Here is a 72,089-nt window from a genome sequence, read left to right on the forward strand (position 1 = left end):
GCACACTGTAACATCATTGAACAAAACTTGGGGGGAAACACTGCCTTTTTGGAGTTGGCCCTTGAGAAGCCCTAAAGAGTTAGGCAGAGGACACTCTGGCTGTCGTCTCCTTTGTTCTGAGAGGAAAGAAGGAAGCTCTCTGTGGTGATTACAAATACCTGTTTCTCTTTTATCTACTTGTCCCCAGATCCACTCTCCCTGCCTTCCATGCCAATATCCTGCTCTGGAATTAAATAAATGAATACATACGTGTGTGTGGTTGCATAAGCATGGGAGGTCAGAGGTCAACCTTAGCTGACCTCCTCAGTCTCACGCTCAACTCCCTTCAGTGGTCCAGTTGACACACCTGGGAAGAGGAGACTGTAGCTGCTTTTTTTCTAATACTAATTGGGTTCCCCAAATTAGTTTGCAGGAGAAAGTCTGCACGTAGCTTCTGGGAACCTGCCCGCAGTTAATTCTGATTGGTGAATAAAGATGCTAGCCGCGGATAGCTGGGAAGGAGACAGAGAGAGAGAGAGAGAGAGAGAGAGAGAGAGAGAGAGAGAGAGAGAGAGAGAGAGAGGCACGGGATTTAGGGTTCCCAGGCTTGGGTCCTCGAGCAAGCAGGACAGAGAGGTCCCCATGCCTTAGGGGAGTGTGGAGGAGGGGAGACAGAGGCTGCCATGTAAAGAAAATAACATGCAGAAGGGCAGAGCTCCCTTATAAAAGGGCTAAGAGATCATGGCCCAGAGGGCTGCTCCTTGGAGTCAAGAAGAGCCAAGATGAAGCATAGAAATTAGTAAATAGTAACTTGGACTTATTGCTGGGAGGTGGATTCTAACAGCATGGAGGGTAGGCAGCTGCCCAGCTATGGGCTGCTTTAGATATAGAGGTTGGACGTGTTTCTTTCATTTGGGAACAGAAACCATTGAGGTGAGTAACCCCGCGTCGGGATTTATTAAACATTTTTTTTTTTTTACCTCAGGGGACCTCAGCTGAGGATTTGCCTCCATTGCATTTGCTTGTGGACAGATCTGTGAGGCATCTTTTGGAATAATGATTGGTGTGTGTGAAGAGTTAAATTTCAGAAAGTTAGTCTCAAACAAAGTCCAGACACGCCTGAGAGATTCTGAGATAGGGCTCACCAGCCCGACTATCAGCTCCCAAGAACACTGGTCATCTGGAGCCACCCCCTCCCCTTTCTTCACTCCCTGAGGATGGGTCATCCCCCTGCTGCAGTGAGATGAGTTGCCCGGCCCACATTGCTGAGATGCTAGATTACACGTATGCTTTGTTGATGTAACTCCGTGCCAAAAGTAACTGTGCACCCTTTGTATTAGCCAATTATGTGTATCCACACGAAACCCCTGGTTTTCCCTATATAAGCTCCTGCCTAGAGAGGCTCGGGGCTTGACTCAATCTCCTGGGTGGGATACGTGTCAGCCCGAGATCTCTTAAATAAAACTGCCTATTGCTGATTACATCAAGACCGGCTACTCGTGTTTCCTGAGGGTAACCCTACCTGTGACAGGAGCAAGAGTCTCCCCAAGTTTGGGGTCTTTCATGTGGAGGCCCACTGTGGATGGTGCCACCTCTGGGTGGGTGGTCCTGGTTATAGAAGAAAGCACGTTGACCAAGAAATAATCAACAAGCCAGTAAGCGGTTGTTCCTTCACGGCCTCTGCTTCAGCTGCTGCCTTCAAGTCTCTGCCTTCGGTTCCTGCCCTGACTTTCTTCCTGATGGGCACTGATCAAGCTGAAGTCAACCCTTTCCTCCCTGAGATAGTTCACACAGTATTTCATCAGAGCAAAGAGACGTAACTGAGACAGGTCCACCCTGCCTTGCTTTGTTTTCTTGCAACAAAGTCTCACACTTACACCCCAAACATACCAGTCGAGCTGGTGGACCAGAGAACTTCGGGGATGCATCTGTCCACCTCTCTGGTACCAGGATTCCAGGCCACCATGTCTGACTTTTATTTTTTAACGTGGGTTCTAGGGACCGAACTCAGAGCCTCATACTTTCGTGGCAAACACTTTACTGGCTAAGCCAGCTCCTTAGCCCGAGAACCCCACCTCAGGACCTTTGAAAGCCATTCCTCTGTCAGACCACAATCTCTCTGTAAGGTGCACGTTCCTTCCATGACAATGCCATGTGGGTTAAATTTCTAATCAGAAGACAGGAAGCCACGTGAGCTATGAAGGATTTTGCTTTGTTTCTCAATAGGGCGGCATTTTGCATTTGTAAAATGTGAAGTTTCTGGAAGAAACCTCATCTGCCTTATGCTGCACAAAAAAAGGAAATACCTTAAGTCCATGAAGTATAACTTAACACCCACAGTAATCATGAAGAAGGCAGGAGTGGATATCATCTGTGTTCTGTGGTCCTGAGAAAGGTCAGATATTTAGGAGATAGTTATCAAACATTTAACGGGGAGAGGGGTGATAAAAGAATGTAACTTTAAAATTATATTGACTTCACTCTTCTTTGGGCAGAAACATTTTAAATAATATTCCATTGTCCTTCCTGGTGTGTGTGTTTTAATTGTTGTATCACATTCACCTCCTGGGACATTGGTCCTTATTTGAGTGTATGGTTGCTAATTGCTAAGGAGGGCCTGGGGAGGGGCTGGCAAAGTGAGGTTACGATAGGACAGAAGGTGAGTTCAATTGAGGCTGGCAGTAATTCTGGCCTGAGAAGGGCAAACACAATAAATATATCTGCTGGGAATGTGTCTGGTCACAGAAATATAAAACCAATCAGTGTCCCCTAATCCCAAGGGTGTGATTGACTTGGGAAGATACACCAAAGCACACACAGCATCAGTTCACCAGCCCAGCCATCCCACAGGACTCTCGGCTCATCCATCTTTCTCGTCTTACTGACCTCAGTGATTGGCTATAATGTAGTCACAAGATGGCGGCTGCATCCCCAGAGAACACATCAGAGTCCTCCACAGCAGAACTCCAACCCTGGATGGGAGGAAGAGGAAGAGAGATGAAACTGTCTTGGATAGCTCCCTATTTGTGACGGGCAGAAAAAAGTCTTTCCTCAGAAGATTTTTGGTGTGTCTCAGTGAGTCTTCTGATGCACCTCAACACCAGTGACATGCACAGGACAAAGATAGCATGACTGATTCAAGCTAATCAGGATGCCCTCCATGGATTAAAGGATAGAAAGTCAGTTATACTAATATCCAAATGAAACTGGCTATTTGCAGTGAGAATTTTGGTGTATTTAAAAACATAGAAATATTATAAGAGTATGTTTTGTTTTAACCCAGGCTGTGGGTATGGGGTTGCTTCCGATTGTCAACAGTGGCTGACTATGATTTGCCTCGTGCTCTGGCAGGGGCGTGACTTTGCCAGCAGCAGATAGATTTTCCAAGTGTGTAACATTTGGGATGCTGGAGACTTTTCAGAGAACATATAAATGCTAGAGCCCCAGAGGTGGGCTGCTGTTGGTTGCAGTTTGTTAAATAGTCACGCCCAAAGAAGAAACTAAACATCCTGAGAATGAAGATCAAACTTGCCCCCCAAGGAACTCGATGCCCCTAATCAACAGGAGGTCGTCTAATGGTGATAGAACCCCTTTCCCTCTCTCCTCTTTTCTCTCCTATCTAGTGTTAGGGGGTTGAATGTGAAAGAAAGGAGAACCTACAAAGTAGCAAAAGGACAGCTACAGCTATTGAATGAAGGTACATCATCAGCCACAAAGTATAAGGCGTGTATATCAGGTAACAACAGAACAATTTTAGGAAACAGGCCAGTTGGATTCCACTGTGATTTAAATGGAATTTTGCAGCTCGGCAAAGAGGTACCTTCCCTTCCCACTCATTTGGGGACATGTTACAGTTCAAGGGGATATCCTTGTTTGTTCCATATGTCTCACTCTCTCTCATTCCTCACATTCTGGTGTCTGAAGTGGAAATTTCTGGTTGTCCTGTGATGCAGACTCATGTGGGGTTTCGTTAAGGCGAGTCACATGATATTGGGAGAGATTACGAGTATGACTCAGTAGACACTGAATGGGTGCTTGCATTGTTTGCTCTGCAATCCCTCCTTGGTCTTGATTCTCACTGACCTTCACTTTTTGAGGTGTGTCAAAGAATTCCAGCTGTTTCTGGTCACTCCAGCTGACTAGTGCCAGTTTGGTGGAGGCCTGACTGTTTCTGCAAGATTGTGCTACCAGTGATGATTTGTGTTTGGTGACATTATTTTTTCTACTGGACTATTAGTATACCGACACTACAGGACTGGACTGCCAGTGTCCTGACAGCTCAGATAGGATTTGCCCCAAAGAACTAGTTCTAAACAGGTCCACATCCACTTGCCCTATTTATCTTCTTTTCTCCCCTACCTTTGGACAGTGGGCTAGAAGGAGGCTCCAAACATTTGAGAACCCTTTTTAAAGTAGGTTTGAAAAAAATCAAAGTCTACGTGTATCCCCATATAATAAAGCGGTGTCAGACTCGGTTCCATTACAACTTCTTTTCCCTTGCATCTGTTTTTGCAACTATCTCCTCTTTAAAGAAAGTGCTCTGGAGGTTTTCGGAGGAAAATTCGTTCCATGCATGGATGTTTAATAACATGTTTTCCCATTTATGTGTATGCATATATGGATATGTGCTATGTGTGTTTTGTTCATGTGTGTGACATGCAGACCTTGTTTTTGACCCAGGGTCTCTCTGTGGCCTGAATATCACAAGTATAGGCCAGAAGTGCTGGCAATAAATCCCAGGAATTCTCCAATTCTTTGTACAAGAACTTATATCCATGCTTAGTTTTTTAACTTGTGTCTAGTTCCTCAGGCTCCACCCCAAGCTGTCTCCCTAATCCCAAGCCGTGTGTTTGAAAAGGAACCATTAAGTAACAATTAGGACTAATGGCCTGACGAGAGTGATTCAAGCACCATAAGGGGATTACACACGAAGAGTGGGAATTTGGAGCATTGAGATGAGATTGTTAAAAGGTAACCCAGAGCCTATTAGGGAAAGCTGAAATCTGTGTTTCAATAACTCAAGACAAGAATCAACAGAAACCCAAGCTTGTGTCAGCTTATTTCCTATGAAACTGCATAAGCTTGTTTCTTATTTAAGAGGCATAATCCCTTTTCCCTCTGACGCTGTCCCTACTATGACAAATGAAGTGGGGAACGGCTCCCTACAGCTGTGGGTTTGTCTGTGGACCAGGACCAGATTGTCTCTCATCCCTGTCCCACCCCAATGTCATATTGGCACTTCCAATTGACCAGGTGACAGCAATGGCTGGCTATCATTTCTGAAGATAAGCAGGAATGTGCAAGGTCACAGAGCAGATTGCATTGATTTTCATCCTGAAATTGGGAAGATAACGTTCCCATTTCCTATTCCGTTAGATGGGAAAGCCTTGTCCATACCAGGCCCTATTAGAGATGTGTCCCTCTTTGGACAATAGAACAAGAGTTGCACTAAGACCAGTATTATCTTGAAAAACATCTACATGAGACTGGTCTCCACGGCAAGTGGTGTGTGTGTTTTTGTGTGTGTTCGTGTGTGTCTGTGTGTTTGTGTGTGTGTGTGTGTGCGTGTGTGTACACTCATGACTTGTGTATGTGCATGCATGTAGAGGTCAGAGGACAATTTTGGGTGTCATTCCTCTTTTAGATAGTTTTCCTTAGTCAGGGGAGACACATACATGTTACAACACATATGTAGAGATCAAGGGACCTGTTGTAGGATTCAGTCCCATCTTCCACCTTGTGAGTCTTGGGGATAGAACTCAGATCCTCAGGGTTGGTGGCAAGTGCCCTTGCATGCTGAGCTATCTTGCCAGTGCCTGTCTTGGTTTTTGAGGTAGGCTTTTCTCACTGGGATCTAGGAACTAATGCCTGTGATGGTTTGTGTGCGTGCATGCCTGTGTGACTGCATGTGTGTGTGCGTGTATGTTCAGCCCAGGGAGTGATGGCAGCTTTATAGGGTATGGCCCTGTTAGAGTGGATGTGGTCAAGTTGGAGTGAGTGTCTTACTGTGGGTGTGGGCTTTAAGACCCTCATCCTAGCTACCTGAACGGCAGTATTTTCCTAGCAGCCTTCAGATGAAGATGTAGAACTCTCAGCTCCTCCTGCACTGTGCCTTCCTGGATGCTGCCATGTTCCCACCTTGATGGTAATTAACTGAACCTCTGAACCTGTAAGCCAACCCCAATTAAATGTTGTCTTTATAAGAGTTACCTTGGATATGATATCCATTAATAGGAGTATAACCCTAAGTAAAACATTGACTATGGGGTGGCCAGTGAACTTCAGAGGTCCCCAGGTCACTGTCTCCCTGATTCTGGGGTCAGAGTGCATGCTACCTCTTTAGACTTGTAAGTTGGCTATGGGGATCTAAGCTCAGGTCCCCATGCATGTACAGCAAGCAGTTTACCTGCTGACCCATATCCTTTAGCTAACAAATGGGTTTAAAAGGAGTTAGAGGTAGATCCCAGGTGCCTGACATCAGGGAAGCTGAGCTCTGGTGTACACAAGGGCAGCTGTTGCAAGGTGAGGTTCATGGTACAGGGGCATTAGGGCCAAGGAGACATAACAGGGACATGCTTGGGACTTACATTGCCTGTGCTGCCTCCACACAGAAGCCTGATGATGCCGGTGCAAGCTGGAGGAGAGCCATCTCTATCGGGAGAGGTTGCTGTGATCTAAATGTCTCCCCTACCACACCCCTATGAAGATGTCACCAAAGATTACATCCTCGGGAAGCAGCACTTTGGAGGGTGTGAATTCAGTCATAAAGACGGACTCCTCCTCTGTGTTATTGGTGCACTTATGTTTAAAAAGAACCCCCAGAGAGCTTGCTGGACCTTCTCAGCCCAGGAAAATATAGGCTAACGCACCATCTACAAGCCAGGAAGCAGGCTCCCGTACATTTGCCAGGTCTCTGATCTTGGACTTGAAGCCTCTTTATCAGCTATCCAGTCTCTGAGACTGGAGTTACATCAAGCTGGCTGGTTCCTGGGTGAGGAGGGATCAGCCAGGAGAGGGGTGAACATAAAATGTGCTTCTCGATTTCTAGTGAGAACAGAATGCAGATGAATGCTTCAAGGCTAAGCAATATGAGTGGCACGGCTTGGTCAATCTCGGGCCCAAAATATAAAACAAACAAGAAAAATAAATTGTATGAGAGAGTTGGCAGACATGATCACTAATCTTGGTTGCTGACTTGAGTGGCTCTGAATTCAATTAAAATGCGCACATCTGGGCACTCTTATGAGGGATTTTCTTGATCAGGTTATTTGAATCAGGAAGATTTGCCCTAAGTGTAGGTGGGACCTTCTGCTGGCAACCCAGATTTAAGAATGTGAAAGAAGGAGGCTTTGATTTTTGTCTACCTGCTTTCACTCTCACTGGCAAGTTAATCTCACCTGTGGCTGCTGCATTCCTTTGGTAATATTCGAACCACCTTCTCTGATATCTCATTGTAGATTGAAGATCAATGCCTCCAGGAAACTCACATGCCTTCAGTAACAGGTTAAGATGGCAGAGGCATCAAGCATCATAGACTGAGCAGCCAATGGTGTTCTCAGTACCCTTGAATGAGACAGCCATTGTTAGATTATCCAGACAGTGTCCTGTAAGCCAAATTACCTTTTATGTGTTTGGTGGTTTCCTATAGGAGTGGGCCACCATAGACTGGTGTGTTTGAATGCGTGACCCATAAGGAGTGATACTATTAAGAGGTGTGGCCTTGTTGGAATAGGTGTGACCTTTTTGTGGTAGGTGTGGCCTTTTTGGAGTAGGTGTGGCCTTTTTGAAGAGGGTGTGGCCTTGTTGGAGTAGGTGTGGCATTGTTGGTGTGGCTGTTGCATTGTTGGATTGGTGTGGCCTTGTTGGAGTAGGTGTGACATTTTTGGAGGAAGTGTGCCACTGTGGTGGCTCTGCTTTGAGATTTGTATATACTCAAACTATGCTCAGTGGTACAGACAATCCCTTTCTGCTGCCTGTGCATCAAGAACCTTGGGATCCTCCAGCACCAAGTCTGCCTGGATGCTCCCATGATTCCTGCCATGATGATAATGGACTGAACCTCTGAAACTGTAAGCCAGCTGCAGTGGAATATTGTCCTTTATAAGAGTTACCTTGGCTGCTGCGTCTGCAGCCATGAGCATGCTCAGGCTACAGAAGAGTCTTGCCTCTAGTGTCCTCCACTGTGCTAAAAAGAAGGTACAGTTGGACCCCAATGATGGGGTCCCCAATGCCAACTCCCGTCAGCTGATCAGGAAGCTGATTGAAGATGGCCTGATCATCTGGAAGCCTGTAACTGTCCATTCTCAGACTCCCTGACAGAAACACACCTTGAAGGGCAGGCATATGGTCATAGGGAAGAGAAAGGGCACTGCCAACACTTGGGTGCCTGAGAGGGTGACCTGGATGAGAAGGATGAGCATCCTGCACCGGCTTCTCAGGAGATACTGCGAATCTAAGAAGATTGACCGCCATATGTGTCATAGCCTGTACCTGAAGGTCAAAAGGAATGTATCCAAAAACCAATGGATTCTTATGGAGCAGATCCACAAACCAAAGGCAGACGAGGCCCGCAAGAAACTACTGGCTGACCAGGGTGATGTTCGAAGTTCTAAGTCCAAGGACGCACAAAAACTTGTGAGAGGAGCACCTCTAGGTCAAGAAGGGGAAGATAATCAAGACTCTGTCCAAGGCGGAAGAGACCAACAAATAAATTTTCCTTCTCGTCTGTGCATAGTGACCTCACTGTGGCCTCACATGATCAGTCATTAAAATAAAACAAGCCTTAAAATAAAAAAGAGATACCTTGGCTATGGTGTCTGTACACAGCAATGGAAATCTAACTAAGACAATGTGGATTCATTCTGCCATTTCTGTTTCTCTGGAAACCCTAATACAATAGCTCTCTAGAGAGAGGAACAAGTACCCACAGGACAACATACATTCCAGTTTACTTTTCTGGTGAATATGAACTTGTGGTTTTAAAAAATAAATACAAACTTGTTAGTTTTTTGTTTGTTTGTTTTGGGGTGTTGTTGCTTCTGCTGTTGTCGTCGTTATTGTTTTTGTTGTTGTTTTTAAAGAAGAAACATATTAAGCCTCTTCATCCCTGACTGGCTGGCAAACCCCCGAGCCCACTTCAGCTAACGTGATTATGGCATTAGGAATGTGTGTACAAAAAAAAACATAAAGTTATCCCTGTCAAGTTCAGATGAGAGACAACATCGGCCATGTGGGCAAGCCTAGAGCCTTAACCATTTAACGCAGACAAATCAGGACACACAGTCAGCAGCCTGAGGAGCCAAAAGAGACCAGTGCCTGCGTGTTGTGTTGTTATTTTCTTTTATGAATTTTTGCAACCACCCTGCTCATTAATCGTGTTCATAATGTTAACTTTCACACTTTTTTGTTGGCTCATCAAATATTTCCTTACTGAACTGTCAGCTCACCCCCCCCCCAACTCCATTGTAATGACTTTCAAATTAAGTTCTTCTGGACCACAGGGGTTTTTAGAACTCTATGATGACAGAAAACATGGGGAAAAGAACCTCTTTCATTTAATTTGAAGAAAGACGTAGTCATTCACCTGCCGCCTTCCCCCAGTGCTGACTATTCCCAAGCTCAGTGCTGAGACCTCTGCCTCATGGGCACCATCATATCCATGAGATGAACACTTCCAAACCGGGAGGCATTATACTGACATGACCATACGGTCCTCCCTCACCTACAGCCACCGGGTTCCAAACTCCTGGTGTGCCTCCTCCCCTTAAAAGAGAGCTGTTGGGATACATGCTCAGCATCACACATATTCCAAAGCTCATTCCTTTTAAAAATCAGATGTGTTTATATTATCAAATGTGTGAATGTTCTGGCTACACGGAACTGTGTGCACCACGTGCCTGCCTGATGTCTGAAGAGGCCAAGAGAGGGCATTAGATCTCCTGAAACTGGGTAAAAGTTCAACTGTGAGCCATCATATGGATGCTGGGAATAGAACCTGGGTCCTCTGCAAGAGTAACACGTGTTCTTCATGGCTGAGCGGTCTCTCTAAGCCCCAGAATCTGTGCCCTGTCCCTGGAGATGCTTTGCTACTCTACAAAATCACATGGGAGATTTGGTGCCCATCCTCGAGAATAGACTTCACCCTATCAATGAAGAGGATGCCATGGCTGGTGGTATTGTAGACACTAGGAGAGTCTGAGGGAAAGTGCCTTGTATAGGGGAGTCCTGTGAGAACCAAGAAAGGAGGAACACCATGGACTGGATAGAGATTGGGTTGGGCCACTGCAGAAGATAAAAGAGTGATGGTGCCAAGGACATTTGAGCAATCCCATGAACTATCCAGTCTGGGGTCTTAGTTAGGTTTCCACTGTTGAGAAGAGACACCATGACCAAGGACAACATGTAATCAGGGCTGGCTTACAGGTTTAGAGGGTCAGTCTATGATCATCAAGGCAGAGGGCTTGGCAGTGTGCAGACAGACATGGTGCTGGAGAAGGAGCTGAGAGATCTACATCTTCATCTAAAAGAAGCCAGGAGCAGAGTGTCTCCCACGTGGCTGGGCGAAGGATTTCAAGAACTCACCCCCACAGGGAGACCCCTCCTCCAAGAAGGCCAACCTCCTAATAGTGCCATTTCCTGGGCATTGCACATTCAAACCACCACAGGGTCTCTTCACATATATGATAACTGCACCTTTGTTTTAAAGTCTTGCTTAAAGACTCATGCTGTTTGCGTGAAGAACATTCGTTGGGTCTGGGTGGCTCCAAAACCCCAAGAAGATGAAGTCCTGTATCACCCTGAAGTATGGAATTGGCATGTGTGCACAGCCCCTCCCATCCTCTGCAATATCATAATGTTAAGTGTGTGCAGCTCCAGTGTGCAGCCTGTCAGTGCCCACATGTGTGAATTCTTGAGTCGCACACTCAACAGAATCAGGCTTGTGCCTTATGTACTTTTGTTTATGGCTCTGACCTCTGGCCTAGACTGATGGGCAAGTAGTTGCGGGAAGGAAGATAGCTGGGTGCAGCCAAAGGCATGAAGGTATGCGATTTAATTACAGAGCAGAAGGAATCTGGCTGGTTTCTTCCTGTACCACATGAGAGAAGAAGTCACTCTGCGCAGCCAATTGAAAAAAAAAAAAGCACAGAGAAAAGGCACATAGGATGCTTGTTTTACCTATACTAGATCATGAGCACCGAGAAGGTTTAAATATCCATATGTACAGAGGAATCATTGCTTTTTGGTGCAGAGATGCTGTCCTTTTTAAGCACCCAGGTCAAAATCAGGCAGATCTGGGTGTTTGGTGTGAGAACACCTCTCTTCCTGTGGAGTTCCCCTCATGACCACTAAGGTGGCCACATGATCCCAAGTTCACCACCATTCTGCTCAGCCCCATAACAGCTGAAGAAGAGCACATGGTTTGGGGAGATGTGATGGGCAGATACTAGACCATCTCCTATGCACGGCAGAGAGCAGCGTGGAAAGGACTGGAGAAGACGTTTGCTGCCCCAGGCCTTTTCTCACAGAAACAGCTGACAAACCGCCCCACAACGTTCCTGTTATGGATGTTTTCTTCAATAACAGAGAGTTTAAAATAGCACCCTTGCCTCGCCTTCCCTCCCCCAAGTGATAGGGGGTGGGCCCACGGGCCACCAGGCTTCCTACAGGAGAAGCCTCTCTGCTTCCCTCAGAGCAGTTCTACAATAAAATAAACAGCATGTGCTCATTATTCAAATGAGGCTTAATTAATGCAGAACTCGCCCCCACACTTTCCAAGAGACCCATGATAATGAGCTCCACGGGGACTGAGCCTGAAACAGCTTTGCAACTGTCAAGATGAAGGGACCCTGCCTGCTCCCTCTCCCACCACCCCAGAGCTGGTGGGAGGGACTGGAGGAAGGTTTTCCTTGTGCACCCCAGAAGAGAACTCAACTTGTACAGAAGTTTTTCTCCGTGCACAGTGGAAGTCAAGTCTTAGATATCTTGATGGTCACTCTTGCTTTGGGATGAATGGTTGGGGGTGGAGATTTGCAGCAGTGTCTCTGAGGATGTCTTAAAGCGTCAGACATACCAAGAGTGAATCTCTCTCTGCCCTGCCCTTTGCTGTGTGGACCTGAACAAAGACATCTCTGAACTTCAGTTCCTTCTTGCCCGGAGACTGGATGAGGACCTCTTAACTGTAGGCTTGGGACAAAGACTGTATAGTATCCTATACCTGCAGGTGACTCAGAGAGCACCTGTAGAGACACGAGCCTGCAGCCACCCACGCGCAGCTCCAGTGTGGATTGTTCTTCTCAGGAAAAGAAATGCTTACTTTTCATTGATCCACCTAATGCCTTTGTGTGGCTAATCAGCCTGAACTGCATCCAATTGTGTGTCTGCAGTTAGATCTAACTGTTGATCTAATTACCCAGGTCTAGAATTAGACTCTCACCCGGAGCTGGGAGAACTGCTTCCACCATCTCCTCCTTCTAATGGAAACCCTTCTGAGACTGAGAGCGTCCTCCCTGAAGCCTCAAAGTTGCCTTGAGCTAAAATGGCAGGTAGCAAAGAAAATCTTATTCCCCCCAAAGCCGTAACTAATTACGGGATGTCATCACAGCCCAGTTAGTATTTACCCAACAATGTGCTGATTCCTGATCCAGTCAAAAGCTTAACTGCCATTTAAATGGAGCACGATACTTAAATCTTAATTTCATTACATGCTGGTAAATCTTACAATTATAAATCCAAAGTATCACTCGGAATACATTTGCATACGTAAAGGAATCTGTCCTCGTTTCTGTTCCACGGCACACATGGCTGTTGGTTTGATTTTCAAACCAGAGCTGAATATCCATTTATGGAGAGAGAGATGACGGGGTTTTTCCCTGCACCGAAGACTGCTTGGAGAGGGAGAGAAACACATCCACACCATAAAAGGGCATCTGGGCAAGCACAAGTGCCCCGCCTGTCACCTGTGAGATGTGAGCCACCTACGTGTCGGTTACTGATGCTCTCACATTTCTGCTAACAAGTCAGTTGATACAACAAAAGCCACTTCAAAATTCCCAGACATTCAACACTGATTGTCACAGAAGGGGCAGTGGAGACTGTGAGCCTCTGCAGGACTCTCAGGCTGCCAGGGCCTCGATGCCTATATTCTGGCTGTTATATCTCTAGGGCAACGTTCTCCCTGAGGAATAGAGGGTCTGCGGGCTCATCAGCACACGTGTGTGCACATGCGCAGAAAAGAACCTTCTTGGCAGCTGGGAGTCCTGCACCAGTGGAAGGGGAAGTCTCTGGTCCTGCCAAGACTGAACTCCCCAGTGAATGGGATTGTTGGGAAAGGGCAGAAAGTGGGGGTGCATCAGGAGAGGAACACCCCTATGGAAGGGGAGTTTGAGGTGCTAGGGTGATGTTAGCCTGGAAACCAGGAACGGGAATAACATTTGAAATGTAAATAAGAAATACCCAATTTAATAAAGATGGAAAAAAAACACTCCTTCTGGAAGAGGAGAATGTATGATTTCTTTTCAGGATCTGTGGGAAGACTTTGGACACCTGGGCAAATGTGGAATGACCTATAGATCTTTGGAAACATTTGGATAGTTCCAGAAACTCCTGGAAAAGTGGAAGATCCAAGATCTCTATGGCAAGAGAGGAAGGTTTATGTGAACCTGGAATGTGTGGGGAAATTACCTGTCCAAGTTTGTCAGTAGAAGAGTCAGCAGAAGGAGGCCCAGGCACAGTGTGATCTTCTTTGAATCTTTCACTGTTCTCTCCAGTACTGTGTTTTGTGGATGATGCAGGCTCTCTGGCTACCAACTCGTCACAGTCCACATGTTCTTCAAACCCAGTAGACATAACCAGCCCTTTTTTTTTCACCTTCCCAAAAATGGGGAATAAAGATGAGGCCACTCTTTTTCTAGTAGCAGGATATAAGCAGATGTGCTGGTATCCCTGGTCCTCAGCATCGAGATGTATTAAAAAATTAAAACACTTGTTTTATGTGTTCCCACAGCACCTGGTATTTACAATAGGTGTCAAAGAATACAGACTCACCCCTACTTAAATCTTCTTTAGTTGTATTAATACGCAGTCCGTGGAATCTTATATTTCCAATTACTCATTCCCATCTGCTCTAGCTTGCTATCTCTCATATATTTACTTCAGATATGAAAATATATTGCTATTATTTCATGTTACAGAGCAATCATGACTGAAAATGTTAATTTTAGTCCTGTTTTAATTACCCTGTCCCTCATGCACTGAGTTCTGTGTATGGATATGAATTTCTGACTCATTATTTCGTCTCCTTAAATGATTCTTCTGTAACATTCTTTTTCAAAGTCTACTTTTTAACTTTTAATTATCTCTGTGTGTGTCCGTGTCCGTGTATGTGTGTGTGTGTGTGTGTGTGTGTGTGTGTGTGTGTGTGTGTGTGTGTACACATATGAGCACGATGTCCAAGAAAGCCAGTAGGGGGCAGTGGATCCCCTGGAGCTGAAATAACAAGTGGTTGTGTGTCACAGGACACGGGAGCATGAATCCAAACACAGATCTTCTGTAAAAGCAGTTTGCATTCTTAATTACTATTTCGTCTCTGTGGCACCCTTTTAACATTTCTTCAATTAGTCCAGTTGGTTAGCAATTCCACTAGATGTTGTCTGGGAAAAAACAAAACTTTTTAAAAGTTTTATCTGTAATAGGCACTTGTTTTCTTCTGAGCGCAGAACTGGAACGTTAGAGTTATTTATTTCGGAAGTGACCTTGTGCCGTCCTGCCTGTTTTGCAGTGGGCGTGATTTCCAGTCTAACCACACCTGTACCTTCTATTTTTATTCTCTGTTATTTACTTGTTTTATTTTTCATTCTTTCAAGCTTTTCCACTACCAAGTTCTTCATTATATTAATATATGATCATATTAATTATGTATCTCTCACAGCTCAGCTTTTAACTCTCATGAGCACTGAACCTGTGTCTGGCTGTACTCTGTGTTCAGCACCTGGGACTGCTCCCGGGTCTCAGCCACATTAAGTGTTTGTTAAACAAAGAGGCTTTTTATTCTTATTTTACAGATGAGATGCCTCAGGCAGGGAAAGGTTATGGTAACGGAACACACTGGGATTCCTAACGTGGTTTCTGAGAGACTTAATGAGTTGAAGACAGAACAGGAGAGTCTAGGTTTCTTAGCGTTGTTCATACAAGGTCTTAGCCACAGAGGATGAAAGGTAACACGTTCAGTATGGCGAGAACAGCTCAGATTTACGTCACTGCAACTCAGTGTGGATCCGCTCACATCAGCCCCTCCCTGGATGTGTGGCTTGCCTGGAAGAGTGTTAAGACAATTGTACATTGAATCCTGTTCTGACATGCAAGCATAAATGTTGAGGACAAATAATCTTTCTATGATTATGGCTATAAAATTTTATTTTTCTTGTGTTTATTATATTATATATGCTTTCTGAATTCTGCTGCATACTATAGAGTAAATATATTTAGTGTGCATGAGAACTCCACATAAGAGGCTACAAAAATACCTCAGCTGTTAAAGGCTTTTGACCCAACCAAAATGTCAATGAAACTGAAATTAGTCACTGTATATTAGGTGTTTGTATTGAAATAGTCACATATTAGCACTTTGTAATTCTCTACATCATATCAGGTCTAATTATAATGATAGTGAATCCATCCAATTACAAAATTCACCATTATAGCTAATACCTTATTTGAATTATTTAACTTGTGTTTTGGTTTCATCTTCATATTCTATACCAAAGGGAGCATAGTTAGTGCTCTCCTATAATCAAATAGCCACGTCGTCTGCGGTAATCTGGTATGTTAGTAAAATATCAAAATTGGTTTCTTTAGTTCATTTACTTTGGAGAGATCTAATCTCAGCAGAAATGCTGAAATGAAATATAAATAAAATAAACAAACTGAATAAAATATAAATCTTTATGAAAGATAAATGATACAGTAAAATAAGTTAAAATACACAGAAATAAATTACAAAATTTAAACTCAGATTACCCCCACCAAAACCAAGCTCACTGAAAATAAAGACCATGGACCCATTATATAAGTAAGTACCTGTGAGCACATGCTTGACAGCACTCTTAATTCTTTCTCTCCCTTTACATTAAGGGAGCAGAGGTAATGGTTTCCCCTATGTTCTCAGAATTATCCATGGTGCTGCTTAAGATGCAACAAAAAATCTAAAATGCCTGTTCATGGAAGATTCGTTTTTTTTTCTTATTTGCATCCTTAATGTATCATAATCGATGAAATTCTACATGCCTAGTGAAGATGTTTTATATAAATAAATGATGAAGAAGATTCAATTTAAAATTATATTATGTTTATTAGAAGAATTTTTCCACTCAATTTCATAATCCATTTTATATAATACAGACTCTGTAATTCTTCTCCACAGATTCCAGTCAGGATGTATCTTAGTACACCACGCTTATTCAAGTGTATTTTGTATCTATTTGTATCCACCTCCCCATGACAACACCCTCAATATATATTTCATATACTGGAAATGCCTATTTTGATAATTCCATTTATTAGGATGATACTATCAAAAAGATACAAGCTTCCTGTTTCTGGCTGCGCCCAGAGATGCCATAGTACAATAGAACATTGTACCCAAATTCGGTGGGGGAGAAAGCAGGACTCCCAGAATCATGGACAATTCTGAGAACTTAGGGGAAACCATGACCTCTGCTCACATTCCTGTGCTGAGGGGGAGCTGCTTAGAGCCCTATGGATACAGGAACATAGGAAGAGTAAGGGAGGGGATCCTTCCAGTATCTACCTGTGTCCAGAGATGAAAGCCTGTGGCCAGGAAAGGTAACCCAACTGAGAACACTGGCATGACTAACATTTTGGCTCCAAGCAATCAGGCTGGAGGTCTCAGGATACAGAATACAAGAGCAGTCTGGAACAGGATACTTCCTGTTTCTGTCTACACCCATTGCTGATCTGGTCCTACATATCTCTCTACCCACATCTTGGTGGGAGAAAAGAAGTCTATAGGAACAGTGACAAAGAGTTTTAAAAGATGGTCATGCCACTGTCACAGACAGCAAGACCATGAAACACCAGAGAAAACCTGATGACAAGAGTCAAGCACAGAAACCTAAGCAACAGAAACCAAACCGACTTGGCATCATCAGAGCTCCCTTATCCCAAGAAAGCAAATATTGGATATCCCAACAACCTGAAAAAGTAAGATATGGATTCAAAATCATTTTTCATGATGATGATAGAGGACATTGAGTAGGGAACAAATAAAACTCTTCAAGAAATACAGGACAACACAGGTAAAAACGTAGAAGCCCTTAAGTGGGAAACACAAAATTCCTTCAAAAATTACAGGAAAACACAGTCAAACAGATGAAGGAATTTAAAAAATCTAGGATCAATAAGTGGAAATAGAAGAAATAAAGAAAGCACAAAGAGAGACAACCCTGGAGGTGGAAAACCTAGGGAAGAAATCAGAAGTCATAGACAGAAGCATCAGAAAGAGAATACAAGAGATAAAGAAAAAACTCAGGGGCAGAAGATACTGTAGAAAACATTTACTCAACCATCAAAGAAAATGTAAAGCTCAAAAACCTCGTAATGGAAAACAACCAGGTAATCCAGGACACAAGGAGAAGATCAAACCAAAGGATAATGTGTATAAAAGAGAGCGAAGATTCCCATAAAGAAGGGCCAGTAAATGTCATCAAAAATTATAGGAGAAAACTTCCCTAACCTAAAGGGAGAAATGCCTATAATAATAAAAGAACCATACATTTCTCCAAATAGATTGGACCAAAAAGAAATTTCTCCCTTCACATAATAGTCTAAACACCAAATGCACAAAACAAAGAAAGAATACTAAAGGCAGTAAGCGAAAAAGTCAGGTAACATATATAGGCATACCTATAAGTATTACAGCAGACTCCTCACCAGAGACCATGGAAATCAGATCCAGAGTGGATTTTATAAAACACTAAGAGAAAATAAATGCCAGCCCAGTCTACTATCCCTGCAAAACTTTCAATCAGCGCAACTGGAGAAACCAAGATATTTTATGATAAACTAAATTTACGCAGTATATTTGCACAAATCCTGCCCTATTAAAGATAATAGATGAGAAACTCCAACAAAGGAGGGAAATTACACCCTATAAAAAGCAAGAAAGTAATCTTCTTGCAACAAACCCAAAAGAAGAGAGTCACACAAACATACTTCCACCTCTACCAAAAAATAATAACAGAAAACCACAATAACTATTCCTTAATATCTCTTAGCATCAAAGCAAAATTCTCCAATAAAAAAGACATAGACTAACAGACCGCATACATAAATAAGAACTAGAATTTCGTTGCATTAAGGAAACACAGCTCAGTGACAAAGACAGATAGTATCTCAGAATAAAAGGCTGGAAAACAATTTTCCAAGAATATGGTCTGTAGAAACATCCTGGAGATTCCAGTATCTAATTCAACCAAAATTTATCAAAAAAAAAAAAAAAGATAAGGACGGACACTTCATTTTCATCAGGGAAAAAAATCCACCAAGATCAATTCTCTATCCTGAATATCTGTACGCTACATCCAACGGCACCTAATTTTATAAAGTAAACCGTACTAAAGCTCAGGCTAACGAAATAGTCGTGGGAGACTTCAACAACCCACACTCAGCAATGGCCAGATCATGGAATGGGAAACTGGAGACACAGAGAAATTAACAGATTTTGAACCAAATGGATTTAAGAAATATCTATAGAAAATTTCATCCTTGAACAAAAGAATACACCTTATTCTCAGGAACTCATTGCACATTCTCCAAAACTGATCATACAGTTGGTCATAAAAGAGGCATCAACAGATACAAAAAAGTGAAATAATCCCATGCATTTTCTCACACTACCATGACCTAAGGCTGGACTTCAATAACAAAAAAATGTCAGGAAGCCCAAATACACATGGACGTTGAACAATATTTTACTCAGTGATAACTCGGTAGAGGAAGAACTAAAGAAAAAAATTAAAAATGTTTTAGAGTTTAAGGAAAAGTAAGGCACATAAACTCAAATTTATGGGACACAATGATAGTATAGCTAAGAGGAAAACTCATAGCTCTGAGAGTATCCAAAGTGAAACTGGAGAGAGCATACATTAGCAGCTTGACAACAAATATAAAAGCTCAAAAACAAAAAGAAGCAGATACACCAAAGAGGAGCAGAGGGCAGGAAATAATCAAACTCAGGTCTGAAATCAACTAAGGAGAAACACAAAGAACTCGACAAAGAATCAATAAAACCAGGAGCTGGATCCAAGGGTAAATCAACATGGTACATAAACCTGAGCTAGAATAAGAAAAGGGCACAGAGAAAGTATCCAAATAACAAAATAAGAAATGAGATGGAAACAAAACAACAGAATCTGCAGATATTCAAAACATCATCATACCATATTACTGAAATTTATATTCAAGAAAAGTAGAAATTCTGGATCAAATGATCAATTTTCTATACAGGGAGCAGTTACCAAAGTTAAGTCAGGGCCAGAAAAAAGATCTAAACTGTACCATGAATCCTAAAAATTTAGAAACAATTATTAAAAGGCTCCCAATTGGGAAAAGATCTCAGGACCAGATGATTTTAGTGGAAAATTCTATCCGCACTTCCTAGAACCAAATACCTCTATTGTCCAAAATATTCCACAAAATACAAACAGAGAAAACTACCCAATTCCATCGATGAAGCCACAGTTATGCTTATACCTAAAGCACACAAAGACCCAATAAAGAAAGTGATTTTCAGACCAATTACCCTTATAAATATTGACAAAATTAGTCAATCAAATCATTGGAAACCAAATCCATGAACACATCAAAATTGTCATCCATCACGATCAAGGACACTTCATAACAGGAATGCAAGGATAGTTCAATATGGAATTCCATCAACATATTCGACCAGATAATCAATTGAAAGAAAAAATTACATTTTCATCTCACTAGATGCTGCGAAAGCATTTTACAAAATGAAACGCCCCTTCATAGCCAAAGCCTTGCAATGATAGGATTTCAAGACCCATACTCAACCATAGTAAAGTCATGGACAGCAAACCAGTAGCCAAAAATCAAACTAAATGAAGAGAATCTTGAAGCACTCCCTCTAAAATCAGGGACTAGACAAGGCTATTCATTCTCTCCCTACTTATTCAATATAGTACTCAATGTGCTAGCCTGACCAATCAGACAACAAAAGGAGGACAAAGGGATACAAATATGAAAGGAAGAGGTCAATATATCACTATTTGCAGGTGACATGATAGTATACTTAAGAGACTCAATAATTTCCACCAGAGAACTACTGCAGTGATAAACAGCTTCAGCAAAGTCCTGGATATAGAATTAACTCAAACAGATCAGTAACCTTCCATGAATAAACAGACCGAGAAAGAAATTAGGGAAATGACACATTTCACAATAATCACAAATAACAAAAAATACCTCCGTGCAACTCAAACCAGGCAAGTGAAAGCACCTTATGACGAGAACTTAATGTCTCTAAAAGAAGAAAATTTGAGAAGATGGAAAGACCTTTCATGGTCATGGATTGGCAGTATTGATATAGTAAAAATGGCCCTTTGCCAAAATCAATCTACAGATTCAATGCAATCCCCAAGAAAATCTCAACAAAATTATTCATACAGTTAGAAGGAGAAATATGCAAGTTCATTTAGAATAAGAAAAAACTAGGAAGTGAAAACTATTCTTAAAATAAAAGAAATTCTGGGGAAATCAAAATCCCTAAGCTCAAGCTGAATACCCAGCAATAGTGATAAAAATTATATGGTATTGGTACAGAGACAGGCAAGTAAACACCTGTTTTGTTTCACGTAGATGGCAGCATGTAAATTAATGTAAATCCATCCATTCTTATCACGCTGTACGAAGCTGAAGTCCAAGCATATTAAGGGCATCGAGAAAAAAGAGATAAACACAAATCAATAGAAGAAAAAGTGGGGAAAAGCTTGAACACATCATAACAATGTAAAATTTCTTGAACAGAACACCAAACCACTGGCTTATGCTTTACAATGAAGAGTTGATAGATTGGACCTTGTCAAAATGCAAAGTGTCTGTAAGGCAAGGAACACTGTCATTATGACAAAATGGCAACTAATATCTTGAAAAAAGATCTTTGCCCTCCTATATCTGAAAGAGAACTAATATTCAATATGTACGAAGAACTTAAGAAGTTATACTCCAGAAAGTCAAATAACCCCGTTATAAATGGGGTACAGATCTAAACAAATAATTTTCAGCAGAAGAATTTTGAATGGATGAGAAATACATAAATGATCAACGTCATTATTCATCAGGGTAATACAAATCAAAGGATACGCCAGGCAGAACGGCTAAGATCAAACATTCAGTTAACAGCAGATGCTGGTCACCATGTGGAGAAAGGGTAAGACTCCTCCATTATTGGTGGGATTGAAATGAGGTACAATATTCCGGAAATTACTCTGGGCTTTCCTGAGAACACTGGACATAGTATATGCTGAGGACTTAGCTACCCCACTCCTGGGCATATTCCCAAATGATGCCCCAACATAGAACCAGGACACACGTTGTACTCTGTTTACAGCAGGTGTATTCATGATAGTCAGAAGCTAGGAAGAACCCAGATGATTTGACCATAGGAATGGGTACAGAAAATGTGGTTCATCTACGTAATGGAGAGCCCATCAATAATCAAATACCATGACATCGTGAAATTATAAGCAAATGAATGAAACTATAAAATACCATCCTGAATGAGGCGAACAAATCACACACACACTCACAAAAAAAAACAGAAATAAAACACACACACACACACACACACACACATACACACACTACCCCAAAAGCTTGAATTACCCAACATACAATTCACATACCGCAACCAAATCACACACACACACACACAATACTAAAATAAAACACACACACACACACACACACACACACACACACTAAATACCCCAAAAACTTGAATTACCCATCATACAATTCACACACCACAACCAAATAACACACACACACAAAAACAAAAATAAAACACACAAACACACACACAAAATACAAAAATAAAACACACAAACACACACACACATACACACACACACACACACACACACACACACACACAAACACTACCCCAAACTTGAATTACCCAACTTACAATTCACATACCGCTTTAAGTTCAAGAAGAAAGATGAACCAAGTGAGGATGGTCTGTCTTAAGGGGAAAAAATATTCATAGGACATGATACGGAGATTAAGTTTAGAGCAGAGACTGAAGGAATAGCCATTCTGAGCCGGCACCACCTGGGGATGCAGCCCACATGCATGCAGCCCCCAAACCTAAACCACATTGCTGAGGCCAACAAGTGCATGCTCACAGGAGCCTGATAGGGCTGTCCCCTGAGAGGCTCTCCCAGATCATGACAAACACCGAAGCTGATGTTTGCAGCCAACCATTGCACTGAGAACAGGGTTCCCTTTGGAGAAGAGAGAGAAAGTATTAAAGGAGCGGAAGTGCCTTGCAACCCAGTGAGGACAACAGTGGTCACGTACCAGATGTCCGCGGGACTAAAGCACTTCCTGAAGACTGCACAAGGACAGACTGGCGTTTTCAGCTACATATGTAGCAAAGCATGACCATGCTCTGCACCAATGGGAGGAGCCCTTGGTCGTGCCAAGGCTGGGCCTTCCGGAAATAGAATGTCATGCTGGGAAGGCAGCAAGGGGATGTTTTTGCAGAGGGGGAAACACATTTGAACAAAACAGGGCAGAGGAAGTGGATAGGGAGAGGGGGCTTATGGATGGAGGCCACACACATACAGCTTTTATATTTTTCTATGCCTTTAACAGCTCAATGGAAAGGCCACTTCCTAACCTCCGAGTGGCTAAACTATCCCCCACTTATATTCCCACGTTATTATTTGCTAAAATCTATATCCCATCTTTCTTGCCCTGGACTCCATTGGGCAGCTCTCCTGGGTCTGCTTATTCTCATGCTCTTCTATGTCAGCTGCTTCTCTATCCTGAAAGTCTGTCCTGGAGAATCCCCATGTCTTCTTCCTCTCTGGATCTTTGTCCAAGCGTCCTGAAACTCCTCCTCTGTCTGCCCTGCCTAGACACTGGCTATCAGCATCTCTATTTTCCAATCAGAACCAACTGAGGCAGGGTCCATGATTCATAAGTTCAGGACACTATGAGAAGCACGAGAATAAAATCAGCTGCAATAACTATTTGTATGTGATTTTCTGGGACAGTATTCCTCAAACCAGAAAGAGATACCTGTTAAAGTACTAGAATCATAGAAAATATCAAGTAGACACATAATAATTATAATAAAATAATAATAAATATTAACAATAATATAATATAATAATAAAAGTGATAATAAAAATAATAATTATTATAATAATTATAATAATAAATAATAAAAAATAAATCATCATCGTCATAATCATCATAATCATCATCATCATCATCAAAGCCTAACTGAACAAAGAAATAAAAATCTGTGAAGGAAAAAGACTAAGTCACACGTAAAGCTGATCACATGAGACTAACACCTGAATCTTCAATGGATATTCTAAAATATAAATGGGCTTGGATCACCTTTCAAAACATTTTCAAAGAATGCAGATACGAGCCTAGAATTGATTACAGAGCAAATGTATCATTCACATCAACACAAGAGGGGAAACTTTACACAGCATAATCACCAGGAAGCCATGTCTCTTCAGCAATCTTAGTCTAAAAATGGGAAACCGCAATCTGAAAATAAGGGATATTCTCAAGAGGACAGAAATGATAAATAACCCTGTAGTAATTTATCGGAAGAGGGAAAAAGTATGTGGCAATAACAAAATAAAAAGGACCAATAAATACTCCTCATTAATAACGCTAAGCATAGGGGTGGGGGATTTAGCTCAGTGGTAGAGCGCTTGTCTAGCAAGTGCAAGTCCCTGGGTTCGGTCCATAGCTCCAAAAAAAAAAAAAAAAGAAAGAAATAATGCTAAGCATTAACTGTCCCACACCTATAATATACAAGCTATCAGTTTGTATAAGAAACCGGTTTATTTCTCCTGCATCCAAAAAGTACATTTTTTTTAGGTACAATTGCATACTCGTGTTTAGAATGCAATTGCCCATATTTCTTTTTTTTTTTTTTTTGGTAAGTATATTTACTGTTCATTAGTTTTTTATAAAAATCTGGAAGATTTTCTGTTTAATTGTAATTATAGAATTTTCATTTAAATGTATCTTTTTTTTGGGGGAGGGTGTTCCCCTCCCTTATCCTCCCCCTATTAATGCCCTCCCCCCAACAATCACGTTCACTGAGGGTTCAGTCTTAGCAGGACCCAGGGCTTCCCCTTCCACTGGTGCTCTTACTAGGATATTCATTGCTAACTATGAGGTCAGAGTCCAGGGTCAGTCCATGTATAGTCTTTAGGTAGTGGCTTAGTTCCTGGAAGCTCTGGTTGGTTGGCTTTGTTGTTCATATGGGGTCTCGAGCCCCTTCAAACTCTTCCAGTTCTTTCTCTGATTCCTTCAACGGGGGCCCCTTTCTCAGTTCAATGGTTTGCTGCTGGCATTCGCCTCTGTATTTGCTGTATTCTGGCTGTGTCTCTCAGGAGCGATCTACATCCGGCTCCTGTCGGTCTGCACTTCTTTGCTTCATCCATCTTGTCTAATTGGGTGGCTGTATATGTATGGGCCACATGTGGGGCAGGCTCTGAATGGGTGTTCCTTCATTCTCTGTTTTAATCTTTGCCTCTCCCTTCCCTGCCAAGGGTATTCTTGTTCCCCTTTTAAAGAAGGAGTGAAGCATTCACATTTTGATCATCCGTCTTGAGTTTCATTTGTTCTATGCATCTAGGTTAATTCAATCATTTGGTCTAATAGCCACTTATCAATGAGAGCATACCATGTGTGTTTTTCTGTGGTTGTGTTACCTCACTCAGGATGATATTTTCCAGTTCCCTCCATTTGCCTATGAATTACATAAAGTCATTTTTTGATAGCTGAGTAGTATTCCTTTGTGTAGATTTACCACATATCAAAGGCAATATTTTTTATGCTAGAAAGTATAATTTTAGGAGAACATTATTTTGTAAATTTAATTCATCCGTTGTCATTAGTTTTATCTGAATGAATATTATTTGCTAATATGTTTAAATATTTAGGTAACTGTGTGTGTGTGTTTGATAATTCAACTCTAATATGACTAGGAAATTGCTTGAGTGATAATGATAATTTATGTACAATGACAATTTTTGTATATACTATATATATGTATGTATATATATATTTATAAATGTATGTGTATATAGTTTATATGTATGAAAATATTTTCTGTATATTTTTCAAAGCATTGTTTAGATATGTATACTAGATTAAGCCTTCTAATTGCATTTTTAGCTTTTTCCAAAACTAATTTTGGTGTCTAGAAAGAAATAAATGTAAGCATAAATCATCTCAACTTCAAATGTCGGTACACTCAATGTTATATCTTCCTTTCAAACATGATTGTTCATTTTTGGTCATATATATATATATATATATATATATATATATATATATATATATATATATATATATGTAATTTGCTCTATTTATATTAGAAATGTGTGCTACATTGTATATATGTATTTGATGATAACTTCCTTCTGTGAACAAATTTTAAGAATAAATGACTTATGTACTTTATTCTAAAATCTAAGATCATTGAGTTTTTCCCGAAATCAAATACAATAATGCATAACTATAAATAGCATTTCTTGAGTGTGTCTATTAACAAAAAATATTTGATGTACAAATCCTATAAACTTACTTTGATATTAACCAATAAAGTTTCTTCAAGGAATTGTCCAACTTTTAATAAAGGGAAGTCACCAATTATGTCAATAATTTTTTCATTCTATATTCCTTTAAATTGAAAAATAAAGTTCTATTAAATAAGTCATAACATAAAGGGAAATATTAAATAGACAGCAAAAGAGACCAATGAAAATTAGTAAAAAACTCTAATATTTGTGTCTATATCAGAAATGGGAAATGATAATTACTGTATTATTAATGTAATGAGACAAGATATCATTTTTATTTAATAATTTTTCCTGATTATTTTATGTATTTATATTTCAAATGTTATTTCCTTTCCTTTTTCTCCCATAACATCCCTGCCTTTCTTCTGTGAGGATGTTAAAATTCCCACCAATCAACTTCATTCTCAATGCTCTGGCATTTCCCTACATTGGGGATACAAGCCTTCACAGGATTAAGGGTTTTCCTTCCAATGATGTTAGACAGAGCAATCCTCTGCCACATATGTGGCTGGAGTCATGGGTCCCTCAATGTGTACTCACTAGTGGGTGGTTTAATCCCTCGAATATCTGGTGGGTCTGGTTGGTTGATATTGTTGTTCTTCCTGGGGTTTTGCAAACCCCTTAAGCTCATTAAGTACACGCTCTCACAACTTCATTGAACACCCCTTGTTCAATCCAATGTTTAGCTACATTCATCCTCACCAGTGTCAGTAGGGTTCTGTCAGAGTCCCTCAGGAGACATCCATATCTGACTCCTGTCAACAAGGACTTGGTGGCATCAGCAATAGTGACTGGTTTGTGTGACAGCATATGGGACAAATCCCCACATGGGGCAGTCTCTGGTTGACCCTTTCTTCAGTCCCTGCTTATCTCTTTATCCTTGAATTTCCTCCCATGAATATTTTTTATCCCTTCTAAGAAGGAATGCCACATCTGCATGTTGTTCTTCTTCCTGCGTGGGCTTCACATGACCTGTGAATTCTTTCTTATGTATTCCACACTTTTGGGCTGATACACACTTCCAATAAATGTATACCATTTGTGTTCTTTTGTGACTGGGTTACCTCACACAGAATGATAATTTTTGGTCTATCCTAAGAATTTTATGCAAACATTGTTTTTGATAGGTTAGAAGAACACACATGTGTAAGTATTTCATTTATCCATTACTATGTTGAGGGACATCTGGTTTCTTTTCAGCTTCTGGCTATTATAAAAAAAGAAAGGTTGCTCTCAACCTGTAGCATCATGTGTCGATCTTATATGTTGGAGCATCTTTTTGGGTATATATCAAAGAAATGGGATTGTGGTATCCTCAGGTAGTACTATGTACAACTTTGTGAGAAAACTCCAGACTGTTCTCCAGAATGGTTAAACGAGCTTGCAACCTGACCAACAATGGAGGAGAGTTCCTCTTTCTCCACCTCCTTGCCAGAATCTGTTGTGAATTTCTTAACTTAGCCATTCTGAGTTGTGTGCTGTGTTACCTCAGTATTTGTTGATTTGCATTTACCTGATGGCTAAGGATGTTAATATTCCTCAGTAGAGAAATCTTTGTTTAGTGCTATTCACCATTTTTGAAAGGACTATTTATATTCTGGAGTCTAATTCCTTGAGTCTTTGTATAGATTGATTTTAGCCCTCTATCAGACAGAAGATTGGTAAAGATCTTTTCTTACCCTATTGATTTTACCTTTTTCCAAATTCCAGGGTCCTATGACTTACAAAAGCTTTATGAAGTCCCATTTGTCAATTCTCGATCTTGAAGCAAAGCCATTGGTGTTCTGTTCAGTAAATTTCCCCACTTTTTCTTCTATTAGTTTAAGATTATATGTTTCTTGTGGACATACTTGATCCACTTCGACTTGAGCTTTGTACAGGGCGATAAGAATTGATTGATTTCCATTCTTCTACTTGCTAACCTTCAGTTTAATGAGAACCGTTTGTGGAAAATGTTCTTGTTCCATTGGAGGGTTTCGGTTCATTGTCAAATATCAAGTGGCCATAGGTGTGTGCCTTCATTTCTGGTCCTTCAATTATATTCCATTGATCTTTCTGACTGTCTCTTTACCATTCCCATTCAATTTGTATTATTATTGTTCTGTGATACAGCTTGAAGTCATCGATAGTGATTGCCCCAGAAGTTCTTATATTGTTGATGAACGTTTTCTCTATCATGGGGTTCTTGTTATTCCAACTGAATTTTCAAATTGTTCTTTCTAACTCTGTGAAGAATTGAGTTGGAATTTTGATGGTGATTGCCTTGAATCTGTTGATTGCTTTTGGCAAGATGACAATTTTTACAATATTAATCCTGCACATGCATGAGCATGGGAAATTATTCTATCTTCGGAGATTTTCTACAATATTTTTCTTCAGAGACTTGAAGTTCCTGTCATACAGAACTTTCACTTGCTTGTTTAGAGTCAACCTGAAATATTTTTTATTAATTGTGACTATTTTGAAGGCTGTCATTTCCTTAATTTCTCCTCAAACTGTTTATCCTTGAATTAGAATGCTCTGATTTGTTTGATTTAAGTTTACATCCAGCCACTTTGCTGAAGTTGTTTATCAGCTGAAGGAGTACCCTGGCGGAATTTATGGGGTCACTAAAATATACAATAATATCATCTAAAATCATAATATTTTAAATTCTTGCTTTCTAAATTTTTCCGTTTTCCCTCGAGTTTTGTCTGATTTTTGTGGATAAGACTTCCAGTACTATATTGATGGGGTAAGTAGAGATTAGTCAAACTTTTCTAGTTCTTGATTTTTGTGGTATTGCTTCAAGTTTCTCACCAGTAAGTTTGATGTTGGCAACTTTTTTTTTTTTGTAATATTGCTTTTACTGTATTTAAGTATGGGATTTGAATTCCTAATATTTTCTAAGACTTCTAACAGGAAGAAATACTTACTTTTTAAATTTTTTATCTACATCTAAAAAGATGATAATTTACCCCCCCTCACGGGAGTTTATTTACATAATTGATTTTTCTGCGTGCTGACATCCAGTTGAACCATAATTTTTAGCACCTTTGTCAAACACAAAGTGACCATGGGTGTGTGCATTCATTTCTTGATCTGCAGGTTAGGATATCTGGTGAAATTTTCAATTACCATGGATTGAGTAACAAGGCATTCCATACAAAGCCAAATGTACTAAATATCTTTCCACAAGTCCTAACCTATAAATGACAGTAGATGGAAACTTCCAACAGAAGGAGGGAAACTACACCTTAGCAAAAAGTAGGGAATTATTCTTTCAACAAACCCAAAAGATGATAGCCACACAATTGTAATTACATTTCTTTTTTTTTTTTTAGCTTTTTTTTTTTACTTGGGTATTTTTTATATACATTTCGAGTGTTATTCCCTTTCCCGGTTTCCGGGCAAACATCACCCTCCCCCTCCCCTTCTTTATGGGTGTTCCCCACCCATTCTCCCCACCCTGTCGCCCTCCCCCCAATGATCTATTTCACTGGGGGGTTCAGTCTTAGCAGGACCCAGGGCTTCCCTTCCACTGGTGCTCTTACTAGGATATTCATTGCTACCTATGAGGTCAGAGTCCAGGGTCAGTCCATGTATAGTCTTTAGGTAGTGGCTTAGTCCCTGGAAGCTCTGGTTGCTTGGCATTTTTGTACATATGGGGCCCGAGCCCCTTCAAGCTCTTCCACTTCTTTCTCTGATTCCTTCAATGGGGGTCCCGTTCTCAGTTCAATGGTTTGCTGCAGGCATTCGCCTCTGTATTTGCTGTATTCTGGCTGTGTCTCTCAGGAGCGATCTACATCCGGCTCCTTTAGGCCTGCACTTCTTTGCTTCATCCATCTTGTCTAATTAGATGGGTGTATATGCATGGGCCACATGTGGGGCAGGCTCTGAATGTGTATTCCTTCTGTGTCTGTTTTAATCTTTGCCTCTCTAATCACTGCCAAGGGCATTCTTGTTCCCCTTTTAGAGAAGGAGTGAAGCATTCACATTTTGATCATCCGTCTTGAGTTTCATTTGTTCTAGGCATCTAGGGTAATTCAAGCATTTGGGCTAATAGCCACTTATCAATGAGGGCATACCATGTGTGTTTTTCTGTGATTTGGTTACCTCACTCAGGATGATATTTCCACGTTCTGACCATATTCCTACAAATTTCATAAAGTCATTGTTTTTGATAGCTGAGTAATATTCCATTGTGTAGATGTACCACATTTTCTGTATCCATTCCTCTGTTGAAGGACATCTGGGTTCTTTCCAGCTTCTGGCTATTATAAAAAAGGCTGCCATGAACATAGTGGAGCACGTGTCTTTTTTATATTTTGGGGCATCTTTTGTGTATATACCCAAGCGAGGTTTAGCTGGATCCTCAGGCAGTTCAATGTCAAAATTTCTGATGAATCTCCGGACTGATTTCCAGAATGGTTGTACCAGTCTGCAATCCCACCAACAATGGAGAAGTGTTCCTCTTTCTCCACATCCTAGCCAGCATCTGCTATCACCTGAGTTTTTTATCTTAGCCATTCTCACTGCTGTGAGGTGAAATCTCAGGGTTATTTTGATTTGCATTTACCTTATGACTAAAGATGCTGAACATTTCTTTAGATGTTTCTCAGCCATTCGGCATTCCTCAGCTGTGAATTTTTTGTTTAGCTCTGAAACCCCATTTTTAATAGCGTTATTTGTCTCCCTGCAGTCTAACATCTTGAGTTCTTTGTATATTTTGAATATAAGGCCTCTATCTGTTGTAGGATTGGTAAAAATCTTTTCCCAATCTGTTGGTTGCCGTTTTGTCCTACCCACAGTGTCCTTTGCCTTACAGAAGCTTTGCAGTTTTATGAGATCCCATTTGTTGACTCTTGATCTTACAACATAAGCCATTGGTGTTTTGTTCAGGAAATTTTTTTCCAGTGCCCATGTGTTCCAGATGCTTCCCTAGTTTTTCTTCTATTGGTTTGAGTGTATCTGGTTTTATATGGAGGTCCTTGATCCACTTGGACTTAAGCTTTGTACAGGGTGATAAGCATGGATCGATCTGCATTCTTCTACATGTTGACCTCCAGTTGAACCAGCACCATTTGCTGAAAATGCTATCTTTTTTCCATTTGATGGTTTTGGCTCCTTTGTCAAAAATCAAGTGCCCATAGGTGTGTAGGTTCATTTCTGGGTCTTCAATTCTGTTCCATTCGTCTATCTGTCTGTCTCTGTACCATTACCATGCAGTTTTTATTACTATTGCTCTGTAATACTGCCTGAGTTCAGGGATAGTGATTCCCCCTGAAGTCCTTTGTTGTTGAGGATAGTTTTAGCTATCCTGGGTTTTTTGTTACTCTTGATGAATTTGCAAATTGTTCTGTCTAACTCTTTTAAGAATTGTATTGGTATTTTGATGGGGATTGAAAAGAATCTGTAGATGGCTTTTGGTAAAATGGCCATTTTTACTATATTATTTCTGCCAATCTATGATCATGGAGATCTTTCCATCTTCATAGGACTTCTTCGATTTCTTTCTTCATAGTCTTTAAGTTCTTATTGTACAAATCTTTTACTTGTTTGGTTATTGTCACACCAAGGTACTTTATATAATTTGGGTCTTTTATGAAGGGAGTTGTTTCCCTTATCTCTTTCCCAGCTTGTGTCTCTTTTGGGTAGAGGAAGGCTACTTATTTATTTGAGTTAATTTTATACCCAGCCACTTTGCTGAAGTTGTTTATCAGCTTTAGTAGTTCTCTTGTGGAACTTTTGGGATCATTTAAATATACAATCATATCATCTGCAAATAGTGATATTTTGACTTCTTCTTTTCAAATCTGTATCCAATTGACCTCCTTCTGTTGTCTGATTGCTCTGGCTAGAAATTCAAAAACTATATTGAATAAGTAGGGAGAGAGTGGGCAGCCTTGTCTAGTCCCTCATTTTAGTGGGATTGCTTCAAGTTTCTCTCCATATAGTTTAATGTTAGCAACTGGTTTGCTGTATATGGCTTTTACTATTTAGGTATTGGCCTTGAATTCCTATTCTTTCCAGGACTTTTATCATGAAGGGGTGTTGAATTTTGTCAAATGCTTTCTCAGCGTCTAATGAAATGATCATGTGGTTTTGTTCTTTCAGTTTGTTTATATAATGGATCTTGTTTATGGTTGTCCATATATTAAACCATGCCTGCATGCCTGAGATGAAGCCTACTTGATCATGGTGGATGATTGTTTTATTGTGCTCTTGGATTCGGTTTCCAGAAGTTTATTGAGTATTTTCGCGTCGATATTCATAAGGGAAATTGGTCTGAAGTTCTCTTTCTTTGTTGGTTCTTTGTGTGGTTGAAGTATGAGAGTAATTGTGGATTCATAGAAGGAATTCGGAAGTGCTCCATCTGTTTCAATTTTGTGGAAGAGTTTGGATAATATTGGTACGAGGTCTTCTATGAAGGTCTGATAGAATTCTGCACTAAACCCGTCTGGACCTGGGCTCTTTTTGGTTGGGAGAACTTTAATGACTGCTTCTATTTCCTTAGGAGTTATGGGGTTGTTTAACTAGTTTATCTGTTCCTGATTTAACTACGGTACCTGGTATCTGTCTATGAAATGGTCCATTTCCTGCAGATATTCAAGTTTTGCTGAATATAGGCTTTTATAGTAAGATCTGATGATTTTTTTCAATTTCCTCTGAATCTGTAGTTATGTCTCTCTTTTCATTTCTATTTTGTTAATTTGGATACACTCTCTGTGTCCTCTCGTTAGTCTGGCTAAGGGTTTATCAATCCTGTTGATTTTCTCAAAGAACCAACTTTTGGTTCTGTTGATTCTTTCTATGGTCCTTTTTGTTTCTACTTGGTTGATTTCACCTCTGAGATTGATTATTTCCTGCCTTCTATTCTCCTGCATGTATTTGCTTCTTTTTGTTCTAGAGCTTTTAGGTGTGCTGTCAAGCTGCTGACATATGCTCTTTCCTGTTACTTTCTGCAGGCACTCTGCGCTATGAGTTTTCCTCTTAGCACAGCTTTCATTGTGTCCGATAAGTTTGGGTATGTTGTACCTTCATTTTCATTGAATTCTAAAGAGTCTTTAATTTTTTCTTTATTTCTTCCTTGACTAGGTTATCATTGAGCAGAGCATTGTTCAATTTCCACGTATATGTGGGCATTCTTCCCTTATTATTATTGAAGACCAGTTTTAAGCCGTGGTGGTCGGATAGAACGCATGGGATTATTTCTTTCTTTTTGTACCTGTTGAGGCCCGTTTTTTGACCAATTATGTGGTCAACTTTTTAGAAAGTACCATGAGGAGCTGAGAAGAAGGTATATCCTTCTGCTTTAGGGTAGAATGTTCTATAAATATCTGTTAAGTCCATTTGGCTCGTGACTTCTCTTAGTCTGTCTATATCTCTGTTTAATTTCTGTTTCCATGATCTGTCCATTGATGAGAGTGAGGTGTTGAAGTCTCCTACTATTATTGTGTGAGGTGAAATGTGTGTTTTGAGGTTTAGTAAGGTTTCTTTTACGTATGTAGGTGCCCTTGTATTTGAGGCATAGATATGTAGGATTGAGAGTTCATCTTGGTGGATTTTTCCTTTGATGAATATGAAGTGTCCTTCCTTATATTTTTGATGAATTTTAGTTGAAAATTGATTTTATTTGATATTAGAATGGCTGCTCCTGCTTGCTACTTCTGAACATTTGCTTGGAAAGTTGTTTTCCAGCTTTTCACTCTGAGGTAGTGTCTGTCTTTGTCTCTGAGGTGTGTTTCCTGTAGGCAGCAGAATGCAGGGTCCTCGTTGCGTATCCAGTTTGTTAATCAATGTCTTTTTATTGGGGAGTTGAGGCCATTGATGTTGAGAAATATTAAGGAATAGTGATTATTGCTTCATATTATACTCATATTTGGATGTGAGGTTATGTTTGTGTGCTTTTCTTCTCTTTGTTTTGTTGCCAAGATGATTAGTTTCTTGTTGCTTCTAGGGTATAGCTTGCCTCCTTATTTTCAGCTTTACCATTTATGACCTTTGTAGTGCTGGATTTGTTGAAGATATTGTGTAAATTTGGTTTTGTCATGGATCATCTTGGTTTCTCAATCTATGTTAATTGAGAGATTTGCAGGAAACAGTAACCTGCGGTGGCATTTGTGTTTTCTTAGGGTCTGTATGACATCAGTCCAGGATCTTCTGGCCTTCATAGTTTCTGGCGAAAAGTCTGGTGTAATTCTGATAGGTCTGCCTTTATACGTTACTTGACCTTTATCCCTTACTGCTTTTAGTATTCTTTCTTTATTTTGTGCGTTTGGTGTTTTGACTATTATGTGACGGGAGGTGTTTCTTTTCTGGTCCAATCTATTTGGAGTTCTGTAGGCTTCTTGTATGCCTATGGGTATCTCTTTTTTTAGGTTAGGGAAGTTTTCTTCTATGATTTTGTTGAAGATATTTACTGGTCTTTGAGCTGGGAGTCTTCACTCTCTTCTATACCTATTATCCTTAAGTTTGATCATCTCATTGAGTCCTGGATTTCCTGTATGTTTTGGACCAGTAGCTTTTTCTATTTTACATTTCATTGACAGTTGAGTAAATGATTTCTATGGAAACTTCTGCTCCTGAGATTCTCTCTTCCATTTCTTGTTTACTGTTGGTGAAGCTCGTATCTATAGCTCCTTGTCTCTTCTTTTGGTTTTCTATATCCAGTGTTGTTTCCATGTGTTCTTTCTTGATTGCTTCTATTTCCATTTTTAATTCCTTCAACTGTTTGATTGTGTTTTCCTGGAATTCTTTTAGGGATTTTTGTGACTCCTCTCTATGGGCTTCTACTTGTTTATTTATGATTTCCTGTAATTCTTTCAGGGATTTTTGTGACTCCTCTCTATGGGCTTCTACTTGTTTATTTATGATTTCCTGTAATTCTTTCAGGGATTTTTGTGACTCCTCTCTATGGGCTTCTACTTGTTTATTTATGATTTCCTGTAATTCTTTCAGGGATTTTTATGACTCCTCTCTATGGGCTTCTACTTGTTTATTTATGATTTCCTGTAATTCTTTCAGGGATTTTTGTGAGTCCTCTCTATGGGCTTCTACTTGTTTATTTATGATTTCCTGGAATTCTTTCAGAGATTTTTGTGATTCCTCTCTGTAGGCTTCTACTTGTTCTCTAAGGAATTTCTTCACGTCTTTCTTGAAGTCCTCTAGCATCCTGATCAAATATGATTTTGAAACTAGATCTTGCTTTTCTGGTGTGTTTGGATATACCGTGTTTGCTTTGGTGAGAGAATTGGGCTCCGATGATGCCATGTAGTCTTGGTTTCTGTTACTTGGGTTCCTGCGCTTGCGTCTCACCATCAGATTATCTCTAGTGTTACTTTGTTATGCTATTCCTGACAGTGGCTAGACTGTCCTATAAGCCTGTGCGTCAGGAGTGCTGTAGACCTGTTTTCCTGTTTTCTTTCAGCCAGTTATGGGGACAGAGTGTTCTGCTTTCGGGCGTTTAGTTTTTTCTATCTACAGGCCTTCAGCTGTTCCTGTGGACTGTGTCTGGTGTTCACCAGGCAGGTCACTTGCAGCAGAAAATTTGGTCTTACCTGTGGTCCCGAGGCTCAAGTTTCCTCGTGGGGTGCTGCCTACGAGCTCTCAGCGGCGGCAGCAACCAGGAAGATCTGCGCTGCCATTTCCAGGAGCCTCCATTCACCATGGTTCCAGATGGCGTTTGGTGCTTTCCTCTGGCGTCAGAGATGTGTGCAAAGTGCAGTTTCTTTTTGTTTCCCAGGCGTGTCTGCCTCTCTGTAGGTTTAGCTCTCCCTCCCACGGGATTTTGGTGCAGAAAACTGTTTATCTGGTCTGTGCCTTCAGGTTCCGGTCATGTCTCAGGCGCAGGGGTCCTGGTGCTCCTGGGCCCTTCCCCACGGGAACCCAGAGGACGTATACAGTTTCCTCTTTGGCCAGGGATGTGGGAAATGGTGGGCAGTGTTGGTGGTCTCTTCTGCTCTGCAGCCACAGGAGTGCCCACTTTACCAGGTAGTGAGATCTCTCTCCCAAGGGGTTTGGGAGAAGAGAACTGTTGCAGGTCAGGATCTGCGGGTTTGGGATTCCCGGTAAACACTGTAAGTGCCTGGTCATAGAGGAACTTGGCCTCTGTGTGTTCTGAGTTCCCCAGGCAGGTCTATTGCAACAGAAAAGTTGGTTTTACCTGTGGTCCCGAGGCTCAAGTTTGCTGGTGGGGTGCTGCCTATGAGCTCTCAGCAGTGGGAGCAACATGGAAAATCTGCGCCGCTTTTTCCGGGAGCCTCTGTGCACCAGGGTTCCAGATGGCGTTTCTGTAATTACATTTCTAACAACAAATATAACACGAATCAACAGTCCATTTCATTTAATATCCCATATCATCAATGGACACAATTCCCCAAATAAAAAGACATAAACTAAGAGACTGAAAACATAAAGAGGATCCAAGATTTTGCTGCATACTGTAAATACACCTTAGAGACAAACACAGAGTATCTCAGGGTAAAAGGATAGAGAAAAATTCTAAACAAATGTTCCCAAGAAACAAGGAGTAGCCCCTTTCTAATATTGAACAACATTGACTTCAACAAAAAGTTATCAAAAATGATAAGGAAGGGAACCATTCTTGTCAAAGAAAAATAATACTAAGATGAACGTTCAGTTCTGAACAACTATGTTTAAATGCAAGGACACCTAAATTCACAAAAGAAACATAACTATAGCTCAAAGAAAGTATTGCACCACACACAATAAATTGTTGGAGACTTCAATTCTGCACTCTCATCAACGGACAATTTATTGAAACTGAAACTAAACAGATATGGTTAAAATAAAAGAAGTTGGGGCTGGGGATTTAGCTCAGCGGTAGAGTGCTTACCTAGGAAGCGCAAGGCCCTGGGTTCAGTCCCCAGCCCCGAAAAAAAGAACCAAAAAAAAAAAAAATAACAGAAGTTATCTTAATAACTTAAAAAATCCAAATGGATTTAACAGATATTTAGGTAACATTTCATCCTAAATCAGAAGAATATACCTTTTCCTATGCACCTCATTGTAACTTCTCCCAGTTTGACCATATACTCATTCACATAACATGCCTCAATTGCTACCAGAATATTGAAATAATCCTATGCATCTTATCAGATCACCATAGACTAGGGCTGCTCTTCTATATTTTATTATTTTTTGGATTTGTTTAAATTATCGATGACTTATTTATGTGGTATTTTTAAAACATCATCTTTCTTGATATTTTGTCACTATTCAGTAAAGACTGTGTTAAACCTACTGGTAGTTCGTCCATTTTTGCCTCTATAGTAGAGAGAGTGATTTCTCCATTCCAATCGTGGTTTATATACTACATTTTGAGTTAACTCTTTGTGCATACACTGCATTTAATATTTTTCTCTTTGTTTGAATATATATTTGTATTATCTAACCTTAAAATTTTGTAATTTTATAATGAAATTTTTAATTTCATAATTTCTGACTATAACTTTTGATCTCATTTTGCTTATATTTTTTCTCCATTTTAAATGCATTTTTTCTTTGTGAATACTTTTCCCCTTTTATGTATGTTTGTGCCTTTATGGGTATTTGGTATTGTTTATCAATGGAAAATGCAATTTATTCACAGCAGCACCCATATAGGAAGGAGAATAGAGTTATTTAGCTATTCCAATAGGATGGATTACTTATTAAAAATAAGAATCTCTGAAACAAAAAACAGTAATGAATTTCACACGAGCCTTCCCCAATGACTCAGCATGCAATAATTCCAGGTAGTGTGCTGTGCTCATGTGGTGGTGTGAAATAATTTATGGAAGAATAAAACCACATACCACAGAAAATTTAAAGAATCCCTTTCCCCCTACACACAGATGCATAATGGGATTATAGGGTGGTCAGTACAATTAATTGAAGGGGTAGTAAACAATTATGTTTCTACAAGAAAGTGATGGCAAGGAAGAATTTCAAACCGTGGTCAAATATATAATTCTGAACATTTGTTGCCAAAATTGTGGGTTTTTCCCCAGGACAATAATAGCTGGACTGAGTCCACCTTTTATCTATAAAAAGTGGGGAACCATGGCCCTAATGGGAATGATGAAGACAAAAAACAAAAACAATAACAAAAGTGTATATTAATAGAGCAAACCATTAACACAAACTACCACAAGCAACTTTACATTCTAACCAGAAAAGGCACCAAAACTAAAGTCACATTTCAGCACCCTATGTGAAGACAAAAGTGAGTGGGACATGGTCTTTCTTCCTTTCATGTTTTTCAAGTACTTTACAGAAAAAGGAATCTCTGACTGCCTTTCCATGATTTATTAAAGGTTTTTATAGCCCTCATGTATTAAAATACCATTTGAAACTATTGATAGCTGCTTTCTAGGTTTTTTCCAATTTCACAAACATCTTGGACTAAAGTTCCAAAATGTAACTAGGTTCAACCCTGAGCTGTAAAACTATGACAAAGCAATATTAACAGATATTTTCAAGGCCCAAGCACTATAGTACTATACTATTGTGTTCAGTGATCCAAATTAATTCAAATAGCTCAAGAGAGTAGGAAGATACATCTAAAAAAGGGTTAGAAGAGTGTAGAAGAATCAAGTCCTTCCTCGTATATGCCAGCATTTACAGTTCTGCAGTAAGTCCTAAGAGGCAGTATTCAATAGCAATGGGAAGAAAGAACTCAGGGCAAGACAGGGAGATAAACTAGTATGGTGGGTTTATGTAAGAGAAATACTTAGAAATAAAAATGTCTTGTAAAATTAAAAAGAGTTTTTTTTTTCATTATTTTCTCGTTCAATCAAAACAGATATCCATGAATAATTCTCCTCTAAGGCTTTCATAAAACATGTTAAACAAAAATTAATTTAATCATTTATGTTTGAAAATGAAACAAAAGAAAAATAACTTTCATATGTTTCAGAGCAGGATCACAGGGAAATGAGATGAATCTTGTCAAGATGAAACCTAGAGTGACAAGCAGGATCCAGAATTAAGAACTGCATGAGAAAGGCAGTGGAGTAGTGATAGGAACATGTTCAGTCCTGACAGATAAGGCTGGGCCCTTTACACGGGCACAGAATGAGGTAAGAACGTATTTCAAATAAAGCAGCACCTTTCCTTTCTTTCACCTCAAGTATCCCATCCCCAAAAAAAAACACATTTTGATAATAATACAGAAGAGTTATGGTATGTCACTCACTTCCCATTTGCTTTTAACCCTCTCTCCCAATTCACCAAATATGAACATTTCAAATTTCCAAGAAGAAAAATTCATCTCCAGGTATATGGATGTCCTGAGGACCAAGTGCCAAATTGAAATATGTGAGGGCTGAGAAGGTGGAGACTGTCTCATTCCACAGAGCAGAAATGTGACTGCCCAAGTTAAGAAGTGATAAGGCAACCATAACAGGTGAACTAGTTCTCATAACATTAAACTTATTTACATTATTCTTAACTATACTTAGTTCAAATCACTTTCCAGCTCAATCTTCATTTTGAAAGATGCTGATCTTTCCTGCAGTGTGTCTGTACCATCTTCTCTCCCTAGTATTGACTTTCATTATGGGGATAATAGATGATTGTGGCTGCATAGGTGATGTTTTTATTTCTATATATCACTTTCTTTACATACTATATGTGTAGTAACATTTAAGGAGTTTCATTTGGAGAAGGTATGAATGATTGATCTAATATATATGGTTTAAAACTCTATTGAGATTATTTAGAAAATATCAGGTATCCATTCTCAGTAAATAATTGCTTTTCTCATATAATAAAGAAACAATAAAATTTTATTCTAGTCAAAATAATTCTCTATAATTATTATAACCATAGATGCAGAAGAACATTAAGATAATGTGGAATATTAAATAAGCTGGACTGCATGTTCATTAATTTAAGAATAACCAGAATCATTGAAATGTTTCTGGAACATATATAGGAACAAAAAGCAAAGCATTGAATAAATAGTGGCAGAAGAACAGCGTCATTTTGTTAAATGTTGCTTACCTTCAGATCCACTGTTTTCTTTTATTTAGTAAAAATTCAATTTAAATACTCTTCGTCGGTGTTTTTCATCCTGTCATTGGCTCTATTTTCAAAGCTCCATCCCATAACTAGCATGATTATTAAATTTAAAACCAAGAATTTTGTGTGAGTCAATCACTTTCTCCATTTCCTTTTTTGTGGTTTATTCTGTTCCCAAAGGCCATGTTGTGTTGAAGTCATGAAGAATTTCTGGCTCATTTGATGAAAATTTTCTGAAAGCAAATATCATTCATAGTTGTAAAATGCTGTGCATATGTTTAATAGTACTGGATATTACAGTTAAAATCATCTGGGTAAGGAATTTTTGCATGAATATCATAACACGCTAAAATACTAAAGACAAAACGTAGAAGAGCTAGATATGTATTATATATTTTTACACTTCTAGAGTTTGTAACTTTACAAAATATGAGCAAATCACTTCTTTCTGTGAAATTTAAATTCATGAACTATTATATTCTAATCAAACAGCTGTGTCAGCTCCCATAAAGTTGGATTAAATGCTAATTGCAATCCGAAATGTTTGGAGTACGTAAATCGGCAAATTATTTGTCCGCATGTACTAAACAAACATGTAATGTAACCATAGGTTTGCTCTTAATGAAATAAGAACTACCAGATATAGTTTGAAAAAATACATCTATTAAAGAAATTTTTTGGTTATATAACAGCTATTTATTCATGGTCTGAGTAATGGCTTGTATCACCAAACCTGGAACAGTAAGTAGGAATTTCTAGTGAGTTAGAGGTTCTCTCAAGCATCTTCAAATAAATCGATCTAAAATATATTCCTTTAAAATTCTCCTAAATACACTTATCATGAAATATTCCACATCACAGTAAAACTCCAACATATTTTCATTTTTTCAAAACAAGACAATGTCTTTCTTTCTTCCGGCCCTCCCATAATCAGTATACTACCAAACACATTATTTCCAACATAGCTGTCTGATATGAATCTTTTTCTTTAAAACTGACACTACTTCCAGATTGATTTCAAAATCATCCTGCAAATCATTCTGTGTATCATTTCATAATACATAAGTAACCAGAGTCCCTTAGTATGTACATAGAGAGTTAAACAAACATATTTAAAACTATTCAATGATTTCTCAGACATTATCCATAAATAAAAATTTACATCTCTCATATTGTTTCTGTAAGCCCATATGTGATATGTAAGCTTCAGCTTTATTTGTTCCTCTCTTCTATCACTTAATCTATACAAACTACTTTCGCATTTACTTTTACATTAGGTCAAGCTCTTTTCCTTTTATTGACCTTATATTTATAGTAATATTGCACGAAATATAGTTCAATTATTTTTCATCTAATTTAACTTAGCTGTCACTTCCTTAGGACAATCTCCATGACCTTATTGCTAGGATAGATTCTTCAATTATTTGAATACAATCAATTCCAACACACTGATTTATGCATTCATTTTTCTTTTTTCTTATATTGTAATGCAATTTTTATAAGTGAAAGCTCATAATACTTTTTATTCATTCCTAATCTATACCACTATTATGGAGCCTGATACATTAATGGAGACGTATTATTTATTACATGATTCAGTAAGTTGTAAAAATAAACTTTATACTCTTCGTCGTTTTAATGAATATGCATTCCATGCATTGGTTAAACCGTCATGAAGTATTTTTGTGAGTTCTTCAATATATTACAATTTAATGACCTAGATGACATTGCCTAATATTTTCATTTGTCAACGGTAGTCTATTTCATATTCAACAGCAATGCTTTGTTGACTGAGCAATTATCTCAGCTAGGAATACATTTCACATGAAAGAAAAAGATACCTAATTTTAACTGATAGCACCCATGTAAAAATGCCAGGTGCCAATCATTTGTGGTCCCATCTCTGAAAATAGAAAGAGATGATCATTCCTAGGGTCTTACTGGCCACAGAGTCAAATTTCATTAGTGAGCTCTTTCAGTGAAAGATTAAAAACCAAGAGGACCCAAAGCTGTGTTTACAAAGCTGAACCTGTACCTCATCTCTCTCTCCCCATATCCCACCAGGAAATGGCTGGACTTCCAGGAGTGCTGACACACTCAATATCACAGGAGAGACTACCACTTTTCAGGGGGAACTGACTAGAGCCCACAGAAACCAGGAACGGAAGGGCAGTCTGTTACAGGATACTTCTGGTTTCTAACTATAATTTGTCACTGAAACTGACCCACAGCTCTTGGTACACAGGATCCTTCAGGAGAGAGCTAGTGTCCCAGGAGTCCAGACACATAGGCGTACAGGAGGATCAATCCATTATCAGAGACAGTAAAAACACCCTAGAGATAACAAGATAGTGAGAGGGAAGTATAATATCTGAAGCAATAGAAACCAAGGTTTCATGACGTCATCAGAACCCAGTTCTCAAACCAACACAAGGCTAGGATACTCTCAACACAACAGAAAAGAAAAAGAAATGTTTGTACTTCAAATCACTTAACATGATGATGTTAAAGGACTTTTAAAAGGACATAAATAATTCCATCGAAGAAATACAGGACAACAGATGTAAAGAGATAGAAGCCCTTATACAGAAAACAAAAAAAATCACTTAAAGAATTACAGAGGACCATAAGGACACCATAGGCAAATGGATGAAACTAGAAAATATCATCCTGAGTGAAGTAACACAAACACAAATAAACGCACACAGAGTGCTCTCATTGGTAAGTGGAAATTAGCCCAAGAGCTCAGAATATCCACAATAAACTCATATACACTCTGAAGCTTAACAAGAAAGGACAAAGAGGGACGGCTTCAATCCCAATTAGGAGGGGGAAGAAAATTATCATGGGAGGCAGAGGGAGGAAGGACGCTGTGTGGGAGAGGGGAATGAAATGAAAAAACAGGAGAGCAGGATCAGATGTGGGAAGAGACAGGAGAGAAGCACAGAGGACCAGGAGAATGAGTATAGAAAGAAGGAACAGTGCAGTACGTGTAACCTCTAGAATGTCCCAGATACTAGGGATGTGACAGGTTCCCTGGACCCAACACTGATGATATTGGCCAACACACACAACCACAGTGAGATTGAACCTGCAGACTCCACCTGCAGTAGATAGACATGACCACAGTGTAAGGATGGGACACTCACCCCGTGCAGACCTCGAGACTGCCCCATGCAGACCTCGCTACTTCCTCGTGCAAACTCAAGGACAGCCCCTCTCAAGATTTGGTTGTTTCCTGAGATCAATGGTCACCTGAGATTTCCCTGCTTTGCCTTCCGGACTTGTCCACAGTTCTCGGGAGTGAGAGAAATACTCAAAGAATACAGCTCGACTGATGCTCACCAGGACTCACCACTGCCGAGTACTTTCACTGCCCATTCACGGGGTATTGTTTAGAGAGGACAGAGAGCCTCATCCCGGACTTTACCCTCTGACAATGCACCAGCGATTTCCCAGCCTCCATGGCCTGGGAACCCCTTCAGAGCCCCCGAGATGATTATAACCCCGGAGTGCAGCGGGGGAATCAGTGGAAGGATTCCCAGTCCCCACAGCCTGTAAGCTCATTCAGTGTCCCCCAAGCGGATTATAACTCCGGACTCCAATGGGGGAAGCACTTGAAGGGTTCCCAGCCTCTGTCCCCTGAGACCGCCATCAGTGTCCCCCAACCGGATTATAACATCCTACCCCAACGCAGGAAGCACTTGAACAGCAGAGACCCGAACTACTTTCCACCTCCGGGACTACTTAGATGGACTCGGCACAAGTTCAGATGCTCAAAACCCTATGAAGACCAGAGATTCAAAAAACCTGATGCTCGTGTTACAGAAATGCTTCAGAAACTCAAAGATCATACAAAGGCTTCAGTCAATAAGAGGGTACTAGACCCCAGAAGGGAACTGACAGAGAGGAAGAAATGGACAGTTCCACTTCCTCTGAGGGTTCCTGAGGGCATGAGTAATCCTCTGACCAAGGATAGCAGATCACTGAGCAACCCACTTGCATAACATATATGTCGAATGTATGTAGTATGTGTATAGTATGTATGTGTGCAATATATGTGTATATATGTAGTACGTATGTATGTATGAATGTATGTATGTATGTATGTATGTATGTATGTATGTACACCCATGTGCAGTGACCCACGGAGGTCAGAAGAGGGCATCAGACTCCCTAGAGTTGGGCACCATCTGATATAGTTGCTGGGAACTGAACCCGGGTCCTCTGAGAGGAATGCAAACCATCTTAACTGAGATTATTTCAGTTTCCCATCATTTGTGAAACATCTTACCATCCCTTTTGTCTTGTACTATGCAGTGTTCGTTCCTTAGTGCAATGGTGTCCCTTCAGTCAGACTGGGTTTTGACGGTCTGTTGAACATGTAAGAGCAGCATGGCAGAATGATAGCGTGGGGGGGGTGTGCTCTGATGCAAAGAGGGACATTGCTCTAACTGCTCAGTCACTGTCTCTGCTGGCCTGCACTCTGCGGCATGTGCCTCCTGTGAAGCCAACAGCTTTCCGTGTTGCCTGAGCTGACAGCCCTTGGAGCCTCTTATAGGTCCTCCTGTGTACATCCCCTGGGGATCATCCTGAGTGATCCCTGAAGGGAAATCCCTGATAAAAATTCCCCAGTGCTTACTAGAAACACAGGCTAAAGCCCAAACTCCTGGTTGGGAAATAAAACCAGCTCCCAGTCCACAACACCACAGTCTGACATCGGGTCACATCCATCCTGCCTGCCATTCAGCCCACTAACGCTTCTATTCTGATAGGGTCGATGTTCATATTGGATTAGGGGCCCAGCACACTCCAGGGTGGCCTTCATTATAACCACTTACATCTGCAATGACTATATTTCCAATGGATATCACAGCCTGAGCAGCCAGGAGTTAGGATTAAAAGAGAGGCTGGTGCATAAGCCAGACACTCACCCTATCAGGGATACTGACTTACTTTATTAAATGATTAAAAATCTATAAAAAATTAGAGAAGTTCTCACCTGAAGAATGGATTAGCACTTTCATGTCTATAATTCCTTCACATGCTCTCTGTAAACACCTACTACCTCCAGGGACTCAGATAAGCCAGAATTCATTCCCTGTTTCCACTCTAGATAAGGCACAGGTAATCTGTCGAAAACTGCTAAGCTGAGACTTTAGGAAACCTGTTGGAGACATCAGTTCAGGAAGCCAGATGCCCTGGCCAAGGCCTTCGAGATGGGGCTTCACAGAGATGGCAGATTTGGAAAGATGACAAGGTTGAAGACGTGATGCCTTTCTTGCTAAGGAATTGGAGACCTTCCCTTCAGAGAAGATGGCTTCAAAGAATGAAGTCTGCAAGCACCTCTCCTTGGAACAAGTGCTTGTTCCTATGGGGGTTGGGGGGGGGCGGCTGCATTTCAACCTAAGGCACTGGAGAGCGATGGGTCCAGAACTTCACGAGTCGGCTCAGTGTGCGATGACTTAGGTGGAGAACCACTAGCTTCCTCACTTCAACTAGACCAAGGAAGGATGCTCTGCTCTGTCTCGCTGCCTTGGAAAGACACCGTCATCCCTGTTGTTCATGCCCAAGGCTTCCTATGGTCCTCACCTGTTTGCTTCTGAGTCAGCTGAGGTATGTTGACATACCTCACTTTGTTCGAGCTTTCCTTAAGAGCTCTAAACCCCCAACCCGTCCTATACACCCCATGTCTATTGTTCTATTTAGCTTGACTTTTTTTCTTCAACAAAACATGAGCAGGAAGTGGATGTCTCAAATGTCTAATGCTTGCCGTCTTCTAAAGTTGAGGCCCAGGTGAAGGAAATGAATTGTGGGCAGTGCCTCATACAGACAGATCTTTATGCCTAAATTCTTAGCTTTCAATGATGTTTAAAATATGGATTTTCTGGGAAGGAAATTACAAAATGGTAGCAACAATGATCCATCGTGTGTCTCGGTTATGGTTTGTTTTATTCAAAATGACAAACGCTCCACCCATGACTCAATATTTAAGGAGGTGAAGAGGTGAGCTAGGTCCATAAAACGATGGCCTCAGGACCCAGGGCTGGTGGTTGTCTTCCCCAGTTTGTCCTTCAAATATATCTTGCCACCAACCGGTTATAGCTGCGGTTCACAACCTGTGTGTGGGTCACGATCCCTTTGACAAAATTCAGTCTCCAAAATGATTACCTACTATGATTCATAATTGTAGCAAAATTACAACTATGAAGTAGCAACAACAATAATTTTGTCATCAAGGGTCGTAACAATATAGGAACTGTCTTAAAGGGTGGCAGCATTAGGAAGGTAGATTACTGACTTAACTAAAAGAAAGAGCGCCTAACTATGGGCCAAATAAACAAAATACAGGATCTCCAGCAAGCCAGTAACATGGAATATAATGCAACCTGGGGAGATAATGTTGTGGGAAGAAGTGAATGCTGTGAAATTACCAGCTCCTGCATGGCAGTCAGTAACCCATGATTAGAGGAATAATGACAGGACACATGGAGGGTCCCAGGGCTCCAGCCACATATTTACAATAGGAGAATACATTGGTCCCATGAAGGATCATTTCCCCAGTGTGGGGGAATTCCTCGGTGTTGAGGTGGGAGTGGGTGGGAGGAAGAGCATCCCATAGAAGCAGGGGGAGTGGGAAATGGGAAAGGGGAGAACCAGGAAAGGGGATAACATGTGTGGGATGCCTATGATAGCCAGGAACAGTGAGTTTTGGGTTCAGTAAGAGACTTTGTCTCAAAAACTAAAGAAGAGGAACATGAATGAAGAGATGTGCAGGGTCTCCCTCTGTTCTCCTCATGCACAAACACAGAAAGATGTGTAGACACACACACACACACACACACACACACACATACACCCACACAGACACACACACACAGAGCTGCATTAGGACAAATACTCAAAGAATTTGAATTTAGGATGTAGGTTGTCTTTTGGGTGTCTGATCACACCTTTCCTTCCATAAATTTCACTTGGAAAAGTATATCGAAGGCATGCATGTCAGATACATTTCCCATTAACTTGAGACCATTTTTCTCCCAAACCTATAGGTTTTGATTTATGTTAGAAGACACAGCTACACCTGAAAGGAACATCTAGATATTTCAGCTAAGAATTTGCATTCCAGGGCCGAGGTCTATGATGTCACAGAACGCAGAAGGTGGTCTATAGAACTGAGATGTTCTCGGCGCCTCGCAGTGTCCCTGACTCCCAACGAGGGCTGGTGAGAATAAGTATGCAAAAATAGACTCTAGGATAGCTACATGTGACACTCTCCTTGATTGTATGTATCAATGACATGAAGTTTTCTTTCTCACAAAGAGAATAGATCATCAAGCGTCTATGCTGACCATGGCCACACCAGGTCCGTGTGAGGGTCCACGCCCTCTCCAGGCTCTGTGGATGGAGCCAAGAGAACCCTACAGGGCTCAGTGAAGCACTGAAACTAATTCACATGGCCCTGACATGAAGAGGGCACACATTAATTCTTCTTGTTGTTCTTATGACAAAATACAAAGCAGAAACTTAACGAAGACAGGAGTGCTTGTCGGCAGGAGTCTGATATGGATGTCTCCTGAGAGGCTCCGCCAGAGCCTGACGGATACAGATGAGGATGCTTACAGCTAATCATTAGACTGAGCACCTGGACCCCAATGGAGGAGGAGTTAGAGAATGGACTGGAGGAGCTGAAGGGGGTTGCAACCCCATAGGAAGAGCAACAATATCAACCAACCTGACCCCCCCAGAGCTCCCAGAGAATAAACCACCAACCGAAGAGGAGGAGAGAGAATGGGAGAGAGGGGATCCAGGAAAGGGGATAACATTTGAAATTTAAATACATAAAATTCCAATAAAAAAGAGACAGGAAGTGTTTATTTTGACCCATTGTTTGAGCTGGTACCATCCATCATGATGGGGAAAGCATAACAACTGGAGTGTGATGGTCACATTGCAGACCTGGAGGGTGTTCAGCTTTCTTTCTTTCTTTCTTTCTTTCTTTCTTTCTTTCTTTCTTTCTTTCTTTCTTTCTTTCTTTCCCTTTCTTTCCCTTTCTTTCTTTCTTTGCTTGTTTGTTTCTTTCTTTGTTTCTTTCTTTCTTTGTTTCCTTCTTTTAAAATCCATATATGGGTGTTTTCCCTTCCTTTTGTGTATCTGTATAAAAGATACATATACAGAAGCCAAAAGAAACTTAGGGAAGAAAAGCAGGAATAGCTGTCAATAAGACATGGGAGGCCACAGGGCTCAAGTCGGTTTCCCTCATGACCACATGTGTATTCATCAAGACAGGAGACAGGAGCAGGGCACAGAACTGAACAAGAGTAATCAATGCTTGTGAGCCACCATGTTGGTGACAGGGTCTGAACTCAGGTCCTCTGCAAGAGCAGTAACGGTTCCCAACTACCAAGACACCTGTCCAGTCACACACAATCATTGTTTATACAACCCCCAAACACAGCACAACTTGATGTGTGTAAACACGCATACTAGACGTGCGGTGTGATTTATTTGTGTGAATGTTCAGTCAGTGTGATACAAACGCTCTTGTGTTCATAAATTTTGGCATCGCTGTTTTCACTTGGAGGTTCTCTTCATTCTCAGCTTTGGTGTTTACATACATCATCAAGAGAGGAACCGCCCTGTCAGCCTACCCCCGCCTCCCCTCATTTGCAGCTATGCCTGCCTTTCTTCACTAAGTTAAACACCACATCAGACTCTACTCTTTCATTTTGTTCAGTGTAGTAGACTCTCCAAAACCATAAAATGGAATCCCAGATGCAGAAGGAAGAAGTTTTGCTGTTTGTTACTTTGTTTGCTTTTAGTTGCTTTTTCCCTCTTCCACTGGTTTGAACTTGTATCACATTCAGTGGCAGATACTTAACTCAGTCAGCATTTTTAGAAGGGCTTTGGGTGGAGTGTGATAAAAGGAAAATTACTGGAGAGAACTCACTGGGATTTTGACGATTAATACAAAGTGTTTATTCACTTATTTTTTCAGTTACACAGAACCCTGGACAGCACTGACTCGAACTAAAACTTCACATCTGACAATTTGGTTGAAGGAAATAAAAAGCCTTAAAGACAAAATAGATCCAACAAAATGAGCCCTAAGTTGTTATGATTGACCCTCTATAAAGAGAAACATTAAACTTTTTTTAAAAAAAGGACAAATTTGATGTTTTTGTTTAACAATTTCATATACATACATACTGAGTTTTAGTCATTTCCTTTCTGTATTTCCCTTCCCAATTCCCCTCCCTCATTCTCCCATCCCATCCTTCAGTTCTCCCTTCCTTCCACCCTCATCCTCCTACGTCATCCCATCGGTCAACCCCTTCTCTCACGCCATTCCCTCTCCAATTAGCACCGATATTGTGAATAAGTCACCCCTCTTATATTATGTCTCCTTCCTGCGTGTAATCCCTAAGTTTAATAAATTACATGAGTACAGAGGAATTCGACAGAACAGCTTATCTACGGGTACAGGAATGAAGAAGGGAGTGAAGCAGACATTTCTGGTTTCTTTGGATATTCAACTGTGTCATGGATGTTGTTCTGGAAACTGTCTTAGGAAAGGATGCTTTGCTGAGAACAAATGTATCGTGTTTCTGGTACCTGCCTGGGAAAGGGGCATGTGATGTTTAGAAAGGGTACGAGTATAACCCTTGACAACAGTGGGCAACACCATGTCATAGGCTTGCCTTGCCACTCTTCGCTGATGCTCAATGGACTTTGATGACCCTGGTCTTCATTGACAATGCTGTGGCATTGGTTCACCTTTCCTTCGTCACTGACCATTGTTTGTCATGGCTTTGTAGAGGGAAAAGCACCAGAGAACTTCTTGAGGTGACATTGCGGTGGCTTCTTGCTGCTTCCTCAAAACCAGGCCAATTGGAAGAGCTCAGCAATTTCTTCTGGGTTGAACTGTCCTTGGTGATTCGTGAATGGTGTTAGCAGGTAGATTGACCTACCTCTGCTGATTCATGTCAACTGAACTGATATACTGATGATGAAGTTTTAAATTGTCCCAGAGAACTATTTCTAAGCAGGTCCACGTCGTCCTTTGTTTGCCCTAATATCCTTTCCTTTCCACTAACTCTGGTGGGTGGTGGGCTAAAGCAAAGTTAAAGGGTTAAAGATCTCTTACTAAAGTAGGTCTGGAAAAATCTAAGCTTGCAGGATAGAACCCCTCCTCCAGTAAATGTTGATTGCCAAGGGAGGGGAGGGTCTTTCTGGCCTCTCCCATCTGTAATGAAATGTTGAGAGGTCCGGTCTTGGGCCCATGACCATAGCCACCATCAATTTAAGAGTTCAATGACTAAATCCAATCTAAAACATAACCTTTTGCTGTCCACTTCCCCATCTTCTTGTTCTTATATTCCTTCCACCCACTCTTTCATGATGTTCTCTGAGTTGTGGAGGAGAAGACTTAGCTGTCCTATTTCCACCTGAACAGTCCAACACCACTGATTCCCAGCACTTTGTCCAGCTGTACGTCTCTGCCCATGGTAGTCAGAGGCTTCTTGTCTGATGAGAGCTGAGTGCAACGCTGACCTGTAGATACAAATATGGATGTTTGGAAGGAAGTTTGACAATGTATTTAGCATTAGGTTCTTTCATAGGACGTATATCACCCAAACCATAGGTTCTTGACCAGTTTACAGAACCTGGTGTGTATTCCCTCGTGTGGAACATGCCTTGTATCCAATTAGAAAGCCACTCGTTACTCCCATGACTGCAATTCCACTAACACATTAGGGGCACATCTTGCCTGATATTTTAGCTTGAATGGTTCACCCCCGAGTAAGGTTGTAGGTGATTTTCTCCCCTGGAAGCCTACATAGCACTTTCTTGAACCATGAAGGCTATCCATTATAGAGGATGCTTCCACCTCAGCTTCAGATTGACCCTTCTGTGACCTGTGACCCAAAGGAGTCAGTGTCCTCAGCAATAGTGTCTTACCATCAAGTCTGAAGGGCTACGAAGAACAATGGCAACAACCTGGAAAGATGTGAGGGCTTTTGGGATCTCGATGGTCAGCAACTTTCAGGAAGACATTCCACATCTGGCACTGTGATTTTTGCTTAATTTTGGTTTTCTGTTGCTCTGATGAATACACTCACCAAAGCCAGCTTGGGAAGGGAAATCTTTATTTCATCTTATCTGTTCCAGCCCATCATCAAGGAAAACCAAGACAGGATTGTGAAACAGGAACTACAGAGACTGCTCACTTGCTTGCTTCTAAGCGCACATTCAACTACCTTTACAGAGTCCAGACCCACCCGCATAGGGCGGTGCTGCCCACAGTAGACCAGGCTCTCCAATATCAGTGAACAGTCAAGGAAATGCCACCTGGACATAGTCAAGGCCAATCTGATGGAGGAGGCTCCTCGAGGGAGGTTCTTTCCTCCAAGACTAGCCATCACAAGAAATCAATGAAAATAAAAAAAGAAAAGAAATCAATAGCTTCAGGGGGAGCATGGCTTATCCATGGAGGGTGCCTCCATTTGAACTAAACAGTTGATCTTGTAGATATATTCTGTAATACAACGTTTTAAAAGCACTCTCACCAAACGTTGTTCTAACATAATCCCCTAAGGGGAGATGGAGTGGAAAGTAAGTTTTAAGAAAATAATTGGAGTAGAAGGAAATGCTTCTTGGAAATAAAGCAAAAAAGGAAGCATTTCTGCATCCTAGATGCTTTCCTCACATCATCTGTGCAAAGATAATGAAAACCGTTACGTTCCAGGTACCATAATTTCCAATGTTACAAATCATATAAATAATACTTCTTATCATTCATAAAACACATTGGCACTAATCGTTATGATGTGTTTTTCTAACTCACTCCTAATGTAGATCTGATGAACTGGAATTGTTCACCTGCTCACATATACATGAGGGAAGTGAGGTTTAAAGGTCGAGCCAATTTCCCAATACTCTAAGCTAATAAATGGCAGAGTAAGACATCCGCACTTTCTCTGGCTTCATGGCATGGCCTCGTGAGAAATGCAAGTCAGGGTACCTTGCCAGGGAATTCCAAGGATCAGTACATGGCAGCTGAAAGTTGTCTTGGATGCAAGACTGGGAGTGATGCTCAAGTCAGCCGAGCCCCAACTGAGGATTCTGAAACAGAACACCAGAACATGTTAGAGAACGAGGCGACTAAACTAAACTTCTGAGAGTCCTCAGCAGATTGTACAGATCCTAGGCTGAGGGTTCATAAGTATGTTGGTCTTTGAGAGGGTAGAAAGGAACACTTATTTAGATCCCCACCTCCAACTATGTGCTACTACAGTGGAGGCAATGCCTTAAGTCCAAGGTTTTGTGTCGATCCTTTGTTTGTGTGTGTGTGTGTGTGTGTGTGTGTGTGTTTGTGTGTGTGTGTGTGTGTACATACGTGCACGTGCAGTGTATAATGTAGGGACTAATCCATTTTTCTTCTACCTTGTTCATTGAAGCAGCATTTGTCAGTCAAACCCAGAGGTCACCAATATGACTAGTCTTGACAGCTATCTTGCCCTGGGGATCTGCCCTATCTCTACCTCCCTGGACTGGGATTCTATATGGGCCACAAAGCCTACCCATCATTTACCTGAGAGCTGTGAGCCATCTCCTCAACTGCTAAGGTTCAAGTCCCAGTGTTGGACCCATCTCCTTTACTTTTGTTTTGTTATTCTTTTTTTTCCATATTGGTCATAATATCAGAACCAGGTTAAGGTATGACTGGCTCACTCAAACAATCACTCAAATCCCTCCACAAAAATGTGTTCTAATAAGGAGGAGGACCCTGCTGACTCTCTATTCTGTAAAGTCTTACCTTAACCCATGAGTTAAATATGAGATTATCCTAGTGGGTGATTGTGGATGCTGTTGTTGATGTTGAGGGAGGCTGGCAAATGAGGGGCCACAGCTGAGTCACTTATAATAACAGATACAAAGATGAGTGTGGTAGTGCATACCTATATTGTCAATTCTCACAAAGATCACAAGTTCAAATCCAGCCTGGACTACATAGTAAGTCCAAAGACAGCCTGGGCTACATCGTAAATCCAAGGCCAGCCTGGGCTATAGAGTAAGTCCAAGGCCAACCTGGGCTACATAGAATTTCCAAGGTCAGTTTGGCCTACTTACATGACTCTTCTCCAAACAACAACAGGTTTTTTTTCCTTTTTGGTTTCTGTCTCTCCTATTTCCTGTACACTGATACCAGTGCTGTAGATTGGGAGTATGGGGGACAACTTTTGTCATGTCTGATGGTCTAGGTTCTCCCAAGCAGCACGGCAAACCAAACAGTGCAGCAAACAAGTCAGTTTCGATTTTTGCAGAATAATATGACACATGGGAAGTGCTGTCTGAGGAAATGGCTCTAAGATGGGACAACGCCTCGGGAGACTGGGCTTGGATCTTGTGCTAGTTTCGTCGTGATAAAAACAATGATGTTCTCAACCAGAGTCTGTGTTGGGAATACAGTGCTGTGCTTCCATTTCAACACTGCATAATCTCCATATGGCAACCCTCGAAATCTTGTCTGATATTAAACAGATTATAGGAGAGACAAGTTGAGTATAAACACTATCATTAAAAATGGTTTAAACAATGAATAATTTTTTCTTTTAAGTTTTGTCTGTGATAACAGGTTCAGTGTTCTGCATAAACTCTAAAACACAGCAATTTTTTTTAAATGGCCAAACAGTATGGACCTTATATTTTTCTACCTAGGTCTAATCAAGACAAAATAATAACATTCTTTGCTTTAAAAAAGAAAACTAATTGTGTTTCTTTGGCTTTTTTTTCCTTTGGTTAATTTCTTATTTTTAGTGTTTTGGGGTTCATTTTAAAAATTATTTTTTCATTGAATAATTATATTCTTATTTTCTAGTGTAGATCAAAATTTACGTTGCTGGTCTTTGTTTCTAATCTAAGAATTAGTTTTGTAAATAAAAGTTCCTCTTGGCACCTTCATAGTTATGTCTCACACATTTTGACAGTATGTTTCATATCTTACTCTTTTTTTTCTTACGGTTACATACTTTCATCATTTCTTCACATATGTATTACTTGTGAATGTGTAATTAATGTTTCAGGACTGGGAGACTCCTCTTCTCTCTCATTGAAGACTTCTATTTTAGTTTTGTTGTATTAGCAGAACACATCCAGAGGGGTTGGAGATGCAGCTCATTGGACAGAGTGCTCACTTGGCTCTCACACAGCTCTGGGCTCCACCTACAATACCTTATAAGCCTGGTGTGGTAGTCTATCACCATAGTCCCATTACCAGGAGGAGAACCAGGAGTTAAAAATCATCCTTGAGTGCATAGTGTGTTTGAGGCCAGCATGAGCTACCTGAAACCTGTATACACAAATATGTCCCACAAGACATCCTTTCTTAGACATTTGCCACACTTTGTTCTGTGGTTTCTGAGTGTCTGAAAATTCCAGGGTACTTGAAGGAAAAGAACATCCTGGTGCTACTAGGGACTGTCAATCAGAGACATTGGCTGGTGAAGCCATCTCATCCTAGTTGGTTTTCTGCCTGCTTCTGTTGCTGATGGGCTGATCGGTGTCCACAGCTTTACTCATGATCGCCCTGCTTCCTTTTAGCTGTACCCATTCTTGCTTCCTGCTGAGGATGTGATGGAGTTAGTGACACAAAGAATTGGGGTCTCCTTCCAGCCCACTGATTCTCTCAACAATAAGTTCTTTGTCTGCAGAAAGTTTCTCTGTTGCTCACATTATGAGAAATAAATATAACACTCCCTTCTGTTTTATTTTGACACTGGGTTTCATTACATAGGTAGGGCTGGCCTGAAATTCACTGTCGGCATTGAAATCAGAGAGATCAGCTTGCTCTGAGTTCTGGGATTAAATGGGCATACCTGGCTCTTTCTTTTTTAATTTTTTTAAAAATTTATCTCTATGGTGTGTGTGTGTGTGTGTGTGTGTGTGTGTGTGTATGTGTGTGTGTATGTGTGTGTGTGTGTGTATGTGTGTGTTTTGACCAAAGAGTCCATCAGATCCTCTGAACCATGGTCCTCTGCAAGAGCAACCATTGTTCCTGAGCAGTGAGCCATCTCCCCAGCCCCTTCTGCCTGCTCTAAACTCCACTTCATTGTTCATCCTGCCCATACTTCTCTTTAATTACTACTCGTAGTGTTAGCTTTAATTCACTGAGTTCCTATTCGATTTTCTCTTGTTTTTTCTATTACCTCACCAAGATGATGTGTATACTTTTGTTTTGGAAGTTTCTCATTGACGACGCTTGAATCCTGGCTTTAAAATCCTTGCTGACAATTCTGACAAGGGTTTTCTCTTGGTGCCACCAACAGGGAACTGGTTTTTCCCCTCTGCTTTACATTTAGGGGGATTGTCATGGTGTGACCTGATTTCCATTTTGACATCATTTGTCTAAGATGTCAGCAGGCCTGATACTGTGGGTACAGTGGCTGTTTATCCTAAATAACCTTTTGGTTATGTTTTGGTTTTTCTGGATTTGCCTAATTGAATAAAAGGGATTATACCTCCAGTCCATACCGACAGGCATATTTTACAGGAATCAGGAAGAGAGGTTCTCAACCTTCCTATCCTAACCTTTTAATACAGCTCCACCAACTGTAAAATTATTTCATTGCTACTTCATAACTTTAATTTTGCTATAGTTATGAATTGTGATGTAAATGTCTGGAATACAGGATATATGATATGTGACTCCTGTGCAAGGGCCATTTGAGCTCCCAAAGGGGTCTCAATCCAAGGGTTAAGAACCACTGATCAGGACTTAGTGGGATGCCCTTACCAACGTAGATGGTTGCCCAGTGTTGCCGGACACAAGTCTCCATCTTTTGAAGGCAAAGGATCTTCCAAGATCAGGCTTTTTCCTGGGTCCCTCTGGAATAGTGGATACACTCTTGATGGTTACTGGTGGATCAACTGACTCCAGGCAGTTTTCATTTACATCCTCGAAGATGAGGATTCTAAAAAGGGTTCTGCTAGACAAAAGCAGTGGCTGAAGCTATCCCTGGCGATCTTTCCCTTCCCTAGTGGCTCCTTGTCCCTACAAGGCCAACAGTAGATGTCTGTGTCCCTCCCAAGCTGCACCTTTCCAACCTACACTCTTCCTCTGTGCTGTTTCTCTCACGAAGAGCACACAGGCTAACCCTGATCACATTTTGTCCTCAGTCAGCACTAACCACCTAGTCCTCTCTGCCAGCTTTGCTTTCCCATATGATCCGGCTGCTCACAATTCTGAGGCATGTTCTTGCTTGTATGGACAAACAGAATGGCACCGATTGGCTAGTCCATAATGACACAGATTCTGTATGATTCTGATTCAGAAGCCTGTAAATCAGAGATGAAGAGACCATCGGCAGAGGAAGGAGTTCTTGTGGGATGTTGTCACCACAGAAGGGATCCAATGGGCTTGGAAGACAAGAGAGAGAGACAAACTCCCTTTCATAATTTAACCTTTTCCACAATAGCATCATTAATGGATCTTTATTTGTAGGTCGCATCCCTCTTGACCTAATCAATTCTTCACAACTACATTCCCACTGGGGATTCATCTTCAGAAAATTACTTCTGGGAGAACACATTCAAACCAGAGATGAGGGTGAATATTTGGATATCTATAGTGGGTGTGGGCATTATTCTTCCCACGTCGTGTACCCGTAAGATCTCTAACTACCTCCTTCCCCACGGTCGACTCACTGAATGACGTGAATTCCGGGTGATTGATGAGGTACAGACACCAAAGCTCATTGCCATATCCTGTCAAAAGTATCAAGCTCAAAACAGCAAGATCCACATGTGGGAAGGAAAATATGAATAAACTTTACGGTATCTCTAAACTATAAACCCACAATTTAATCAAAACATTGTTATAGACTCAGTTCTTTTATATCGACGTGCTTCAAATGTACAAGTCAGTGGCCTTGCTTGTGACTCCTTGTACAGGTTTATACTGTACATTAGCCATCTTCATCCTCACAACTCACCTCCATTTCCACCTGCACACACACACACACACACACACACACACACACACACACACCCTGCTGCTCCCCTTCCTCTTCCTATATGCCCCTTTCACTTAATATCCCTTATTAAAATCTAAATTTTGCAATCATCTTTTTGAGTCTGTCTTGTTTTACTTAACACATTGTATTTTACACTCCCATCCATTTTTCTGAGAACAAAACCATTTCCTCGTATACACGGATGAAAATCACATCAATGTATATCCCATATTTAAGCCATTCATTCAGTGATCACCAGCTAAGGTTATTCCAATGACTTGTCTATTGCACACAGTGTGGCAATCAGAATGGATGGGCAGGGGGTCTGGTTAGTTTTTATTGTCAGTTTGACTCAACCTGGGAAGAAGGATCCTCAGCTGAAGAATTGCCTCCATCAGATTGGCCTTTGGCCACAAATTTAAGGAATTTTTTGGTTGATGGTTGATGTGGAAGGGTCTAGCCCACTTTGGTTAGTGTCATCCCCTATGAAGGTGGCCCTGGGTTGTATGAGAAGAAGAGAAAGCTGAGTAGGTCATGGATAGCAATCCAGTACTCAGCATTTCTAAGTTGTCTCTGCTTCCTTTCCTGCCTCTAGAGTCCTGCCTGAGTTCCTGCCCCAACATTGCTCAGTAACAGACTGGTATCTAGAAGATAGAGTGAGACAAACTCTTTCCTCCTCAAGTTGACGGTTATGATGAGATTATTCTTCTTGTTGCCTACTTGCTCTTCACTCTTTTGAACGTTGTCTCTGTTTATTGTTCTTAGAAAGATGATATTACATGTTTTCTCATGGGCTCTCTGTCTCTCTCTGTGACTCTCTCTGTCTCTGTCTCTCTCTCTCTGAATTTGTGTGTTTCAGTGTGTATATGTGTATGTATGTGTGTGTTTATGTGTTTGTGTATGTATGAGTGTTTCTGTGTGTGTGTGTGTGTGTGTGTGTGTGTGTGTGTGTGTGTGTGTGCTCTTTCCAGGTTTAAAAAAAGATCCCAAGGCTGTACATCTCAGCAGGTGCCTAAAGAAGGAAGATGAAGGGAAGAAAAGGGGGAAAAATCATATCCTTTGAGTTAACCCCACATTGAGGTTAGGTACATAGTAGACCAACAGTCACATAATGGCAGAGGAGTCATAACAGCAGAGAGAGAGAGAGTAAAACACAAAGTGTGAAGGAAAATGTGCTTAAAACTAAGATAGAAGGGAGAAAAAGAGGAAGATGCACTTAGAAAAGTGGACAGATTTTAAAAAGCTGCCATAAGTTGTTAAGCTCTAAGTACGTTTAAAAAAATTATAATGTTAAAGTGGAAGGGAATTATTGGGAAGAGGGAAGAGATGGTCAGAGTGTAGTGGGGAGAGGGGAGGGTTCTGAAAAGAATCCTTTTGAAGATCTGAAGAACTATGTGACACAAACAATTAAAGTGCCCTTTAATTTACAGGTAAATTCCACATTTACCTGCATCCAGGATTCTGTCTACCCATATTTCAAAAACAAAATTACGTCATCTATTTCATCCTGTTTTGCTGCATTTGATCTAATAAATTCCTTGACCTGAAGTGCTGGTGAATTTTAAGACATTTAAAATATGACTGGTCGATATCGGGTTTGTCATCAGTTTATCCCGACTTTGGAAGCAGGTCCAGGAGCTAATTTTTCCTCCCTCTTTGCAAAGAATACATAATTCATGATTCTCATTGACTTCAATACAAGGTATTTAATCCTGTCAAATTCCAGCTTTGTTTGAATAAAAATGGCCCTCCTCTAATTGTGGGTTTTGATAAAGCTAATTTTGGTGTGCTATCCAGTGGGCTGCCTCAGAGAGAGGCTAGCAATATTTCCGATACGGAGAATGGCTTAAAGATAACCAAAGGAAAGATAGGAGCTGGGAAAATAACCACCAAGGATGTTGGTGACTCAGAAACCAAAGACTTTTTCAGAAAAAAAAATGCATGAAAAGAGCTACTTGGGCAGACTGTGACTCGAGTCATCAGACTATTTGGGTGGGAACTTTATTTTGGGTCTCCAGGAGGCTACATGAGAAGCTAAAACCTAGATGCTGGAAGTTTCTAAGCGTAACTAGGGAAGGAACTGGGCTGAGAGGGCTTCTATGACGTAAGCAGAGCCTGGATGATGTCACAGAGCACTGGGTGGAGGTTGCGCTTCTCATCCACTTGGGGACGCTAGACTCCCTTGAAGGTGGGTTCACTATCTTCCCAGCAGGGTGTGAAAGCCAGTTCAGCTCCTGAACCCCACAATTGTTCAACAGCCTTTTGGAGCCTGACCGTTTTCCGAAGACAGAATCTGGACGACGAGGACATTTTCTTTCGGTAAATACGTTTATGAAGATAACTGGGACCCTTGTAGGCCAGAAAGCTAAATTTTTTCCCTCGTACAGCGAGGAACCGTCTGTTCTGATGTCTTCCACGTTTGAGAGCTCGGCAGATGGTCTAGGCTAGTCAGTCTAAGAGTTTATTATCCTTTGCTAACAATATCTAATTCATAATCCTACTAAAATGCCAAAACTCCTCTCTGTGCCTGTGCATTTTAGGAGATAATATTTCTTTTTGTTGTTGTTGTTGTTGTTTTTTTTTTTTCGGAGCTGAGGACCGAACCCAGGGCCTTCTGTGTGCTAGGCAACTGCTCTACCACTGAGCTAAATCCCAACCCCAGGAGATATTATTTCTAAATGGCTGTTGTTGCCTACACAAAAGGCTCTTGTTGGGTCTGGGTCAGGATGCACAGTACAGAAAGCCAGTGGACTGGCGTGCTATGTCTCTGGGCAGACACTTGTGGACGTTGCCACATAGTTCACAGTTAGAGGGTAGAAGAGGGGTATGGCCACCCTTCTCGCTCCTTTGCTATCCTTTCTCTGTTCTGCTAGCTTAAAGTGGGGACAGGGATACTTAATCCCACACTGACCTAGCCATTCAAGGAGAGGTTCCTCAGCAGAGGCAAAGTGCCTCGGGCTGAAGAAATGTTTCTGAATATGTTATTCTAAGCTGTAGAGGACCATTTGTTCATTTCCCTTTGAACTTTAGATTTTGATTTTTGAGACAGGGTTTTTCTGTGGGTAGCTTTGGCTATCCTGGAACTAACTCTGTAGACGAGGCTGGCCTTGATCTCACAGAGGTCTGCCTCCCTCTGCCTCTTGAGTGCTGGAATTAAAGGTGTGCTCCACCATTGCCCATACCTCCTACGAACTTCTGATTATGACAGAATTAGATTCAGATGCTCAACCCTGTCTACCATTGCCTTCTTCACCTGCTCCAAAGTCCTCATAAACAAGAGCCTTGGTCCAGCACCCTCCCCACCCCACCCCCATTGTTCTTGCAGGCATTCACATGACAGAGGCTCCAGCATTTTGTCTGGTTTAAGCAGGCGAGCTCTTCAAACCCAGGCCACGGGCAAGTATGAAGCCTGAACACAGAATGATACCCACAAGACAGTGGACCAGGATGCCGTGGCCTACCACACTAGGTCTACAGCCAAGAAGAAGAGGATGTCTCTGAGGAGGATGAGCACACCATCCTTCCAGAAGCGGAGGAGGAGGAGGCCTTCTCTCCAGGCCCTGGGGGACATTGTGGGCTGCAGAATTTCACACGGATGAAAGGAAGGTGATGAGCCTGTCACCCAATGGAAGGCCATCGTTCTAGATCAACTACCAACAAATCCCTCTCTCTATCTGGTCAAGTATGACAGAATTGACTGTGTCTACGGACTGGCACTTCACAGCGATGAGAGGATTTTAAAACTTAAGGTCTTTACTCACAAAGTAGTGTTTCCTCAAGTGAAAGACGCCCATCTCGCAAGAGCCATGGATGGCCGAGCTGTGGAGCATAAATTTGAGGGCAAACATGGCTCTAAGGAGAACTGGAGGGGGGTGGTCCTAGCCCAGGTGCCGATCATGAAGGGCTGGTTTTACATCACCTACGAGAAAGATCCATTCCTATACATCTACCAGCTCCTGGATGATTACGCAGAAGGTAACCTCAGTACGATTTCAGAGAATCCTCCAGCAGAGGTGAAGTCTGATGTTGACAGCGACATCTTAACCGGTCAATGTGTGCAGTTCACCAGAAGCGACGGGTCCAAACAGATCGACAAAGTCATTTACCAAGTTCTAGCCAAGCCTTCTGTGTAGTTCACCAAGTTTGATGGCGACATCCACATCTACGTCTATAATCTGGTGGAAAAGATCCGTTAAGGTGAAATGCACAAAATGAGGGGGACATAGATGGGTAATTTATAGGATTGGGGGAAAATGTATGTTTTTCTGTGTTTCAGATACCCAAGGGCCTTTGACAACCCCAGTATCTTTTCCAGTTGAATTTGTTTTGCTCTAAAAATTAAAATGTGCGATGTGACGTGTTGTGTGTGAACACTTTGGTGGAGGAGACGGACTGTGGTGGATGGAACATGGAGAGGAAGCCGGAAAGCTCAAGGCTGTGAACAGTAAGTCTAATGTCACGTAGACTAAAACAAATAGGACTGAGCTGGTCTGGTCTTTAGGGAGAGAAAAGAAGTGGAGATGAGTCTTAGAGGAGCAGGGATGGCACGGGGGAAAAAAGATGGATGTTTAGGAAGCAGTGGAGAGGGGCCAGAAATAGATAGACTCTCTGAGGTGAAGTTTGAGGAAGAAACAGACAGTTGGGGAAAGAGGGGCAGGTAACAGGGAGGTGGTCTTGGAACTCAAGGGGAAACCCAATAAACTGATCCAAGCAGACTGAGAATCAGAGAAGGTCGGGGAGTGTTTGACTAACGAAACCTAATGAAACCTGTTTCTCATCTGTAGATGTATTATTTTTAATTATGTGGGTGGGGGAAGGGGATGAATAAATGAGCCCAGAGACAAGAGTAGTCAGGTCCCCTGGAGCTTGAATTAAAGGTGGTTGGGAGCCTTTGGACATGAGCTCAAAGAACAAATCCAAGTCCTCTTTCAAAGCAGACAAGCTCTTAATCCATTGGTCATCTCTCCGGGCCCCTAAAGTCATCTTTTTAAATAAATCCCACCTTCACATGCAGAGAAGAGACCAGGATGAGGGTAAGAAAGATTAAATTGATGGGGATGTGGAAGAAAGACTAAAGAACACATGAGGGAGTAGAGGACACTGAGGGACGCAGGAATTCCAAGATGGAGTTCTCAAAAAGTGAAGCAGGAGACACAGGAAGAACAGAAAGGGTCAAGAATGAGTTGAACTTGGGCCGCATCCATATTGGTCTCTTTGGTTCCTTAAAGAACAGCCAAGATATCACTACAGAAGGTGGATGTGAGGGGGAGGCTTCCCCGGAGGACATTTTGACGAGGATAACTCAAGAGTAGTGAATGCCAAACTCAGTTTATATCTATCGATTCGTGAAAGTATCATAAAGCCCATTATTTTGTATGATCAGTAAAAAGTAATTTAAAAGGGAAGACGAGGATGCCGTGAGCTTCTGTCAGGTGTTACGTGGATCCTGTGTTTAGCTTCCCTGAGCACGTTAGACTCTGTTGCATCCTGTAATATTTTTTGAGGTCTCTTCTCAATGCCCCTTGATGACCACAAAGAGCTCCTGCACTGGCTTGTCCAGCCTGGCTCTCCTTCGACTGGATGGCTTCCTCCACACCTGTGGGCCCTGTTAACCTATCTAGCCCCAGGAAGTTCCCGTCTTTTACTCACATGTGATCTCATCCTCAGAAACTCTTGATGGTGCCTCCAGTGCAGAGGTGCTGAGCTCTTTCCTATGCCATTTGCCGTGACTTTAAAATGCTTTGCGGTTCCTAACCATGTAGCTCTCTCATCCTGAGAAGCCCCTGTTCACCCCATGGGGTCTCTCTGAGCCACATCTACACTCCAAGAGTGTCTTTGGAGACAACCTTATCTTGGACTCATACATTGCTGTTTCTTCTCTCAAGAATAAGTTTCTCACTGCAGGACTTGAAAATACATTCTATCGTTGATTAATTCTGCTATTTGGAAGTTTTTATACTGGCTGGTTGTCTGATGGTTTCATTGCTGCGAAAAGACACCATGACCAATGCAACATATAAGGGACAACATTTTTTGGGGGGTTCTTTTTTTTTCTGAGCTGGGGACTGAACCCAGGGCCTTGTGCTTCCTAGGCAAGCGCTCTACAACTGAGCTAAATCCCCAACCCCAAGGGACAACATTTAATTAGGGCAGGCTTTCAGGTTCAGAAGTTCAGTCTATTTTCATCAAGGCAGGAATCATGGAAGCGTCTAGGCAGACATGGTGTTGGAGAAGAAGCATATCACCCCCACAGTGATATGCTTCCTCCAACAAGGCCACACCTACTCCCACAAGGCCACGCCTCCTACTTGTGCCACACTTCCCATGAGACAATCACATTTTAACCACCGCCCTGATTTTATGCCAACCTGACGCAAGCTAGAGTCATCAGAGAAGAGGGCGCCTCAGTTGAGAACATGCGTCCATATGATCCAGCTGGAGGGCATTTTCTTAGTGATTGGTGGGGGAGGGCCCGGCCCACTGTGAGCGGCACCATTCCTAGCCTGGTGGTCCTGGGTTCTATAAGACAGCAAGCTCAGCAATACATGAGGAGAAAGACAGTAAGCAATGCCACTCCATAGCCTCTGCCTCAGTTCCTGCCTCCAGGATCCTGTCCTGTTTGAGTTCCTGTCCCAACTTCCTTTAGTGATGAGCAGCAATGTAGAAGTGTAAGCTGAATAAACCTTTTCCTCCCTAACTTGTTCTTTGGTCACAGTGTTTCCTTACAACAATAGGAACACTAAGTAAGACAATTTCTTATAGAAACAGTGTGTCTAGTAGAGCCCCAGACGCTTACCTCATAACCACAAATAGAGATGTATAGACACTTTGTTTTAATTTAAAGGTAAGACTTGCTCATGTACTGACCTGTGACTTTCTAGTTTGCTTCCTTCTAGTCATGATGAATGCCATGATCAAAACTAACTTGGGGAGGAAAGGGTTATTTGCTTTACAGGTTACAGACCATCATTTAGGAAAACCAGAACAGGAGCTTGAAGTGGTAACAAGGAGCACTGCTTGTTGGCCTGCTCCCTGTCTCAGTCATTATTCTGTTGCTGTGAAGAGACACCATGGTCAAGGCAGCTACTATAAATGAAAACATGTAATTGGAGGCTCCCTTACAGTTTCAGACGTCTGGTCCATCATCATGGCAGGGAGCATAACACTTGAGCAATAGAGAGCTGCTGCTCTGTAAGCAGAAAGAGATAAAGAGAGAGAGAGAGATAGAGATAGATAGATAGAGAGGGAGAGAGAGGGAGAGAGAGACAGAGAGGAATTCTGGGAAAGCATGTGGCTCTTGAAAACTCAAACCCCACCCTTGTCGACACACCCTCTTCCTCCAATGAGGTCACACCTCTTAATCCTTCTAATCCTTGAAAATACTGTCACTCCCTGTTAACTAAATATTCAAATATATGACAGTGGGAGCCTTTCTTATTTAAACCGCCACACTCCCCATGGCTTGCTCCATTACTATTTCTTACAGCCTAAAAGGCTATTCGTTTACACATGACTACTGATGAACTTGCCCACAATGGTGGGTCCTCCCACAACAGTCATTAATCAAGAAAATGTTCCATAGACGTGCCCAAAGATTAATCTAATCGAGGCAGTTCTTGAATTGTTCTCTCTTCTCAGTTGACTCCAGATTGTCAAATTGGGAAAAAAAAAAGAGAGAGAGAGTAACCCATCACCTTAATGTTTCTCTTACTCCATGTTACATCCTCACCACCAGCCACTCTCTTCTCTCAGTGTACAGACCCACTTCCCTGTATGGCAGAACTGAAGAGTAACTACTGTCACCAACATGAATACGCGAGGATATATGACAAGAAATGAATATATTCTACAGCTCGCAACGACAAGCAAAAGCATTTTAGTGTGTGCTGCACTTACTGGGAGACTGTCAGTCACTGGCCATTTAATTGGTCACAGTAGACCACAGAACCAAAAAGTCACAACCTACATATCATCTCCTCTAGCAGGAGACATAGACCTTTCTCAAAACCCATGAATCTATCTGTAGGCTTAGATTTTTTCAAAACCTACTTTATTTAGGGTTCTTAAATACTTCAACTGCACTTCTAGCCCACCAACCAGAGGTAGCAGAGAGAAAAAGTTAACAGGAAAAGGGAGAGAGTTGTGGACGTATTTAGAAGTAATTCTTTGGGGAAACACCAATCTTCATTGTGCAGTACTGTCCAATACCAAACGCAAAACACAAATCAGTAGCAGTGCCTTGACCTGGCAGAAACCACAAGGCTCTAACCAACACGTAGCAGCAGAAGCAACCAGAAGCAGCCCAAATAGCAGAGGCTCTTTTGTGCATTTCTCATTATGGATAGAAGACCAGGAAAGACCATCGATGTATTGCAAGGTGTAGCAATGTAAAAATGTCCTCTCCCTCTCTCTGGGATTACATTTATTTTCTCCATAAACATCCTGTCCCCCTTCAAGCGTGTGCTCCAGTGAAATATCACATGCCTTCTCATGTGTCTGCTTCAGCAAAACATCCTCTCATAACATAGCTTCCAGAAAAACATCCTGTGACACAAGTGGTTTCCAAAGAAACCAAAATTTTTCCACTTCAACTAGCCTTGTCTCACATTTAGCCGTTACATCACAAAACATATAATGGCCATCTTGCAAGGGTCCTAGCGCCCAACTCCATCAGCCGCTGGAGCTTCAGCAATTACACTCTGTGAGACTCAGACCCTTTCGTGAGCACAACCTATGTTTTCCCTGTAAACATTGTGGTCTCTCCATCTTTGCTCTCAGCCAATAGCTGTCCAACTTCCAGCCAACTCAGCTGTTACCAGAAAAACCCTCATTAAGAAAGCCAATGAATTAGACTTGTTTTTTTTCCCTGACAGAACGGAGTGTTCTCCCTGCCTGGTTACACTGGTGTCTGAGTCATCTGTAATAAAACCCACTACTATTAAGATCAAAGTCACAGGAACTATGACATATAGCAAATCACACGACAAGTATCACACTTGGCCAAGCCTTTTCTGCAGCTTTATTGAAGTATAATTATACCTACTTTAAAAATCCATTTATTTTAAGTGTGTAATTTAATGATATTAAAGCAAAATTTATAGCTTCCTTCCCTTTTTTAATACTCATTTCCCACTAATTCATACAATATCGAAGTCTATTAAAAACACAGAAGTGAAGTCAGGAGAAGGACCAGAGTGGGAAACAGCAAGCTTCTTGATTTGCTAAGACAACGGATATATTGACAGAATCTCCTGGATAAAACCACTTGGGAAACATTGGGTCTTCTCTTAGCGTGCAGCCTCCAGACAAAGAGTTTAAAGGATTAAGTCATTGTCCACCTACATCGAATCCGGACCTGACCTGGTGTGGTCAGCATCACTTTTGTCCACTTTCATGTTAATCACATTCATCTCTCTTACAAGTTGCCTAGCAACTGACATAGTAAACAAACTTATTTTGGTTCATGGTTTCATAGGTTTCGGTCCATGGTCACATGACCATGAAAGGGGCATGATAGAGCTCAACTGCTAAACTCACTGTCATCCAAGAAGCACCAACACAGGAAGAGAACAAGGACAAAAAAACACCCTCCAAGACACGTCCCAAATGACCAAGTCCTTTAATTTCCTATCTCCTAGTTTCCCGCCACCTTCATACACATCCATCAACAGATGAATTCATTGATTGCAGCCCACGGGGTCCAATCGATTTTCATAGTCCACCTTTGGACATTGTACTGGGACAATGTGTATCTTAAACCCATAGGGTAGGGCCAGAGGTTGTGTCAGAGGTCTAACCTTCACCTCACACTAGAAACAGCTGGGTAGGTTTCTCAACATCCCCTATTTCTTTCTGGTACTGAGCTACACCATGTCTGCATTGCAGCATTTTGTCTGGGGTGAGATACCATCAGCAGTCAATTGTAAAGACACCCCCCACCATGTGTTTGCTTGAATGTAAAATGGGACATCTATAGACAAACACGCATATACACAGACTCACAGAGAGAGACAAAAAGGGAACGAGTTGAGTCTTAGGAACCCTCAAGGAAGAGGGAGTGGAAATATAAGATACAGCTCTCAGTGAGAACCAGAACAAAGCAGTGTCTTCTGTACACAACAGAACCACTATCCCTCAGCCCTAGCTGATAGGAAAGGGAGAGTCATATTTTTCCAAAGATATAGATGGTGATAAGCTGGCCAGTCTCCAGGGGCTTGCCCAAGGCCCATGGATTTATGGGCAGCATAAATGACTTGAGTGGGTTATTACAGAGGGGAGAAAGACAGCTTGAAGTTGGGAGAAGGGATTAGGTGGGGATGGATCTGGGAGAAGTTAGGAAGAGACGTGAGAAGTAAATTCTATCAATATATAATGTACGAAGTTCTCAAGGAACTAATAAAATTGGTTTTTAAAGTACCATATCTCTACTGAACACATACAAACCATTTTTCTTGTCATCTCCTAAATAAGAGCTCCTCATGATTTCATTTCATTAAGTACAAAAGTAATTCAGTGATTATTAAAATGTATGAGGGTCTGGGGAGACGGCAGAGGGGTAAAGCCAAGTGTGTGGTCACACATGCAAACACCAGTGCTTGGTATGGGAACAGGAGGATGACAGGGGCTTCCTGACAGTGAGCCTCACCTCAGGTTCAGCAGGGGACCCTGTCACAAGGGAATACAGTAGGTAGTGAAGGAGCAGGACACGCTCTACCGTCCCCCAACCTCTGCACTTACATGTCTCTATGATCACCCACACATACACACATATAAATATGACTAGAGTATACAAGTGGCTTGCATAGGTTATATGCAAATGATGTGTCGTTTTATCTAAAGAACCTGAGGACTTTTAGATCATTGGGAGTCCTGGGGCCAACTCTCAGAGGACACGATATATCTCCTTATTGTGCAAACGAATCCTTTGTTGAGTGTGTGTCAGTGACTCCACACAGTTCTCCTCCTCTAGGTTCCTGTGTATCACAGAGAATGATCTGGAAATACTGAAACAAATATAAACTAAAGGCTTTGTTGGGGTTTCTAGGCTTGCGTTAAAATCATATTTATCACGTTTTATTAAATGGAAGGGAAATCTTCAGCTCCCAGCAACAATAGACTCAATCATGTTGGCTTCTGTTTTATCCCATTATGAATAGCAATTAATTGCGTATCAATAGCTCCCCATGCTTTGAACTAAATCAGGATGACAGGATATGTTTCCATAATCCCTATGTGGATAATCAAGTTGAAAGGGGGGAGGGATGATGCCTTTGGCTTATGGGAGAGATATGGCTTGATTGGATATTGTTATGCAAATAACCCTAACATCTGAGAAATGAAATGTCACGACAAAATATACTACCAAATGGGATGGACACTCATTATTTGATTTCTTTTAAAAGAAAAAAAAACATACTTTAGGATTTTGAATAACTGTGACCCTCAGAGGTTCAAATACTTGAAGGTGTTTGATTTCCTGTTTGTGGATTGTTTAGAAAGGATTGGGAGTTGTGTTTTTGTTAAAAGAGATGTGTCAATGGGAGGTGGGGGCCTTGAGATTTCAAAAGCCCACCAGGCTTCTCTCTCTCCCTCCCTCTCTCTCTCCCTCTCCATCTCTCCCTCTCTCTCTCTCTCTGTCTCTCTCTCTCACTCTCTGTCTCTCTATCTATCTATCTATCTCTCTCTCTCTCTTCTGGGGAGCAGGATGTGAGCTCTCAGGAACTACACAGCCAGGCCTGCCTGCCTGCCAGCCTGCTGCCATGGTGTCTACCACGATGGTCCATGGACTCACCCTCTGAAATTGTAAGACGGCAATTAAATGTTTCCTTTCATAAATTGATTTGGTCGGGGTGTCTATTCACAGAAATAGAACAGTAAGGCACACATCTTCCTGTCTATTTTTCTAATACTTCTGTATTTATTTCATTAAAGTTACCTGTTGTCCATTGAACAGATTTATGGATAATTTTCAAGTTTGAAGACAATAGTGCCAAATAGGAGTGACACTGCTAGGGGGTGTGGCCTTGTTGGAGTGGGTGTGGCCTTGTTGGAGTAGGTGTGTCACTGTGGACATGGGCTTTAAGACCCTCACCCTAGCTGCCTGGAATTCAGTCTTCTAACAGCCTTCAAAGGAAGATGTAGAAAGCTCAGCTCCTCCTGCACATGCCTGCCTAGATGCTGTCGTGCTCCTGCCTTGATGTTAATATGTTGCAGTTTCCTCTCCAACCCGAATAGGCCCATACAATGAAAAAGCAACTCAATTAATGAGAAAACAATCCAGCCTCTAGATTTGGCAGATCCACCCTACACTATCCTATTCCTAGCTCCCAAATCTCTCATCCTTTGCACCTTTTATTTTCCAAGTCTCCAGCTTCTTCTTCTGCCACGACGACTCTCTCCTCGCTTCTTCTCTTTCTCCTCCCCTGATTCCTCTTACTTTTCTCAGTTCCCCATCGTGTGCTAAACAGTCCCTTTTTCACCTCTCTTCCTTACTCCTCTCCCAACTCTCCCCGCCCCCGTTTAATCCCTCCCCCTTCCTCAGGTTCTACTGGCTCAACTGGCACAAACTGTTTTCTCTCACCCTATTCTCTGATTCTAATCCCCCTCTCACTCCCAACTTTTCCCTCTCTACAAATCTCACGCTCTTGCCTTTATTTAACAAATTCAGAGAAAATTTCAAGGCCAACCACAATATTTCCCCCTTTTCTCCAGTTAAAATACCTTTTCCCTATATATATGTGAACTAAGTATTATTATTACCATTGTGCAATTTATAAAACTAACAAAACACTCATCACCCAGTGCATCAACTTTGTTCATTAACCATGTCATCTATACTAAAAACTATACCTGACTATATCCTGGCTCTAGATCCTATGCCACCTGAAAACCACCCTAACAGATTTATCATCTTTCTCAATACTGAACCGTTTGGGTTGTCTATGAGGCTACCAGTCTCCAACCACATCAGAAATCCAAGAATCATTAATATTACCTGAAAATATGGGAAGCATAAAACATGGCTTCCAAGCTTAGCCAATTTATAGAGACTGCTGATCACCTGGACAGTCCCCCTATTCCTTAATATGTCGGAGCATCAGTCTTCAGCCTTCTGGCACAGGATCATCTGACAGACTTTTGTAATGCAGATTTTGAAGGGCTGATCACGCTGCCTTGGCAGAGATTATCAGTCGACTCTTCTGCATAATTTGTCCTTTTCTGGACAGTGTTTTGTCTGTAGATGAATTGAAGCAATTTGCTCAGTGGCTGTGTCACCACGATTTGAGCAACTCCATTGATGCTCAATTTCTTCTTTGAGTCTAAGGGGTCCTGTCGGGGCAGACAGGTCTCTAGTCAAATGATCTAGACGAAGAAATGTCCATAAACGGGTTATTCTGTGGACTTCTGACGCCCTTGAAGATTTCCTATCTACATAGGTGTTTCTGAACTGTTAAGCATAGACGACCGTTGGCCCTCTCTAATCGAAGTATTTCCAAAACCCATCTAAACTGACTCAGAACCATGACTTTGCAATCTTGTCTTTAGCTGGTTCTGGTTAATCAACTAAAAATAATGTATAATAGCAGTTATAGGACTGGGTCTAAGACTTGTATTCTTAGATGCATAGTGGAGGCACAATGCTAATGTTAAAGTAGCAATATTAATCTCAATTATAAATCAATAAGAAAGTATACCAATGAAAACCTCGCATTTCTGTAAAATCCATTCTATACCAATGAAAAGATTGCAGCTTCAACTTTGTATCAATTACAAACATTTCTATCAATGTAAGATATAGCTGTAAAATTTTGTTTAAGAGTAAGTTTGCTAATCTATCCCTGTTTGTCTATTTCTCTAACTTCTATGTATTACTATATCACCCCCCCCTTTTTTCTAAACTAAGAAGGATAAAAAAGAGGAAAGGAAAGATAGCAATCCCTGAGTTTAAATTCTCTAGTTCCCCCTGCCCAAAGCTACATTTGTACAGTATCCCTTAAAAGAAAACATATCCACTGTTCTTAGAATAACCAGAACAATCCACCCCAACATAAGGAACTGGGAAGATAATCTTCCTCGTCTTCTTTCAGCTGAATTGGGGTGAAGAATTCCCTTCTGGGGCCCAAGGGGAATTAGGAAAAGTTGGCTTTGTCAGAGTAGAGGTAGCTGGGATTTGCCTGCCAGTCACTCTGTGCTGAAAAGTTCATCTCTTAGCTGACCTCTTGACTATGACAGTCTGAAGGGCTGGATAAGTAAGCTGGCCATTCTGGGAAAGTTCTGAAAGCAGGCCTTTAAATGAAGTAGCTTCAGTGTAATTGAGGGAGAATCAAACACGAAGTTGGACTGGAAGGTCCCGGAATCTCAACATCCCAGAGTGTGGATCATTTCAGGGCTGTCTTTCTCTTCTTTCCTCCTGCAGCACACAAAACTGTACAAGCATCATATAGTTCTGTAAGCGCATTCACATGGAGTAAGCTGGGTGCACAGCTTAGTTAATAAAGATCAACAAAGAAAGGTGACTGCCTTTCTTCAGGTTAGTTGGATCATATAATCAAACCGTAACATAATTTTGTAAAACATGCCATTTTACAGGATGCATGTAATAAAAAGTTATGAGAAATTCATACTCAAAATGGTACTGGCTGATTATAGACATTTTAGTCTCAGCCAGTTCATACATGGAGACCTAAACATCCTCATATATACATTACCTATTTGTTGATTTTCTTAGTCTCCCTTTTCTTCTGTGTTGCCGAGGACTTCAGGAGGTCTTCCCTTGTCATGTCTGATCTTTATCAGCTTGGAAGGAACCCACAGCTTTTCTTCTCCTGTACAAACATAGGCATAACCCCTTCCCCAGTGTAACACATTTCCCATTTTCCATTCTGATGTCAGAATATCCTTAATATAAACAGGCTGGTTTAGTTCAGTAGTCTTTTCCACAATCCATTGTCTTTCAGCAGCTGTGCTGCTTTGTTCATCAGCATTTAAAAAATTTAAGTTTAATAAAGCACTATGTAGCCTACCTCGGGAAGTTTTTGTTGCCCCTTTTTGCCTGTTAAGCATCTCCTTTAGACTTTGATTAGATCTCTCCACAATCGCTTGTCCTGTAGGATTGTGTGGTATACCTGTCACATGTTTTATATTATAATATTCAAAGAAGCACTTAATCTTGTTAGAGATACATGCTGGACCATTGTCCGTT

The sequence above is a fragment of the Rattus norvegicus genome, chromosome 3, assembly GCF_036323735.1.
Source record: "Rattus norvegicus strain BN/NHsdMcwi chromosome 3, GRCr8, whole genome shotgun sequence".
Classification (NCBI taxonomy): Eukaryota; Metazoa; Chordata; class Mammalia; order Rodentia; family Muridae; genus Rattus; species Rattus norvegicus.